The sequence below is a fragment of the Ixodes scapularis genome, unplaced genomic scaffold, assembly GCF_016920785.2.
Source record: "Ixodes scapularis isolate PalLabHiFi unplaced genomic scaffold, ASM1692078v2 PGA_scaffold4__175_contigs__length_147842914, whole genome shotgun sequence".
In the NCBI taxonomy this organism is placed as follows: domain Eukaryota; kingdom Metazoa; phylum Arthropoda; class Arachnida; order Ixodida; family Ixodidae; genus Ixodes; species Ixodes scapularis.
The window spans coordinates 133,585,746-133,656,321 of record NW_024609879.1 but is presented as its reverse complement, the minus strand read 5'-3'; the positions used below and the strand labels follow the sequence as shown (position 1 = coordinate 133,656,321).

The following is a 70,576-nucleotide window of genomic DNA, read 5'->3' as shown; positions in this document are numbered from 1 at the left end:
AGCTTGTTGATTTGTACACAAGCAAGATCCCCCAGCTTCGCAGCGTCAAGATTCCCAGCACTGGCTCGTCCACATACCTCGAAACGCTAACAAAAAGGCTCAAGTACAAAAATACAACAAGCATTTATACATCTCAGGCTTGTGCTAAAGCTTCGAGGTCTGGCCATTTAGGTTAGTTTAAAGACCACAAATGGCATTCTCGGGACCAGAAAATATGAAATAACGGCCGTTTATAGTCCACACTCCGTGTATAATCTCTTGTCGATGTGTCGATCGAAACCGAAACCATGCCACTCTCCTCCCTGGCTAACTAGGTCCCAGAGTGCAATCCGTGCCGTGTTGCATGCAGGAATTTATGGAAGTAGTCTATTGCGTTTAATTCGGTTCTCGAGTATGGATGGAAGCCACTAATCATTTCTTCCTAACAAAAGCTGGCATATGTAGATTTTTCACTGAAAAAAGTTAACCCTGGGGGCCCTAGTCCCCCCACCCTTAAAATCTGCCCATGATGCATGTGCCAAGAAAATGAGGGAGAAGAGTGGAAGAGAGCACGCAGGGACGTCAGGACACCCGAGCTCTGGTTAGAAGGATTGGTGGGTACACCTAAAGCTAGCTGCCTTCGTCTCCACTGCACTCGTCGAGGACGTTTGGATGCGAGAGCCAAACACTGGACGCCCGCATTCTGCAGTCGAACGTGTTCAACGAGTGCAGAAACAAAGGCTGCCTTTATCCCCACTGCACTCGTCAAACGCATTTGAATGCAAATGCGAAACGCTGGACACCGACGTTCTGCACGTGCAGTACAGACAAAGGCAGTTAGCTTTAGGTCTACCCACTAATCGTTCCAATCGGAGCTCTGCGTTTTGACATTCCTGCACCCTCATCCTCTCCTCTCTCTCAATTTCTTGGCACATAGAGTTCTGGAAGTTTAACAACAGTGGCTAGTGAAAAATCCGACATGACATCCACAAAAAAAAAAAAGCAGCTTTCTTTGGGATTTTTTAAAGGTGTTCTAAATTGCACAGCACTCATAGGATCTCTTCGCACTTGACCCGTCGCCCGTAGCACACTTCAGGACTAATCGCCAGACGAAAGTCAATTCAGAAGACCGTCCCACACGATCTCGCAGGTCCCCCGAAAATGGGAGACGTGCAGAGGAGTGCGAGAGTAGGCCAGCAGGGTGGCATACTCTCCCTGACACGATTCGGAACGAGCAGGCTTAAAGACAGACGACTCCAGAAGGAACGTCCGCACGTCCGCAGCTTACGTTCCCTTGGGGGAGGGAAACCAGTGGCTCCCACAACAGACACTCACTTTTCCATTAACAAAATTATTGAGACTTCTTCAATACAGCCATCAAATAAAGCAATCGTGCTCAGCTGCTGAAGAGCTGCGCTTGTTTTGACGTTCAGTAGGTGCACCGAGAACTCCAACTGAGTTACTCCGTTCGGAGCTGAGGGAGCCGCTACTGGACGCACCATCACCACTACTGCAAGGGAGGTCACGTGGAAATATTGTGTCCCTGAACTGCTCCTGCCGCTTCAAACACCTTAGAGTTGTCAGAGCTGCTCATCGGTTTCAAGTCGTACCCAAACCCAGCAATGCGTGTCGCTGTGGAGGGGGGAATAACTCATCAGCTGCCCAAAAACTATATGAGTAACTTATCCCATGAGTAGCGGGCCTTATAGCAAGCTCGTTTCAAACGCACTGGCATTATGCGAGTCATCTCCCAGAGTGCACCGCACTCGCGGAGTGCCGCATGAAGAACCGGTCTCAAACTAACTTACCGAGTGCAGCCTGATGCTGTCACCATTTGCATTGTAGTAAGAGTGCAGACCTCAAACTGAAATTAGCGCTCCGCTGTTCGACATGACGGGCAGGAATGCGATTGTGAGTTGCTGCAACAGGCAGTTTATATCTGTGATGACTTCAAACAGCTCGGCTGTAAGAGATATTTACAGATGGCATTAGTTCCTGTCACAAGCTCAGTACAAAACAGCTGTAACTTTTTGTTGAACGATACACTGGAAAAAAACTGTTTGCGCAAAAGCTTGATCAGAGCAAACGCAAGAAATTTGAAGGCTAGGCACGCCTTGCGGAACAAAAGGATGCCCACACGACGCTTTCTCTGAAGCGTGCTCCTTCTGTACGAACAGCCCAAGTTAATTTTAGGGTTAGAATATTGTTTGCCAGCTTCACGCTATTTTGGATGGGTGTGAACTTGGTGGCGGGCTCAGTCTCGTCGTAAAGCGGTACTCGGTCTTGTTGACTGATATTGCCGTTTCGTTTGACACTGCGATGTGCAACACTCTCGAAGCTAGCTAGCTGTACGGCACATTTCAGTCTTGATTATCGCCGCTTGTCCAGAAAGCTCTGCGACACTTGTTACAAATCCAAGCTATTACCCTCTAGAATCCAGACATAATTTTTAAAAAGTGCAGGACTGTGGAGAGGCAGTGCAACTTGCTTTGATCAGAATCGTGGTGCGATCAACAAGAGCTTGTTTGACTCCTCGTCAAGTGACGGCATAGTGACTCGTGCCCCCGAACGCTTGGATGCCCATCAAGCACCAACGTCCTGGACACATTCTGTTGGAGAACTTTTGCAAGTGTAATCCTAGGGCTACCTTTGCTGCTTGTAGTGCTACTAGAGTTGGAATGAAATTCCATGTCCAGCATTGAGTCTCTGCCATGGTGTTTGCCAAGCTGAAAAACTGTGCTTCTGTGTTAGCAGCCAGTCAAACAACAACTGTGCCAAAAACAGCCCGTCGTTGAGAAAAGGGTGAAACTTCCTCATTTTGAATGTGATTCAGCTGCATGAGCGAGAGTGCTTGCCAGGGTCACGGACCTGCACCAATAGGTTTATTCCCCTCAAACTTTTTGCTGAAAAGGGTGTAGACCTATATTCAGGATTTGGAACAGTTTGATTTGGTGCTCGGTCGTGCAGTCACTCAAGTCCGGAAATATAGGGACTACAGGTCTTTGGGCTCTTAAAGGGGCCCCCCGGAGCGTTCTGCGATGGTCTATTTATGGCGGTAACTCAATCTACAGGCTCTCAGGATCCTAAAAATCATAAAATTACGGTCATGCGTGGCGGATTTCCCTATTAAAGTTGCTATCAAAGTCCCCGGCAGGCCCCCCCTTGTGAGATGACCCCGGAAAATGGGAGGGGCATCTCTTTATGCGTCAGCCAATAGCAAGTGAAGGATTCTGGCGTCTCTGCGCGTCACCAACGCGGCCGACCGCCGATCCGCAAAGGAATCTCTCGAACACGTGCGGACCGTCGTCGTCAAGGAGCCCGGACTTAGTGCTCGGCAGTCGTCGTTCGTCGCACCGCACCGTCGCGCTGCTGCTGCAATACGCAGTCGCATTGCACAGATGACAAGGAAAAGTTTGACTCGTTGACGTGGAAGGATCGCAAAGCTGGCTTCGGAGTCAGGATCCATGGGAAGAAGGAACACGTGTCCCGCAAACGCACGCCTGCAGACGCCCCGGGAAGCAGACAGCCGACGCATCACCCCCTAGCAAGAAGCTTGCGGGGAGAAAACATAGTTCGCTGGTTTTGGAGCGATAATTGCGGACTATGTTTCCTGCACCAAAATCATGTTACGTTTTTCTCAAACTCTAATTTAAAACAAGCTTAAAAAGTGTTGCAATAATAACGTTCGCATTCACCCCGAGATGCAGCATTTCCATTGGTCAAGTTTTAGCGATGGGCAGGGAATGGGGGATTGTCTTCCATGAGAAAATAGTCCCGATATATTTCTTCTGCAATCTGCTTAATAAACGGTTTTGTAATCTAAAACTTTGGATACATATTAACTTGCACCTACTACGCAATATAACAACATAAACAGACGATCGCAGAAAGCTCCGAAGGGCCCCTTTAAGGACACCGAAAGAAGGCAACAAAAAGCTAAAATAGGCACTCTAAAAATCAAACCTTTATCTGTTTACTTTGCTCACCTTCTGTGATGCAACACGCCATCACATTCTACTCCGTTTCACCTTGTGTTGTACCGCAGCCGACTAACGAGCCACCGGAGCCAAACCAACTCTTTGTCGCTGCCAGATGACACTGTGCTCGACGTGCCGTTGCGCCCAACGGACAGGCCACGTGACACACCTTCGGCACTGGATTGGCTCCGATGGCTCGCAGCATTCAGAGTAAAGTGCGGTATTGCATTTTGTGCTCTAGTAACCCACCACTGCCGAACTGCTACGCCAGAAGCACTCGGCAGACCCCACCAACTCTGCCGCCCCTACGCTCCATTCACCTCTACGCTGACAGGGCGGTAGGAGCCATGTGGTTGGTGGGCCAAGCTTTTATTGCCTCATGTCCGACCTGCACATCGGTATGAGAAAGGGGCATGATAAGTGATGCAAGACTGACAATCGGCTGGTTCACCGAGCATGTAGCCTCCAGTGCCCTGTCAGTTAAGGGGTGAATGAAGTCTAAAGTTGGTATATAACAGCCTTCTACTGTCCCACTCAGGCATGCCACCCTTGACCAGTCCAGTCGTTGATCTTTAAGCAGGGTTAAGCAATGACTGCCTCGTGCCACCAAACATGAAGGTGTCCACGGAACAAAGCCGCATTTGTGTCAACTCGCACCTTTGAGAAAATTGGTCCTGCCATAACCCACACCTCGTCGAGGTAGAAAACTTTAGGGCCCTTTATTTCCTGTGTTGTACAATACCCCAAGAGGTACCTCTGTTGAAACGGGACTATCTTGACCCCCTCGATCAGAAGCGAGGCCCCTTGCGGCCATTCAGCGCCGTCTACTCATTCATGGATGTTGCTCCTTTCGACAAAATGTCTGTGGCGACAGCTGGAGCTAGTGAAAAAGCGGACACCATAGCTCTTCCCAAAGCACCCTGTTCTTCCTCAAGAGTGGCTAGTTCATACAGGAACAGTGCAATGGTGCTTGGTGGTCTGTGATCGCAGACCACCACCAAAGGCGGCGGCGGCAACCCCCCCCCCCCCCCCCCCCCCCACTCAGGTGACAAGCATTTCACTCGCATGACGTGACTCCAAGCCATACTCACTATGGCTGGCGACAACCCATAAAAGGCATGCGCTGGCCCTTTGACCCACGCGGAGTGCAGTGCAGGAAGTGGAACGGCATCGGTGACCCAGTAGCTGCAGTTACCCAGAACTGTTTTAATGCTTTCTCGGCGAAGGTGCAGGCCCGCTGTTTGATGCACGTAGGTAGAAGCCATCAGCTGCAAGCATCAGACACCTGGGGTGGAAAATTTTGCACCCAACAAAACAATAACCATGAGAAGAGTGGTCTAGCCAGTGAATTGCAAAAACATTAAAGGAAGCACACAAAAACTTGTCTTGCAAAAACACAAAAAGCAGGCACATATAGAAGTATTTCTGTTACCTCGTCTCATGCTCAAGCATTATTTTGGATAGTATACATCAATAATGCCTGTCTCGCAGTGGCTTTCTGAACAAAATGTAGTAGAAAATACAACCAGTTGAATACCAAAAAAGAAGTAGAACAGAGAGGCACTTATTTGTTGTACTTTAACATGCACATTATGGAAGAGCACAACTCTTCACGATTAACCTGTAGCAGAATCGCTTAGCAGTTCTGCTGCAGGTGTGAATGTACCACGAGGAAACACCATCGCAGGCCTACCAGGATGAACAGTAACATTATTACCCGCCACAAATTCGACGCGCCGGGAGGGAAATTCGCGAAGCCTGATCTGTTTGTAAATCCCGTCTTTCGACAGAACGCTTTTGTGACTGCACGAGTTCGTCAAAAGCTGACATTCCCAACGCGCTTGGTCCTTCTTTAAGTGCGATTACTCAATGCAAATGCGGCGCAGGCGGCACCCGGGAGCCACATGCCACTCCCGTTGATTATCTCTACTATCTTCTTTGTCCCCGACGCTACGTGAGGTAGCCAAGCGCTATCAAATTCCACCACTGCGGTGTCGCATCGACGATCGAACGCCACCAGAGTAGGTAAATTCCACTCACATTTTACGTTCCGAACAAGCGTCCCACGGGCCTCCATGTAGCGAGACGGGGCCTGCTAGCTTGCATAAATGCGCTGTGAACTTCACTGCCGACGCTCGTTCCCAAGCATTGAATATCACGACCAGCTCCACTCGGCAATACGGCGGCACATAACACGACAACGTATAATACAAGAAAGACCGCTGGAACCGACGCGACCGCTCCAAAAAGCACCCAACAAACACTTGGAAAAACAAAAAGTAAAAACAAAAAATAAAATTGAAACAAGCAAAAACGAACAAAACAAAAACTTTCGTCACTTCCGGTTTGTGTTGTTTTGCTTGTTTTTGCTTTTTCTCTCAGCCAATAGGCGTTGCAACCTTACTGCGGCGAAACGCTCGTCGCTCACGCCGTCCGCCCATGCCGCCATGTTGGTCGGGAATCGACGGGAGAGCGGGAGAGCGGCGAGCCTGGCGGCCTGGAGAGCCGGCGAGCGCTGGGGAAACGGAAGCTATAAGCACCCAACCGGAAACCAACGCCACTCCGAATGACGTCAGAGGCGAAGCTGGTGCCGCTTCAATGTTGAGTTGAGGGGTGCCAGAGATACCAATTTCTTTTATTTTTTTTAATGGAAACTAGGGCAAGCAGGAAAGAATAGTTTTCGGTCCTTCGTCTTATATGTGGCCGGGATCAATTCCCGCAATTAATTAGCCAAAGTCCGTAAATTGTTGCACCGCCCTTTTAAAGGGATTGTCCGGTCAAATTTTGTATTCGAGAAAACAATTGAATATCATTGTTATTGCCTCGAGAAGCATTGTACGTGCAATATCCGAATTTTATATGCCCCTCTGCGTGAGTAATTGAATTTATAGTGCTCATATAGCATTCTAGCGTAAACGTTGCTTTCGTTGCCAACATTGAAGCTCTGACGTCACAAAACACAAAGCGAGCATTTTTGTCTCGTTGTTTGCCCGCGAGTGAACGCTTCAGCGTGCTTCGTTTTTGTTGTTGTGCTCGACTTGTTTCGTGGTTGGGTGAGATTTTTGTTGCGCGGTTGGGTGCCAAAACCACCGGGCAGCACATGCGAGTCAAAACACGACGTTCCACACTTTTCCGCGAGATGTGAGGGACGAGCAAAGTGGACCGTTGCCGTGCGTAAGGACTGGGTTCCCGTCCAGATCGAGATCCTGCTTATGCAGCAATCATCTCACAGAAGAAAGCTACGAGCTGAGCTCTCAGCGGACAGAAGGCTTGTAAGCTGAGGTGTGATGCTGTGCCAACGATATTAAACTACGTCCACCCACTCCTCGCCCAAATCGGATCAGTCAATTTAGGTCTGTTCGATTCGCCTGAACTGGCTGAACTAGTTTAGCAGTGCAGGAACTGGTGCATTCGATTCAACCGTAAGTTGCACGGCCAATGCACTAGTGCTTTCGATTCATCCCAGGTCTGGTACTCAAAATCTTGCACCGGCTCCGGACTCGGTTCAGCGTCCGTGCAGAAGCAGACGACAAGAGCAGACGGCAATAGCAGAACTCCTCGTCCGTCCCTGCTCGCGGTGCCATTTTTCGCAGCGCTTGCTCAAATGTGCGATGTTTTAACGCCGATACGGAGGTTGCATTTCCTCTCATTTATGATAATAACGTACCCGCGGTGGACGCGGAATTGAGATCCTAACCAAGGGTAGAAATTTGCTTGATTATGATAATCTAAAAGCGTTTTAGGCGCCTGCTCGCTTAGGTTTGGCTCTTGAGTGTTGAAATATTGGATCACGTAAATTGTTTCTTTTTGATGCTATGTGGGGATTCACAGTGTTGATATTCTTACTTACAGACACGGGAAAGGTATTGCCCTCTTGATAGTCTCCGCCTTCAGTTGCTCTTGGATGCATATTGACGACTCCGATACATTGCAGAGGTCTGGGATTTAGTGCGTTGGCACTCGCATGTCCCCGTAGCTGGGCATAATACTGCGTGCTTTGTCCGCTGGTATCTATGGACGCCCACTAACGGGCCTGAGAAAAACACCGAGAATCGGCATTTTTTTGCTGATTCTCGCTTCAACTTGACGCCAAAGTTACGGTCGATAATTGTCTTGGCCAAGACGTACGCTATCGTCAGGCCTTCGTCTTCGAGGTGACCGGTATACCGACCGCGCGCTGCCGCCAGTGACTCCCTATGCAAAATCATCCTGATGCCGCGAACCTATCGTCGAAATGCAAAGATTCCCTTTGGGGGGCATTTGCCGCTACCTCCTTGACTTGTAACCGACTATGGTTCAGAACTTCCTGGCCAAATCGAACAGACCTTGATTATGCAGCGAAACCGAAACCAACAGCTTGGCCATCTCGAAGTGATACCAGAAGTTGTATTTAGCACACGTGCAGCCCGATATCTGTTTGACCCGCGTGTGAAAATGGAGCGTAGCTACGATTCACCAAGCTCGTCCAAGTCAAGTGACGAGTCCGACATGCATTTGAACGGTTCGCCGTTTGCCTTCGACCCGCGGACGTCGCCTCTGAGGGAATGACCCGCAGCCTCATCACCGATCCAGTGGATCCGCCGAAATGTGTACCCAGATGCCGCTTCGTGTACCTAAGTGCCGCTTCAGAGGCGAAATCTGCATCCTTTGCTTTGCAAGCGCCCCTAGTCCGATCGGTGTCTGTCGCAGTTGTGTTTGCGCGAAACGGCATACGTTTGCTCGAAGCTTATGGCTCTCTGCGAGTAACATCCTGCTAAAAGGCGTGACTCCTTCTGCACGTGCTTGGGAACTGCATTAAAAGAACCGTATTTCAGTAGGGTACTTCCTAGGAGACTATATAATTCGAAACAAAATATAAGACATCCATCGATCAACGCTTGTTATCCCGACCATCCGACAAACCTTTGCGTTTTGTGACGTCACGCAGCATCTACGGATGTCAGCCATTGACACTGGCGAAATTCGGGGTACAGTTTCGTACATAGGATCATGAAAGGTTTAATTAATAACTGGAGATCATATATCAAAATAAAAATGACGTTTGTCTATATGAAGGCTCCCTCGACGTAACGAGCGCAAGAACTTAAGTACTTCCGGTTTTGACCGGACAATCCCTTTAAAGTCGCGTTGGGCAGGCGCCGCTGCTCAGAGAGCGAAGAAACTGGTAGCGTAGCTCCCATTATCGATTGGTAGCGCAGGTAGGTCACTTCCTCGATTTTTAGTTCGTGCAGCCACCGCCTGGTGCCGTCGGTATGTGGAAAAGGTCCATTCCACTGAAAGCAAAGAACCCATTGCAAACATTGTACAGCACACTGGTTGAGGGCAAATCTCCTTCAACACGACTTTCCAGAACGCAGCAGCTACCGCTGTCAATTGCAACACTTTATGTAATCGTTCGCAATTTTTATTCTTTACGAGTACTCGGTTATTCATTCTCACCACGAGCACAAAGCAAGTTTTGCTCATGGTTCATAAAGGGTGTGAAGGAGTTCGTACAAAATTAAAATGTCAGAGGAAAAAAAAAAATGTTTCGCCTTTGTAATGTTAAAATTAGGTAAAATGACAAATTAGGGAAATTACTGCAATTAAATGCACAAACTATACCCTACTTGTTTGTGCAGAAATGCACTAACAAGTATATCATAAAAGCCTATAGCTTTCATTTACCATATTCTTTTTAGGCGAAACAGAGTTTAGTATCACGATCGGCCAACCTCCGAGCCTAGTTTTCCCTTTAAAAGGAAGTTGAAGTGTTTCCATATCTGAGCAAAAACACTTCGATCATCTTTGCTTGGCCTCCAGGATCACGATTATCGAGAATCTTTTTCTATTTGGTGCATGGAGGGTGCAGAAAATCAGTTTCAAAGTATGCCGAAGCACCTCCATCCCAAAGCATTAAGTCATAAAAAAAGTTTTCGGAATCTCCGCTCTCGCACATCTTCAGCCCCTATCGAAGCTATGCACGCACATACTTGCTATTTTCAAAAAGGTTAAAAAAAAAATTACAGGACTCCTAAGCTTCGAGTGGATTACGATAGCTAAGTATTACGATAGCTCGTTCCCATGTCGATAGCGTGTCTGGCTCGCAACCTAAGGGCCGTGGGTTCAATACCCACCCGCCTAAAATTCTTCCAATATTTTTTAAGGCACATTAATTACTTTATAAAGTGAAATTGTTTGAGACATGCGCAAGGTCATGTGACTGCGATGTCATGACCCCATCAAGCAGTCAGGATTTTCCCATCACGGCACCAACGCCGACACTTCTGCGGTACGAGCTCCTTAAAGCTGTCGCTTTAAGATATGTTACGACTGGTGTCAGTGATATGGAATATAGCTAGCAATCTTGGGTTGCCAAAGGCATGGTAGCGCTTTTTTGGACGAGGACAAAAGAAAGAAAGACAAGACAGACACGAACACAAGACAGACACAGACTCGTGTCTGTCTTGTCTTTCTTTCTTTTGTCCTCGTCCAAAAAAGCGCTACCATGCCTTTGGCAACCCAAGACCAATACCAACTAGCCCAACATACAGCTTTGATAGCTAGCAAGCTTGCAATTGCACAAGCTGCCCACACCAGCGACGCACGCTTGGCAGCCAAAAGATCATTTTATGACGTAACGACTCGTCAGAGGTTGTTCTTGTTTTTACGTGTTTAGTTACATCTTCGGTGAAAACAAATGTGAAATTCAGATTTACGGTATAAAAATACTCTAAAATTCACCTCAAACTCGTTTTTTTTTTTTTTTTTTTGTTCAAGAACTTTTTTTAGCGAGATGCAAAAAAATCTTGAAACTAGCTACTTGTGGCCAAAAATCAGTTTCAGAAATTATGCTTGTACAGCTGTCCCAAAAAATTGCTCTCGCGTAAAAATGGAATCAACATTCCTGTGATTCAAGCATTCTAATGAAATGTGACATTGTTGCAAGCCCTTTAAAGGGCTACAGCTCGCCATTTACGACGCAGTCTGCTTCGACTAAGTCTCAAGAAAGGCACACTGCATCACCAGTGAAGACGCAGGAGTGGGAACATCCCGTTTTATTATCACAATGCCAGTAGCCAGCACTCAGACGGGAAATATTAACAATGAAGAGTTACACGTCCAAATATAGTAAAACGGCATACTTCCGACGTTCCTAAAACTCGCACACACATCCGCTGCGGATGCGCCGCCTTCTTCACTGGCCATTCCCACAGAAAATCATCAGCATGGCACTAGGTATCTAACTCCGCATCCTCGCTCTCTGTACAACTGATGACTCCACTGCGTCTGCAAGTGACTTACAGCACGTTCGCACCCTCTCGCTCCTTCAAAACAGAAATCACCGATTGGCACGCCGAAAAGTATATTTAGAAAAACGCTACAACGTAAACAAATCTGTCCAAAGAGACCAAAGCGTTGACTTAAGTACGCAAAAAAAAAAAAATAGTGCGCACCGTTTCGTCTTTTCTGCCATCATGCAGATGAAACTGTGTGCACCGTTTCGTCCGCATAACTCGAAAGGAATGGTCCCTGCTTTCAAATCAGCCCTCGTAAAGGCGGTGAAAACTTGCAAAGCGTGCCGATCGACTTCCGCGCCCGTACTAATCGCCCCCAAGCAATTCCGAGAGTTTACGGGCGTAACGGGGCAACCGTTGTAACAATCTCCTTTTCACGCCCGTCTCGAAGCCCGGCTCAAAAAAATGGAACTAAGAAAATATAAAAAGAAAATTTTGTGTTTTGAAATGCGCGCGCAGTTACAAGAAAGACGTCGAAGGGCCATACTACGACACCTGGAACGCCTCTCCGGCCGACGCGTTTACCGCCGCGTTTCGCCCGCACGTCGAAAGCGGTCCCGAAGCGGTGACGAAACGCGTCGCGTCGTGCCGTCGGACGTTGCGATCCCGGCAGTCGGTCGTAGAAACGCCGGCAAAAAAGTAGGCCGCCAGACGCAAGGCTCGCCGCCATCGCGATGTCCCGTCTCGCGGCCGCTTCAGTTTCCTTCGACCGTCTGGCCACAGAGCTACCCACGGCACAAAAGGCGTCTGCTGCGTCCGCCTCCGTCACCGCCGCCGCAACACCACCGGCATCGCGACAGGCGACGGCACGACGCTTCTACGGCATCCTCGTACGGGAATCGGAGGACTGCTTTCGTGGACCCGGCAAACGCGTTGTGCGGAGGCGTGCTCCGGGCTCAGCGAACAAAGGTGTCCGCGTCGTATGTGCGTGCGCGCGATGAGCCCGGTCCTGCAGCGGGGACTTTAGGCGGTGGCGTTCATCGACAGTAGGGCGTTGACGCTGGCATCCTTGTTCCCCCGGTGCGTCTCCAGCACCCCTCGGATGACCTCCGCGTCCATTCCCGGAAACATCTCTTGGACCTGGACGGAGAACGTCTGGGTTGGCGAGAAATCCGACGCCGCCTTCTCTCGCTCAAACTTCTGCCCTTGTAGCTTGGTTTAAAAAAAAAAAAAAAAGATTAATTGCCCAGTTGGGCATTTTGTTGAATGCATCAGGTGTCATACATAGCACTGATATGCGGTTCCTACTCAGCTACGCAGCTTCCAGGGGGGGGAGGGGGGGCTGAAGAGTGAAGCAGTGTTAGCACACCACTTCACAACCCCCCCCCCCCCCCCCCCCTTTTGGACGATGTTATGCTATCGGCCGAGCGCACGATGTGACGTCAAATCGACAACTGCGCTGAATAATAACTTGGTGGCGGTCGCGATCAACTATTCTTATCAGTGCGTTAGAGTTAAATGTACAGTCTAAGCTCATTATAAGAGACCTGGTTACAACAGACATTTGGATATAACATCCCAATTTCTGAAGTTCAGTTGGTTTCCCTCTATGCACCATTGACTCTATTTCATATCTGCATACAACATACTTTTTTTACAACAGACCGATAACTTGGTAAAAATCAAGGTCTGTTATAACGACATTAGACTGTAGTAACTCTGGGTGGCTGAAAATATGTTGCAAGTGATGTTTCGATCACAGTCGTGCAAAATGGTAAAAAAAAAGACTGCGCTCCCCAAGCCAACGAACGCGTCCTCTTCCAAACGTGCCGTGGTCTAGAGTCACTGTATGATGCTTGAGTATCGCAATCAATTGCATCCGTTGTGACTTCTAATTTCGCCTTCACGAGCCATTTTGATACCAAACATATACAGTGGAAGGGACTTCATAGCTGCAAACCTCCGTCTCGCAAGCAGAAGCACCACAAATCACCACCAAGGGTAGGATGCACCCAGGTCGGGATGCGCTGCCTGAAATTACCAGCGAGAAATGGTGGCACAAAAACAATATTAACTGCACCGCAAAACTGTGTAAATAAGATTTTATGAAAACGTCATGCTTCTGTCATTCTGTACTGATCTCCAATAAAAGTTCCTAGAAAACAACATTTCTCCCTTTGTTTTTATGCAAATCATGCTTTTTAAACGCTCATGGTGACCACAGTAAAAGAAAAAAGATTAAGTCCGCCACCTTGGTGCCTCGAGCCTGGGAGTTTTGGTAGTCTGGGAACATTCAGTGACTCTAACGTGGACTATGTGAAATTAACGTAGATTTTATGTGGCCAACATGGTCGGCACAGTCTGCCATCCGAGCAATACAGAGTTTGAGCAGCACATGTTTTTCGTCCACCATTTTGCATGATCGTAATCAAAACATCATGCGCACCCTATTTCCAACCCTTAAGAGTTAGTGCACCTGACCCTAACACACTGACAAGAATAGTTTCTCACTACTGTAGAAAACCGCACATCCGCCCATACCACATTAAAGGGATACTGAACCGAAATTTGTATTTCGCAAAGTAAGGCTGCAGAAGTGTTGAATCGGATGCTACGAACTCCAAAATATCACTCGTACATCGATATCTCAAACGGATGGCCGTACTTTTGGAAAAGAAGGGCGCGATCAAGAGAGTTCTTAGACGTAACTGTCCTCCGGGAGAATTTGAGAATGAGGAGAAGCGGCCTCGCTTCTCTCCTCCTCGTTTCAGTTCACCAGCTTGACGAGACGTAGCGAAGAGGAGAGAGAATGGGGAATCGTGACATGCCTTGTCTCGTCGGCCTTGTCGGACGGGTTCAATCGCACACTTCTTTTGCAAAAATATACGGCGATCCGTTAGATGTATCGCCGCACGAGTGATATTTTTTGGTTTTGCAGCTTCCCGCCTATCCGCCCAGCCTTGTTTAGTGAGCTCGAAATTTCGGTTCAGTATCCCTTTAAGCACCCATACCCAAATTTGTAAGATATGAGAAAATATGCTCAGTACGTTGATATGTAAAACTGATGACCGGACAAGCACCCATCCCCCAATTTTTCGCGATCATCTCTAAATTTTAAGTGAGCGCTTGCCCGGTATTTTACGGTACCACCGCTAGGGGATATGTGGCTTCTGGTGGGTTAAGACTAGGGCATGCCCAGCCCTCTATCTGCATCTGGTACAAGCCCCAGCTCTGCCCGCCCCTTTTATCGACCAAACTCTCTCTATACACGCTTGCAAGTCCGGTCTCAGGGTGCTGCCATCTTGCTCAGTGGGGTACGCTTGGGCACGAGCACAATCCGATTACGCCGCCTTAGCGAGGCTTCGTAGATGCTGAGCAACATGTGGAATTTGTGACTAAAAGACTGCGTGCCATTTCAGCATATTTGCACAGGATAAGATGATTGCGAAGTGTAAAAAATCAAACTACCGGTGTTCAGATCTTTAGTCTATAGCTGAATCTATTCTATGGTATGGAATTATTTTATATGGGCACTGTTCTCAATACAAGACGAAATCAATAGACAACATTTTAAAATACTCGGTGAAAAACATCGCATACGGAACATTAGAGATAGAAGATGAAGCCATAAAGCTCCATTTTGTTTTGTTTTTTTCTAAATTTTTTAGACCTGTTACGTTTAAAAATTATTACAATTCTATGTTCACGATTCCAGCTGACAAGCACAGAGACCTAAGGCGTAGAGAGATCCAAGATCCCCAGAAGTTACACACGGTATGGAAAGAGATGTAGAAATTACTATATTCCCACCTTAGTTAAAGGAACAATGAAATGATTTTCCAGCTCTTTTACAATTGAAGACTCCAATTAATCTTCATTGCTCACAGAACCCAGGAGCAGAAATCCATTTTCATGTTATTGCCTCCAGCTTTGCACACACAAAAAGGATTAAAAATTACAGGAAGCTTAAGCTTCCTGTAATTTCTACCCAAAAAGGTGAACTCTTGAACCGTTCTATTAGTTTCAATGAAAATTGCAGGGTAGAAAAAATCGCAAGGGTGCAGGCGAGCTGGTGAATATTAACCATGTTGAATTAACCTGAGACTGGGGTAGAGAAGAAACATCAAAACGGTGAAGGGACAGAAAATAGACAGGACGACTGTATATTTAAATTTTTCCATTTTAGTCATTGCCACACTAACCAGATGGCGCCACTAACTGCCACACCAATACCCAAGGCCAGGTGGCGCTAGTCTACACCAATCGGGCCCATGCCCTCGGGTTGTTTCCCCCTAAATAAAGTAGTATGTGTTTGGCCCCTGACTGCGCACGACGTCCTCCTTCCGGGGCGTTCCCGCTTCGGGCTCGCCGGTGCTCTCTTCGCTTCGGCATGTGAGATTGCATCTCTTTTTAGCAGGCCGCCTCGACCCTGCTTCTTCCCCTTTCTTTTAATTTTGTTTTAGGCTCCGAATCACTACAACGACGTCTCAAATTTGAGACAATTTGAGACGTCGTCCTGTTTATTTTCTGTCCCTTCTACGTTTTGATGTTTCTTCCCTACCCCAGTCTCAGGTTAATTCAACATGGTTGCAGGGTAGGTTTATATCACAGCCCAGACAAGATGGAGCTAACCTCATCATTCTAGCTTAATTTTGAAAGAAGTCGTGCATTTTAGAAGATGAAAAAGGGTGTGTTTTTTAGGAAAACTATTGTTTTGTAATACAAAGAAAATTTTGCAATCTTTTGTGTTTTCTATAGTCTTAGGAATGGCCAGAGCACAAAAATTTGTGAAGTAATTTTTTTAATGTTTTACTTCTTTTCATAACAAAAACATTACACAACTTTTTTTCTTCTTTTTTGTTGTTTTTCGAAGCTTTCGATTCTTTTAGCATGAAAAAAGACAAACTTTTTCTAAACTAAGCACACAGTGTTTCTCTTCACAAAATTCTAATCCAGAAAGACTCCCAATACAAAATATTTGTTACATAACATGGAAAGCATAGTTTTCAAAAGAGAATGGTTTGCTAAAAGAACATGAAATAAGAAAAATTAAGTAAAAGTGTCAAGTATGTCCTGTTTTGCTCTAAAAGCATACTAAGAGCGCAAACGCTCTTAGAAATCACCAGGGGCATACATGGAGCCTTCCTCTTCAACTCGACGCTGCTCAGTGACTATAGCTTCGAGCTTCCGCGCTTCTTCTTTGCCACTCTGGAGCTTTAAAGTGCCGTCACTCGTGCTCGTGACACACACAGTTTTGTGGCCTGCTCCACGCGCTTGCAGGTGTGTGCACCACAATATGCCCAGCTTCTCCAGGACTCGCTCGACGCCCTTTGGGCCTGCGTTGAAGTCTAGAACAGCAAGGGCTGCTGCTGTCTTGACAGTCTTCAGTGACACAAATTACATCTTCGGGCACCTTTTCCACACCAACGCATTCCGTGGTTCATTAGTGTGTTCTAGTGAGTAGCGTGACTGGCTCGCAACCAAAGGCTCATGGGTTCAAATCCCGCCTTCAGGCTTGTTTATGATCTTCGTTTCCTTCGGCGTTATCCTGGCAGGGGCTTACTCGACTTGACCCCTGTGTGTTTTAGAGCGCAGCTCTTAGGCACCCGTTCCCGGCTTGAGCGGCGTCAGCGTAACCGCAAGCCGCGAGCCCCCCCCCCCACTCGAGGACCTCAGGTTCCTTCGGGAGGACCTTGGGAGGACCTCGGGTACCTTCGGTGACCTCCGGAAGAGGGGGTCACGTGACACCCCCGACACCCCCTCCCCCCCCCTCCCCGAGGCCACATGGCCCCCCTCCCCTTTCAATACCCTTCCCTCCTCCTCCTTAAGAGCTGCGCTCTAATTCGGCGTTACAGGGAGTTGTAAACGGCTTTCATTTTTTTATTTTATTTTTCTGGATCTGGACCTCTAACTCTAACGTGACGGAGGTCGTTGCCTGTGGTATATTCCCTTGGTTTTACTAACGAGTGCCGCGACCGTGTTCCCCTTGGTATTACTACTTTTTTTATTTTTCTGCTTTGTATGTGTGTTTTGCTTGAATGTAGTTTTTTCATGCTCAAGAGCTTTTACTTGTACCATTAAATGTATATTTTTTTTCTTTTGATTTTTTTCAATGATCCATCTCTTTTGGTCTCTCTAAAAATGCTTTGCAACTGTATTTTCTGCACACTTGAAGAAGGGAAGTCTCCTCCCAAAACGTTGTGTAACAAAGTCTCTCTTGCAGCTCAAAACTTTTTTCTACGTTTAAAATTCTTTGAATATTTTCTTTAAGACAAATGAATTACTTTCTAAAGTAAAATCATTTTAAACATGCGGGTAACTTTAATTCACATTACATGCGGCTAACTTTAATTCACATTACATGCCATGTTTTAATCACTTTCATTCCACGCGTGACATCAAGTTACATGCGAGTGTTGTGGGTTGTTTGAAATTCCCGCGCTAGGTCATGTGGCTGTGACGTCATGACCCTATCGATAATCAGAATTTTCTTGTCCGACGCCGACGCCAACCTTTCTGAGACACAAGCTCCTTAAATCTATCACTTTAAAACTCGCATCTAATTTCCTCGTCGACTCTGCCGGGCACCAACATGTGAAATCACGTGGCCATGACGTAAAGTATGCCTTTCTACCAGAAACGGAAGCCGAGTCAGTCAGGCATCGCGTTGTGTCGAAACGACATTCTTGCGTTGACGTTTCAATGCAAGGACGTCAAAATGACGTCACACACTGCGGTTTTCATGAACGCCAATTGCTTCGTAGGACTTGTGGGTCCGCGACGCTTATGCAAATAATGCCATGACTGTGGATACGTCGCAGCTAAGTGAGCTTAAAATGATTTGCTTATAGTGAAAGTATGGGCCTTGTTCTGTACGCCAGGACGCGGCAAAACGAGAACTCGCTTGACGAAGGCTGTAGTAGTTCGGCACAAAAACCGGCCACGGAGGAGTGGCGATTAATCAGTCGAGAATGGTAGATTCACATTTCGGCTGCGAACAGAAAAAGCTAGAAACAAAGTAATATAAATTTCTAATAATTCGGTCCTTTGTAGGTGTGCCTGCAAACACTGTGCTGTAATGGCCACCACCCAGAAGAGTCTTTGTTGCCGGGAGCGCCTCGTCGCTGTCGTGCTTCAAAAACATGGGTGCATTACAGAGAATGCATATTTCCGTGTTTTGTGCCTGGACACCGTCGTTTTGCGCGTGGTCTCGTGGAGAAACCTCTTGTGCTCTCGTTGACGCTCCGGCTAATGCAATTGGATATTGAACTTGGACATTTCTGTCGAGGCTATTCATAGACAATTTCATTGTTTGTGAGCAGAATTCGAGCAACACACAACTCGTATCCAATATGGAAGCTAAATTCAAACGACGTGAGAAAGAGGGGAAAAAAGACTTTGATACTGTGGATGTTGCGGTTGCTTTGCTAGGTGGCGTAAGCTACCCCACATTACATAACGTTTTGCCACAACTCATTTATTAATCCACCCATTAATAGACTCAGCTTTGTTGTGACCGTTCGAAGGAAAGGGTGCAAGATGTAGCCTGCTTTTATTTGCCAAGCTTTAGGATTTAGTCTTGCTAATCTTGCAAGCTAGTTTCCTTCTGATCCCATAAACGATATGCAGTCATTAAAATTATGTCTTTTAATGAAATTGCTGAGCCTGTAATGAGTAAACTTCATAAATTCACTAAAAATGCTCAAAATTTGGTGGCGCTCATCTACTCCTTAAACATTGCTATACTTTGATTGTGAATGTTATTGTCTTGCATTTATTGAATTTCCTTTTTGTGCTTGCTGCATCTTTACTTTACAATGACTTCTATTTGTTGTGTTCATTGTTTGTCGTTTTATTTATTTCTGTTCTGTCTAATCTAGGCATTGTTTTGTATTGCTGTTGGTTTTGATGGCCACATTATATTCATTGTATTTTTTGTTACTTCATTAATATGTATTTTGCTAAATTGTCTGGACCTATGCACTAGCAGGATGCTGCTTGATTTTTATGTTCGTAAAAAAAAAAAAATCATTGTTATTAAAAAAAACTTTCAGCCTTTCCACTCTGGTGAAGAAGGAAGACCAGTGAAGCTGTACTATGATGGGAATGAAGTAATGGCCGGCCGCAAGTCGGCAAGCCAGAGTGGAAAGTCTGGAAACGTTGCGCCATCTATGAGCAACGGCGGAAACCAGACAACCGGCAAGCCAGTCGTCTAGTTGCCATTGTTGCTCATAGATGGCGGTAGCTGTCCAGAGTTTCGTGTCATCTTTTGTTTGCTGGCAGAGACGATACTGGGGAAACGAGCCCTTAACAGCTCCGCTGCAAAAAAGTTGAGCTGGCAGACATTTTGCAGTGAAATCACGGGTCAAAATGGTTGCATGGTGCTTGGCTCTTTAAATTTTTCCAGATGGGCTGCACCGTGTGCTTAAACTGTGTCGTGCACAGCAGTCCCATGCACACTGCACAGTTTGTGCAAATTCCAGATCAATGACAGCATCGATATTAATTACGCAAGCTCTGAGCAAACAAACTACTGCAACACGCTGCACAACCCATCAGAGCTACCTCAACAGATTGCACTACCTGCTGCAGATACAACTATTGGAAATGAGCAGGCTGAAAAGGCCCGAGAGATCCAGGAGTATTCTCATTAACTTGTTGTAAACCCATGTACCTAAGCTGTGATAGGTCGTCGTGAGCTGAGAAAACGAAACTAAAGTCTGCTTAAACTATAATTAGGAAAAAATGAAAACATTTCCTTTTTCGATGACGAGAAGGGCGCAACATCAACGAACGAAAGCAGAGAAGCAAATTAATTACAGTCTCTGACAGAATGGCAGGGAGACTCTTTCAGATGCCAACACATGCTCATTGCCGTTTGTCTCGCTTTGGCTGCTCGCGCGTGCTCGAAGCTCTAAAGGCACCAAAGTGTCGCCGAAACTAGAAAACTAAGGCTGGAGACGAGACAACTAAAACTCCTCCTCGTCGTTCTCATCCCTTCAGTGCCTATTTTGCACAATGCAAAAAGTGAGCGGCAAGGTACCTCAAACAGACGTTTTGCAGAAAGGTGACCCATAACAACCGGGTACAAAGTAACTCACCTGCTTGACGTCGTCGTCGGTGATGTTGACAGGGGCTGGCTGGTGGGCGACGGGAGGCAGGGCGGGGTTCGCCGCTGGTTGCGCCTGCACCATGCCCGGTTGTATCGCGGGTAGGCCGTACCCCGGATATCCAAAGCCTGCGCATCGCAGAAAAACAACCGTCACGGGCCTGAACTACTCATTTAACGATGAAAACAGAATCAAATCCCATTTGTTGAATTCGTACGTTCGACGTACCAGATATGTAACTTGAAGAAAAGAAATGCGCGTGTCGCAAAATAAAGATTACCCTAAAAAAAGAAACTTCTCACTGCGATATTTACGATGCGAGGCACATGTTGAATTGGCACAATGCTCAAATGTGCTTCTACTATAGGATGTCACCTTGAAATAAGAGAAATTTTCTGAATCGCTACTAAAAATGCTTGGCTTCCAAAAATATATACCGTATATTTTTTTTTAGGTGCCTGGACATCGCACGGTGAAACTTCCCAAAAAAATGTATTTAAGCACAATGATTAGTTTGTGAGACCCAGTTAGAGTGAGGAGAGATTCCAATATGTGCTCCTTTTTCGACAAGTCGACCCAAAATAATAACATATTGCTGGACCAGAAATGAGCCTCGCGACAAAAAATGTCACGCGACGATGTTTGTTTTGTTTTTGTTTTGGGTGGAAAGTTTATTTTTCTGCATATGTATCCTATTCAGGTACTCTAAAAAAAACTTATTCTTTGAAAGTTGAAACCAGCATTTCGTTAACCCTCCGAAGGTCCAGACACCTTTTTCCTAAAAAATGTTTCCCAGGGGTCCAATTTTGTTTCCAGCGAAATAGTATAAAGAAAAAGTCAATTTACAGGTTTTTTTTCTTAAATATCTAGCGGGAGCACATACCGTGCTCGTAAGCTGCTGAGGTTTAGAAGCATCAAATGGAACTAGTGAAGGCGAAAAGCTATCAACTTTCTTCCATTCGGTTTTCATATTGGTGCATCCGCTACCGCCAACGTTTCGGTGGTTTCAGATTCTGACCCGGGGGGGCTTTACACAGCTTCTCCACCAGATGGCGAGCTCCCATCCTCTGAATTCATTCTCGGAAGCACTGCAGGTCTGAATCGGGAGAGCCAGCGCCCCGGTTTCCATTGCCGCCGGAGCAGCCGACATGTGAAGCGACCATCTCGTGCGTATCACGTGCACACAGCGTCCCATTTCCAAACTATCTCCAGCAAAGCGAAACGCCGTGCGAATGTGCGCACATAACGTCCCTAGTTCGCCAAAGACACAACAAATAGCAACACCTCCCGCGGTTTCACATTTAGGTGGCCACTTTCAAACGTGTATTTGCCGCAGTACGTGACGGCGACAACCATTGGCTGCCACTCTGCGAGGCTTGAACACTGACGCAAGGAAGCAAGGGCTGGTTCCTAAAATTGCGCGCACGAACAAACAAGACAAAGAGGGAACGCAGTGTTACCAGTGGATGCCGGGTACTGCACCATGCCGGGCATCATGTAAGGGGTATTGACCACCACCACCGGGGACGGAGCCGCAAGAGCGCCGGGGGGCAGCGGCTGCAACAGGGAACACGTCTCAGTCCTCGCCTTCTCAACAAAGCAGCACAATGCCTCCACTTGTTAAGGAGCTTGAGGATGGCATACCGGTAGAAGTGCATGTCATGGATATTGGCAAAGATTGCACCAGGGAGTTTTTTAGAAATGTTTCTTCGCCATAATCTAAAACACGAGCATCTATATGCAGTGCTAGGTAGACCCTGGAGTCGGTAGCTTGTGCCACCTACCCTAGAAACAAAAAAAAAAAAAAAAAAAAAGCATGATCTCTTTTCTTGCTTTTTTAAGGCAATTTCCGTTCCTTCTGCATTTTTGTAGCTATTGCTAAGCAGTGTGGGATATTGCTAGGATGATCTTTGGCGATCGGGCAAAAGAATCTCAGAATGTCAGCCCTGTCTTCTCTCCCTGGCAAGAAAGTCGCCAATTCTTCTCTGGTCAAACCAAGTCGGCGTTACTCCAACACCAGGCACACTGGGAAACAGGGTTGAGACCTTGGGCCGGAGCCACGCAGGAGGGAGGTCCAATTATCCTCTGTCCCACCTGTCCCCAGCTGTGCTTAATTAGTTTTACTCTAATTAAATTTTCCCTAGATAATTTCCAGCAATCTGACACCCCCCCCCCCCTAACTTTCACAAAAAAAAAAAAAATGAAAAACTACACCAATTGTTTTGTGACCTTCTCTCAGGTATCGAGACATTTCCCTAAGACCGCCGGTAATAACTGCAACTCAAACTTTTTCGGGGTTTAAAGCAATTCTTGGTATTGAAAAAAAGACTGATATTTATTAGAGTGTACGTCCAAGTAAACAGGACGCGGGCATAGGATTCCTCAATCTGCAGGGAACAAGTGTGTGACCTGAAGACTTGGAAAATATTTCGATACTGATAAGAAAGAAAAAAACAATAAGGTCTAGTCCCCAAAGAAAGAAGCAGCTTCACGGAGAGCTCAGGAACGGCCGTGTTCTAGGTCAACGTGAAATGAAGGTGTGGGTAAAGGTGGGGGGAACGCCACCCCAGTGTCTTCACACACTGTATCTCAGAGTTTGTGGAGCAAAAGCTGGCGTTGCAGAACCCAAAAATTCTGGGTTCAAAGCCCCTTCCCCCCCTTGTGCATTCTCGATCTGGGTGAGCACTGTATTGGCATGCGGTCGTGTGTCACTACTGCATGATGCACGTTAAAGACCCCGAACTAGCAGCAGTACTGCACTGGCTAAATTTTTCATCTACAGCTGACAACAAACACCCATTAAGAAATCATTAAAGTGAAGAAGAAACATTTTTTTAAAAGGCTAGATGGGACACATAATTTTGTCTTAACTTTTTCATGAACAAGCAATTTTTTTTAGCAATAGTTACGTCGTTAGATACAATCTACGGGGGGGGTAGCCCTGCTAGAGGCCCCGCCCAGTGCTTAGCTAGTTAAGCCCCTTTATTCAGCTTCCATTGGTTGGAGAGATGATTGACGTGTGAAATGTTTGATGTAAAATTGTTTCTCTGTGCCATAATAGTATTTCTAGCGACAATATTTTCATATTTGAGAGACAAATAACCCAGAAAAAGTCATTATTGTTTCCAAAATATCCGAGATTGCCTTTCCGCTTCGGTTTCAAATGATAATGACATTTGCAGAGCGTGGCTCGTTCATTCTTATGAGTGCGAGTCTTCTCCATTCACCAAGGTATTTCAAGGAAGATCTTCTCAACCGACTTAGTTTGCAGCAAACAACTGTCCCAAGTATGCGCCTTCAGAAGCGATGTGCGTGTGCTTGTTTTCATAGCGGGACAGGCCTAAGCCTAGCCTCCTACATCAACTAATTGCTAGTCCAGCTTCATTTGTTCACTTGCGCGTGTCCATGCTGGTTTCCGTAAAAGCGGCCCCGCTGCTCCATAAATTGTGCAACCGGGAAATCGGTGGGCGAGTGGGCTGGCGCACACCAGTTCGGAGCACGTGGAGCGAAAGCTCCTGCTGCAGAACCCAGCATCCTGGGTTCAATCCTCACCCCCTGTCCATTTCGATCTGGATGAGCATCGTACCAGCAAGCAGTCGTGTATCACTGCTGCATGGTGTACGTTAAAGACCCCAGGCTAGCGGTTGTACTGCACTGGCTAACTTTTCTCATCTACAGCTGAGAGACAAGTCACCCATTGAGGCAGACTAAGTACAGGCTGTATAAACATACCCACAACCCAAATTTTTTTTTTTTTTATGAATTGTGCATTTGTTGTGATTACAACCATGGTTCGAAGGTACCTATAAGGTAAGAATTTGCGAGCCATTTGGCTCCTGGCGATTGGGCATTCGACTCACATCAAGTTTGTCTAGGTATGTTCCCGTTATTTCGCTTCTAAAAGCAAGTAGCTCTCAAATTGTACAGTGCACCTGGCTTGCCAAAGCTAATATTTTTATGTCATGTTTTAATTGTGCATCACGACACTCACCCACTTTTTTTTACACATGCCGTACGAAAAATATAACAATAGTAAAGGGTGGAAAAACCAGATACTTATTTTGTTGATTTTTTTAATCCTCTTGGTCGCTTATTACCGCTCACTGATAGACGCTGACAGACGCCTGTATTGGACCGTGGCTCGTGCATGATGAAAAGCTAGATTTCGCTTTCATGGTTTGCGTCTTGCGAGCGTTAAAGGTTTTAGACGGGGGTGGAATAGCAGACGAACGAAGGCAGAAATGGATGCCGACGTGCACCTTTCGTGTCGGCGTCGTACGGGCATTGCAGACGACGATAGACGGTGGTGGAATGGCAGACGATGCCGGAAGCTGCCGCGCATCTGCTTGCACGACTAGCAGGCGGTGTCAGACGCCAGACTGGATGTACCAGATGTCACAAAAAGGAGACACTAGGCTTGCTAGCGTGTTCAAACGAACAGCCAAGCCAATCCGGTAGTAACGGGCGGGGCCACTGACCTGCGGGCGGGCCTTAAAGCAGGCCGCGACTTCCACCTAAATTGCGCCTAACGTAAATATTGTACAAAAAACAATTTTTGCATGGAAAAATTTAAGAAAAGACAAATGCATCCCATTTATGCTTTTAAAAAAAAAAATGTTTATTTATGGGTACTTTTAAGGGATGCTGAACCAAAATCTGGATTCCACAAAACACGCCGGCAAAAGCGTGCAATGGGATACAAACACCGAAACATTACTTGTACAGTGATATCTCGAACGGATGAACGTATTTCTGAAAAAAAAGGAGGCGCATGCAGTCATGGGTAAGTTACTTTTAAAAAGTAATTCGTTACAGTTACAGTTACTTTTAAAAAAAAGTAGCGAAGTTACCGTTACAGTTACCGCAACAAAAGAGTAACTCGTTACAGTTACAGTTACTTTGAAAAAGTAACGACGTTACTTTTCAGTTACTTTTCTATAACACAAAAAAAAATTTAGGAAAAATTAGAAAACGCCCCTCCCAACGTTATATTGCATAAAATTAAAAAGTATGCTTTTTACTTCATATTGTTACTTAGTAGCAGTTGCTTCTCGAAGTTAGTGTTTGAAAGTTTCCATGCCAGAGTAGTGGCGCAAATCAAAATGCGAAACGTGCGCAGTGCGGAGTAATGGCGCTGATAAAAATACGAGACATGCACAGTATCCTTCCCGTGTATTGTTGTTTCACGGTTGATTCACCCCATTAAAATGCGTGTGCACAGAAAAAAGAAAAACCATAACATCGGTAGTGCTTCAAGACACTAAGATGTAAGTGTTCAGTCACAAATTACAAGCGCGTGCGTAAAGATAACTAGATATTTTTTCATAAAATCTACACGTGGCTATATTCGCGTCGTGACTCACGAGAAAGAACGTATTCACAACTTGGTGCAAGGCCATTTTGACACTCGAAATGTCGGAATAGACGATTTAGAAAGTGCAAGGAATGGCTAAATTGCACCCTCGTTCAGTGATATATTATTCATAAAACACTGGAAAGTAACGACAAAAGTAACGTCGTTACTTTCATCGTTACCTTAGAAAAAAGTAATAGAACTACAGTTACAAGTTACATTTTTAAAAAGTAACTCGTTACAGTTACAAGTTACCGAAAAAGTAACAAAGTTACAGTAACGCGTTACTAGTAACGCGTTACTACCCAAGACTGGGCGCATGTGACAGATATGTTTACGTCTCGTTTTTCCGAGAAGGAGAGGGAACAGCCTCGCGTCTTCTCCACCTCGCCGCCTTGAGGGGGCGAAGCGAAGAGAGGAGGGAACGAGATAACTTGACGTCACATGCCTTGTCGGCCTGGTTCAATCTCAACCTCTTTTTCCAAAAATACGGCCGTCCATTCGAGATATCGCCTTACAAGTAGTGTTTTAGGGATTGTAGCGTCCCACCTACATCTCCTGCATTGTTTTTTTCTAAATCCAAATTTCGGTTCACCATTTCTTTAAGGTTAACTAACTTCTGGCTGTATACGCATGCACACAATACAATTACTTTTTTAAAGGTTTTCTTCCGTTAAGCTTAGGTCTTTCTTATGCGAGAAGAGCTTCAATTCGGAACTATTCTGATTTTGATTGAACCAACTCGGGGGAATATCGGCACATTTCGAAAACACGAAATTATATAGTAACCACAAACCGCTACCTCGGAAAGTAGTGCCTATGAAAACAAAAAAGAAACTACAAAATTTTTTCTTCCATGGGACTTGCGAGGTTTATACTTACGAAGGGAACCATCTGGTGGGAAATGGCACAGAACGACCACGTAAAGAGGGGAACTCGCACGGCAGCTTAGTCAACACTAGAGTCGCTAAAGAAGCTACGCTCACAATATCGGCACTCCATTCGCTCTGCGCAGTGCAGGCGCAATGGTGATTGTTGCGATTCGAAATGTTACTTCCTGAGCTTCAGATAGCACAGGCAATACTGTCTCCATTGGCACAGACTACTCTGGCATTTTTGGAGGAGACGGAAAAACGTGTCCCGCAATTTCGGACGAGGCTTCTGACGACCACCAACAATCATTTTAAGCGCCGAGGTGGCCGAAGTGCTGTCACTTCGAAGCGTAACTTTCTCAAGCTTTAGTCGGCGCTAACGGCTAGTATACAGACAATGTTGGGCGCCCACCTGGTAGGACATGACAAGGTTGATGGCGCCCTCCTTGAGCTCCCCCTGCCTCCCGGACAGCGGGTGCCAGATGTCGCACGTCTCGCCGGAGAAGGTGGCCTCCGGCACCACGACGTGGGCCCAGGCAATCTTCTCGTTCACCGTGAATGCACACTGCACATACGGAGCATTAACGAGGTCAACCACGAGCGCGCGGAAATTTTACTCGCTCTCACGTTTTGATGTTACTCGGTTACCATCGCAGAATGACCCCTTTTCAAATAAACAGTTCCAAAAGCAAAACGTCCATCTCTACTTGCGTAATTATGGCAATCAACATGGAATAAATAGCCGCCTAAGAGTTCCTTCCTGTGTCGTCTATAGGCCCTCAAATTCGTTATTGGTTGTTACGTCTCTCTGGGTAGTGAGTCTTTTTACCGCAGTCCCTCGGAAACTGTGTCAGCGGGGTTCTGTTGTAATCACCTCGTAGTAGGTGATCCTATTGCAAGACCAGATTTTGTGCCCGCTGATCTCGCATTTTTTCAAAGCCGGTCAGAAGTTTCCGTCTAACACTAAGCTCGGAAGAACCTTAACACGTTCACACGCTCATGGGATGGCTCCCTTGTGGGTGGACCGGGTTCGGATCCCGCTGCTTGTTTTACATATTACCTTATTCTCACTAGTTACTATCCCTTCTGGAAAAGAACCTTCATGAACACAAACCAAGTGCAAAAACAGCTGTAGAAGACTGCACAAAGTAGGTTCTCCACTAGCGCTCAGTCCCACTACCATTCTGACTTCGATTCCCTCAACGGTCATTATTGTACTTTTATTCTGGCACAACTTCGCCGCATTAAACATTTAGTTTTCTTAGTTATTCGTTAACCCTTCCCTCGTCATCTGCATTAGGGTTAGTACTGATCTGTGTATCACATGCCAAATATTCAGCTTACTGTATTTAGATTAAAATGTGCGAAGGTGTGACACATACACTGCGGCCTATAGGAGACATTACCTCAAGCAGTGTAAGTGGCCATTTCACTTTTGTTTGCATACCACGTTTTTTTGCGGATGGACAACTTCCACCATCTATGAGACTCGGTGAGAAGTGGCGGTTGCTTTATGCATGATGCAGGCAGAGGATGGTGGGTTTTCGCACTTAAATTAGGCTCATGCAATAGTGGTTTAGATCAAATAGTGCTGCGTCATTGAAAGCCTCCACAGCGTGAAAAAAAAAAAGCCTCAACATACCAGCTGTTAAGCTAGGATAACACTGCATTATTCAACTCAAAGCAACATTCGTACATTCCCACTAAACATGCATAAAAAAAGAGTGTTTTGCTCTTCGTTCAGGGATTGTACAGAGCTGAGAATTTTGCACTCGGCCACTGCCACTGCAGCCACCTTCCTGCGAAGTTTCGGCGTTTCGTGAGGTGCAGCTAGCTTACGCGCTGCGAAAGACCACTGAATAGCTTCTTCGAAATGCCCCGTAACCGTCGTCATAGTTCCCGACACGAGACCCACTCACCTCGTCGTAGATCTCGACATGAAAGGCGGTGACACCCGGCGACAGAAAGCTGGAAAAAAAAAGAAAGCAGAAGGCAAAACACACCCCTATAACTCTAATGCTATGAACTGTGCTGAACTGCAGCCACTGATACCCCCAGGCTTCATTCCAGAACCACACTCAGATGATAAAATCGATGGCTACCATATGGCGGCCCTGTAAAACTGAATCGAACTGGTGCAAGAAGACTGCTAAGAGTTGGCTGGTGAGCGAGCGAATCAGTTGTTGTACTTTGCTCGCAATGCTATAGACTATATATACTTCATATAAAAATCTTTAACGAAATTCAAGAGGCCTACTACTTTCTGACCGGGTGTAACTCATTTGCTGTTCAAAGCTTTAATGTGGCCGACATTAGCCAGTATTACCTATGGGACCTGGGTAAATTATGCACGAATGCACCAATCACTCTTCTCCAGACACCGAAAAAAAAAAAAAAAATATTTGTAATCCCTGTTTTACAAAATCTTTATGAAAGGTTAGTAAAAGAACCGGATAAAAGGATCGCCTGGCCAAGGCCTCCTGTCACATGCAGCGATGTTGCGACAGAGCTTGATGGGTTTGTAACAGGCACCACTTCCTATCCGACTTCAGAGGGTATATATTCCCGCTAAGTGCGACGTCCTGTCACGTCATGTCACAGCGTCGTGCGACAATGTGATGTCATGTGACACCACGAAGATTTCCCCGCTAAATTTAGCAGAAAAATTTATGTTGCGTGTCTTGGTGTCATGTACCACAAGGTATCGTGGAAGCACCCACTTTATACAGGTGCCCGCTACTAGCGTTCATTAAACTTGGGAATTCTGCAAAATATATGTTAACTACCCACCCCCTCCAAAGCGCCGGCATCGGCCGAAAATATTAACCCCGTTTTGGCGGCTACGAGACCACCAGCAGCGATGACGGGGATGTTATTTGAAAATAAATCTTCTTCCTTCGATTTCATTCAACCTCCCTCCAAAGCTCTTTACTGGCCTCCACTTGGCTCTTACCGACTGGACCAGACAAGCGCCCATGTCCAGATTAGCACAGTTTTCAGTGAAAGCGGGGTGGGTGCTTGCCCAGTATTTTACGGTAATGTTTCTGATAAACTTTAGAGGGGAAATCGATGTCACGCAATGACACCGTGACGCCGCGCGACGTTGTGGCATCGTGCGGTAAACCAACGTGAGCAACCGAAACCCGAGGAGGGTTTCCAACTAAAGGGAAGCTGAAGCGGTTTTGTATCCGAGAAAACACACTTAAATCGTTTTCCTTTGACCTCCAGAATCTCGAATACCGAAATTATTTTTCAATTTGGTGCAACGAGGCTGCAGAAAGTAATTTCCAAAGCACCCCAAGGCCCTCCTTCCCGAAGCGTGACGTCATAAAAGGAGTCTTCAGGATCTCCACTCTCGCACGTCTTCGGCGCCTATCAAAGCCATGCATGCATGCTTTTGCTATTTTTTAAAAAAGGCAGAGAAAGACATCACAACTGTTGCCGGTGCGAGTAAAAATACCTGGCAAGCTTGCAATTGCACGCGTAGCACCTCGAGCGACACGCGATTGGCAGCCGAAAGATCCTCTCGCGACGTCCCAATTGGTTTCTCGCGTTTATTTACATCTTCGGTGGAAAGGGACGCAATATCCAGATTCACAAAATAAAACTATGCTAGAATCAACCTCCATCTCTTTTCTTGAAAGTGCTTCAGCTTACCTTGAAAGTCATCGCTTTAAAAATCTAAAATATGTGCATGAGCTCACCAATGGAAGATCTTGTTCCAGTGGGGGTTCTTGGCGCCATTGTAGTCCGTGTGCGTCTCGTACACGTTGTGGCCTATCCTGATCCGCACGTACGGATCCATTCTCGTCACTCCATAATTCTTCACCAGTTTGGCCTGCGGAAGTGCAAGGCAGACCCAATTTGGCGTGAATAAACAGATGAGACAATCGCATCAATGTTCCCTTCGTTCCATTTCCATGCCGAAACACATGTACGCAGATGTAGATTTAAAGGCGCGGTCCATGGAAATAGACGCACGTTTAAGAATCGCTCCGAAATCAAAACGCGTCTTGCCACGTAATGTTTATTTTGCAACATTTTTTAATTTTTTTTGTGAGATATATGTGTTTTATTTATTCTGTTTTGGGAGTTCAATGTTTCCCCAAAGCAGAAGTAATACGAGTGTAACTTTCTGTTCAATATTAAAATCTCCTAAACTTCTGTTTCGTTCTCCATGCCCGATGCTGCATTAAATGGACCAATTCTGCCCAATCCCTCGACGGTCTACTTTGAGGTCCTACCTATTGACTACAGGTAGAAGATTTGAGTTTTTCCTTCTGTGCCCCTTGATCCCCCTCTGCAGGGATTATTAACGCTAATCATGTCCAGCTTGTTTGCACCTCTGCATTATCAGTAAACTTTTGTACTTTTTGTTTGGTCAAAAGGCTGCCAGTGACGCTTTTCTTCCGTCGTAGTATCGCAATGTGTTTCCGACAATGTCAGTAAATGATGGATCGTGAGCAACTGTCCACCACTGGTCAGTGACAGCTGAAAAAAACGTCAGGCGTGGCTAATTATGTCCCCGTTTTTTGTAACGAGGTTCGCAACATTTTTGTGAACTGACATCGCTATCGCATTGGCGGCAGAGCGATAATAATATGCTCGAAACTCGCCACGCCCTTCATTTGTTAAGCTGTCAGCAATAAAACAATTCCCTTCGGTGCTCCCCTTAAACTAAAAAAGAACTCCCTCGCAATTCGAGACTTCTCTCGGTTCGCCAGACGAACGACCACAACCGATGCAAAGTGGATGGGGTGCACCTCGCTGGAACGCTTCGACCGACGCCCCACGCACCTCGATGACAGAAATGGTGAGCCTCCCCACAGCCTGCGCGGTCCTGAACGCTGCGCCCGACAGCTGGTGCTGAAGCGCCAAGGCTGCCTGCTCGTCGGCGCTGATCTGGCGCTGGGCCCGGGTCACCTCCAGGCGCAGGAAGTCCCCCGGAAGCTCCCCGATCAGCACCTGGAGGCACGAGAAACACGCCCCAGATGAGACCGAATTCACCAGCGTCCCGTTGGCAACGGCTAGCCAGAAGTCACGGCGACGGCCTGCTGTAAGCCGGCTCAGCCGGGGCTGCCAAGCACTTGGCCGAGACTAGCCATTTACTCCCCTGCGCTGGGCAGTGGTTGGTGGGCATCCACTAGAGCTACCAGTATTGCCACTTGCAACACGTTAGAAATCTTCCGAACACAGTCAAAGATAAAACAAAACAAAATATGGATTCAAAACATTGCTAGTGTGACTTGTGCACGCAAAATAGCCTGAGAGTGTTCTTAGAGGACAGCAATGCTACGAACTTAATAAGAAACTTGTCACTGTAGTTCTGGGCTGAGAATTCAAAAGCTCCGTCCCCAGCATGCGCTCGTTGTCACCCACCAGACTTTGGCTGTGTGTGTGATGAAGTGTTATCAAAGGCAGAAAGATTGCATTGAAGGCAGAGCATCAACTGAATTCTTAACCTGTCGCCAGTACTGTAGAATACATTGGCAAATTGGGCTAAAAGCACAGTCAATGGACTAGAAGCCAACAACTGTGGAGAGAAAAGAGCCGTGTTTCTTCCGTTTAGTTGAGCCGCGTTTCTCCCGATTAGCGCTATCGCACCCGACAGAAGGTTCCGAGGACTATGTTGCTCCTTTTATGTCTGCCAATGTGCTCAGGATGGCATCCAGCGTTCATGAGGACAGAAGCAAAAATCACACAGTAGCTTAAAAAGTAGCTAAAAGTAGCTAAGGTCATCAGTGATGTGTTATTGCAATGTGCTCTGAAATGTCACTAAACCTAGGGACAAAATCCCCAAAATAGCAACAATAAGAGCCGCCCTATGATCCTGGGGTGCCAAAACTTCCGGCCTTTGTTTCGGAACTGTGCTGTACCACTGCAATAAATGGCTTTAAACTTGCAGCTACATACAATTGCACCGAATCGGACAAGTGGGAAAACGGGATGGCGTTGTCCTTTCACAGATTAAATTAGAAGTTACCCGATGTAGGAACCCCCAGCAAAAATCACCACGCCCATCACCTTACAACTGGCCACAAGTTGCCTGCTCTTCAGCCCTCCTGCCTAATCGGTTGCTTCGTTTTTGTGCTTTTCTTGGCTTCAAGATGGCCAACTTCAGCCAATCGGAACGATTAACTGGTTCGATTCTCCAGTTGGATGCAGTGTTCTGGAAACAATCGGTAGCGCTAGCGTCCATGAATGCAATAGGTCTACATCTGCAGGGCAGAACTCAACTTCACATTCAAGTCATCCGCAATTAAGGTATCCAGAATTCGCAAGAGATTATCGACGCACAAAATCCCTTTGGCATATCAGCATGAAGAAAAAAAATACTCCATCAATTCGATCAGCTGTCTTCATTTGATGTATTTTAAACGGATAAGAGCCGAGTTTGAAGGAACAGCAAGGGAAAGAAAAAGTTACAAAGCACGAGGCTTGACTTACAAAGTCAAGCCTCGTGGCGTCCTATAGACGTTTTCTGTTTCCTGTCGTTCTCAGTCACGTGGCTTCCGTATCTGGTATGCGGGACGCAAAAATAGTAAAACATTTCAACCTGCAATATGCAAGAAAATATAGGCGGGACAAAACAAGAAGGTGTGACAATCACGCATTTTTCGTAAACACCTTCCAGAGGCGTGGAGAGATCAAAACAATGTTTTACCGCACACCAGAAGTGACGACATTCAATATAGCTGCGCCCTTGTGGAAAAGGTGTACACATTTCCGTGCCCGTCTTCTCGAAGCCCATTATTTCAAAAAGTGTACCAAACAGCCCAGTTAGTCACTCATAGTTGCATTTTATTTCGATCCTAGTATCTCGTACGTGAGTTCTATGGGGCTCAAATTTTTGCAGCGTGCAAAATACAAAGTAGGAACAATAAACCTTTCTTTTCTTTCGACGCATCACAATGTGGATTCCTGTTGGTATAAATATGTATACAAAATGAAAGTGTGTCAACACACTGTAGCCTGAAGCACACGAAGCAGAAGCTTGTACTGCAGAGCCCACGGGTCCTGAGTTCAATGCTCTCGCTCTCCCTCCCCTTCGCCTTCGCCTTCGCCTTCGCCTCCGCCTCCCCCTCCCCCTGCCGTTGCACTGCCGAAATTCGTCATCTAGAGCAGACACACCAGACGACCATTGGAGCCCACTAACTTCCTACCATCTAAACAACAATGCTGGTTCTAGCACGACCCTTCGACCCTTCAAACGAGAGCGCAGCCAGGGAAGGTCCTTCTGACAACCTAGTTTCATGGCGTGTTGTGTATTCCCGCAAAAAGATACCAACAGTGGAAGAAGAAAGCAAGCCAATTAAATCGGCGGGCAAAAAGCCCTGACCAAGATGATCTGCCAAACCACAAAAAACAAACCCAAAGAGTTTTATCTTATCCAGAAGCCTAGTGAGCAGTCTCATCTTTCAGATAAGATACACACATAGAATGATAGAAGTGGGTTGCTGGCTGCAATGGGCACACCAAGTTTACGAGGTACGGGCAATTCAAACTGCAAGGTTTTGGGGTTGTTTTTTTCTTTTTCCACAAAACAAAGTGCGAGTTGCTCACAAGTGAAACCGAGATGTGCCAAAACTATTTCTTAACGCTTAGTATCGAAAAAACCTTTTTGTGTGCGTGTTGGTTTTGAATGACATAGTGGACCTTCTGAATAGATGCAAAGATGCTTTTTAATTGCTGGGTTATTATGATGTTATTTCAAGCATTATAAAGAACTGTGATGCGTTATTTCTAGGGCTGGGCATTGATTGAAAGTTTTAACCCGATTAATAATCACCCTTTAATCCATTAATCACACTCACATATTATAACTTCAGCTGCACGAGGTGAAGAGGTTCATTGATATTATCCGGCAAGAGCAACCTCCTTTGATTGTTCACACTATAGTCTCTGGTGTGCTAAATTTCAAACACTCGAGCAGCGTTCAAGTGGCCGAAACAGGTGTGACCTTCTACGCACGCACCCCCCGCCCCCCTTCTCAGGACTTACAAATCTTGCTTTACAGTTTACTTCAGGCTACATCTTGACCTAACATTTGCCCATCATACAGATGTTCCCGTCCACATCCGAGTCGTAAAACCATTTACTTTTTATTTTATTTCGGTTTGTTAAAATATTACTGACTAACTGGTTAATAAATTAATCACGATTAAAGCATTAGTTGCTTAATTGGTAGATTAATCAATCAATTGCCCAGCCCTAGTTATTTCTGTTTGTGTGAGTTTTGCATACTAGATTAGAGAATGCGCAACTACGGTATGTTAAATATATAAATAAAATAAAGAGAGCTAAATCAGTGTCTATTACGAAGGAAAAATTATCCTCCCCGAGGCATCAGGCATGAAAAATGAGCCTAGAAGTATTTCAGACTCCTCTATATTTCCAAGAACTTGAAGTACAAACTAACTGCATTTCCATCAATCACGGATTGCCAAACATTAGAACACCAAAAACATATTCGTTGAGAAGAATAATACATTGTTTCCCTATTAGTACACATCATTGCATTATTTTTATTTCAGATTGACATGTCCAATGTAAATTGATTTACGTCACCTGATTTGCAAAGTAGGCAAACATGTGCTGCAAGCTGACGTCCAAAGCAACTGCCTTGCACCGCATGGGCAGTTCTCACGGTGCTCTCTTACTCACTCACTTCGAACAGTTACGGACAGTTACCTTCGCAACTTATCCGCGTTCTCAGATCCTGTTCAACGCAACATGACCTGCAGCCAAACCTGATCAAAGCATTATATGTGATTCAGCAACACAAACATCAGATTTGTAGTGACCTCAAACAAACCACAGTACTGCTTGTTCACTAACATGTTTGTGTGTGGCCAGCTCATGACGGTGAAGAGGCTGTTCAAAAGGGTGACATGCCTGCCAACAGATTGTCATTCAAACAGCACATTCTTGTGACTAATATATATATTTCTTTTTTGCTGTGGTTTGATTTTGTTTGCTGAAAGCATACAGGATGAGCTCATGTGTTTTCTCATGGATTTCTAGAGCACTACAAATCCATGACAAACCGTGGCAAAGAAAACAACAAAAAAAAGAGACTTAGAGGAAACGTCGACGGCTTTTTTTCTGTGTATCCCTGAAACGAGCGCAGGGTCGTTTAAACAAAAATGGTTTCCCGACCAAACATCGCAGTGTGTACGAAACAGCGTCGATTGACGAACTGGCACCTATTATAATTAAACCACTAGAGAAAACCCCCAAGACTCATGAATGGAGTGTTTGTGGCATTTGAACTGTGCCGACGACGCATCCCCCAGTTTACCCGGGGGCCAATTTTAGCGCAGCACACTATCTTCGACAAACGACTACGTAGCCGATACCCTTCGCCAACACCAAGCACGCGTCTTTGTCGCGTGCGAAGATAAACAAAAACAAGATTAAAAAAAGGGCCCAAAGATGCGTTACGAATCAGCAAAAAGAGCTCACGGCCGCCGACACGGCGAAAAGAACAAACAAACACTCGGGAATAACAGAAATACGTTCAGAGAACGTACCGTTCCGTTGGAGATGTGGACGTAGCGGGCTTTGTACCTCATTTTCTAGCAACTTTCGTGGGCTGCAGTATGCGTATTCGGATTGTGAAATGCTGTAGCAACGCAATTGAAGCCGCCCCGAAGCGAGAAAAACAAATAACTAAATAAACGGGTCGTCGCTTCGGCACGCGGCTGGGACGCGAACCAACGCGGGAAGAAAACAAAAACAGACAGAACAAATGTCCATATGTGACAGTTGAATACCGATGAACGAGATATAAGTAGACGTATGCGCTTGACGAAAGCTCGGATCTGGAGCACAAGAATTTGGCGTCAAAAGGATATTGTACTAGCATCTCCCATCTGTACCATTTTTGTAGCTGTTTCTCCTAATAAGAAAAAAATTGAAACAATAATCAAGTGCCACGATTTTTTTTCTTCTTAATTTAACGAAGTCGGCAATGCAACCATGTGATCTGAGAACGGTGACATCATCCCACTATGAAACGTCAGAAAAAGAGTGACATTCTATGAAGGGCGACGAACGGGAAACAATCCCTCAATCGACGTGTTCGTACGCGCTATGACCCGTCTGTGCATTGGCGAGCGATTCGGGGACCGCAGAGCGGAGTTAAGGATCGAAAAAAATCACCTGTTTTCTTCGTTCCGAGTTACGCATATCCGTTGAAGCAGACGCCATGTTGTTTATATCGCAAAGATCATCTGAACGGATACGGGAAGCCGCGGTGTCGTATCAAATTTTTATTTTTTAAAAAATAATGTCAAATTTTATTAAAATAATTTAAATACTTAGGGTGTTTTTTGAACTGATCTTATTTTTATTTTAATTTTAATGGCCGCGTGGTAGTTCTACAACTGAGGCGGCTAAGGAGCGACTGGATCAGCAGTCGTTCCCGTGCGTAATTTTTTTGGCGTCTCCTCCTGCATTGTTGCCCTAACCGGTAAGTTTCATCGGAATTTAAGCGGAAAGAAGACGAAGTTCTTTGTTTTAAATCGAAATCTCGCGTTCCAACTTTCTAAAGGGGGTACCGTGCCGTCACTTGTTCACGGACAGACCATGTTTTCACCACAGGGTCCCTTAAACGTTCTCGCAACTTCTATCGACACGTGCGGATCCTTGAGGTTTGGTTTGGGCCTGCAACAACTTAGCTCTCATTCATTCGAGAGATTTTCCTCATTCCTAACCGTCAATTTAGTTGCGATACATCATTTACGCTACGCAGAAAGCTAGCTAACGTGCCGCTTATAGCAGTGGTCTACAAAAAGAAAACGCGTTTTGACAGCGCCGGCTTTGTTGCAGCCGCGCAGTGCCATTCAATGGATTCCTGTCAAGCTTGTTCTCTTGTTAGCTTTCATAGGCTCGAATATTTTTTCACGTAATAAACGCTCGAGCTTCGTTAAGTTGACGCGTTTATAACGCAGTCGTAGGGACCTACCGCCATGTCAGACGAGCAAGGGATGCGTAGGCAGCGGTGGTTGTACCGTCCAGCCCCACACCATATATGGGCAAACGAACTTTTTTCTTACAATACATCTACAACGCGTTGCTGTGCGCTCCGATCAAATTTGAGTGAACGGAAACCTAATAGCCGATTACTTTTCCAGGTCTGGTCGATCGTAACGTGTGAGGTTCCGTCAGGTGTTACGGAGGTCTTGGTCTAGTTAGCGAAGATTACCCGATAGTTTTGTTTGTTTGTTGAGAGGCTCCATAGTCGAGCAGCCGTGGGATGTCGCCGACGCCAGGAGTCGTACACCGAGAGTTATTTTGTCCACACAATCGAGCAGGGCGTTTCTGGAAAACGCAGGTTCTCCTTGTTCGGACAGATTAACCACTTAAATGCATGTTCCAAGCAAAAAAAAAAAAAAAAAGAACGAGAGGAAAACAAGAACGGCTATTAGATGGCCAGAGAAATGCGCTTTTCATGTTAGACTCGTCAAAATAATAGATGCTGAAAAAACTCCTAGTTCCTCGCAATGGCTGAGGTACTCGGCCATTGCGAGAAACTCGGCCATTGCATTCACTTCTCTGCTTTTTCTGGTGAAAGAGCCAAAGCACGTACCTGACCTCGCTATGGTCAATCGTCACCGTGGCAGCGAAGCGTCTAATGAATAGACGTTTGCTGTGTTGAGGGGTGAGGAGAGGATTATTTCATCTCAGTGATGTATTTTCCGCTTATTTGCTCTCCTAATGTTCTATGGTCTGATGTGCATCGGGATGACGCTTGGTTTCGTGCATCGCAGAACAGCCATGGCCAACGTGGGAAGCCTCAATGCGGTTCGCATCCTGAAAGGGGAAGCGGAGGAGGAGAAGGCCGAGACCGCCCGGTTGTCGTCGTTTGTCGGCGCCATCGCCATCGGGGACCTCATGAAGAGCACCCTCGGGCCCAAGGGCATGGTAAGCGTTGGCGGGAAACGCGTCGTTTTGGCGTGTTAAAGGTGAAATTTCGACGGCACGGAATTGCCTCAAAATTGGTTTGGCAGATTAATGGACACATCTAAACTACTAACTCAAATCGCAACATTTTCTCTTTTTTTCTCCAGCAAAGTTATTGGTTTTAAATTTGGTCTGAGGGGCTTTACCGGCAAGACTAAAGACAATGACGTCAATTGCTGCACTATGAGCGCATTATGGCTTGTTTTTCATGGTGCTAAATAAATGCTAATACGCCTCGCAAGTGGGCTCATTTTCGTCTTCTGCGCATGAGAAAGGAAGTAGCGGTGACGTCAGAACGCCGAGCCCTGATTGGCTGATCGCGACCCCCAAACTGAGCGTCGTCTGCTCCTTTGCAACGTCGTCTGCTCGCAACGTCGTCTGCGTCTGTCTTACCTTTCCTGCGACTTTCGGAAGTCGAGCGAGCTCGACTTCGCCTTTCAGAGAGGGCAGACGAAATAACTCGAGCGGTACGTTGTTTTTGTCTAACAACTAGCAGACACGCATCAAGGAGAGAAGTCAAAGGACTCACTGGCGAGTTGTCCCGAGGCGCTGAGGTTTGTTTCCTAAGAACCCTCCCAAATACCTTTCCCCTCCTTTCGTGTGCGGCGAGACCCCTCATTCTTTAACGGCGTCGGCGGGTTGGCGCAGTTAACGTCGTCTGTTTTACATCTGCTATCAAACGATGGCCGCTTTACCTTTCCTGCGTCTGTCGGAGATTCACCGCTTTTTCACCGGCGAGAGTCACCGTTGCCTCGGGAAACAAGGAGATAACAAGAGGAAGAAATTGACCTCTTTACTCTAAAACTGAGGTCAGCGATCAAAGTATAATACGGGAAGGGTTCACAAGGGTCGCGCGGGCATATTCCATTCAGCACTGCAGCCGGTCGTGGGCAGACGGTCGCCGAGTCGCGGAGTGCCTGCTAGGCCTAACTGCCGTGCTCGCTTGGTCGCGTTCGGTGGAATCGTGGCCGTTGGGGCCTTTCCCAGGTGTTTGTGGATCCAGAGTTCTTGTTCGTCGTGGTCTGTTTCAAGTACTTTTTAATTTTTTCTTGCTGCTTGAAGTCGGGACGCGTGAGAAGCGCACAGAGAAAAATAAACGTCCGTGGATCGTCGCGACCGCGACGCTGTCGGCCATGCTGATTTGGTCGTAAGAAGTGCGTAAGACAGCTTCGGAGCCGTCGTAGGATTTCGTCGTAACCTGCGCAAAACTTACGAAAATTTCGTTCCGTGAATACGAATTTGTTCTTAAGTTATGTCTTACGCACATTTTTGGCGTAAGATCGTTTCGTGAATCCGGCCTCTGCACTTCCGAAAGTCGCAGGAAAGGGAAGACAGACGCAGACGACGTTGCAAAGGAGCAGACTATGCTCAGATAGGGGGGCGCGATCAGCCAATCAGGGCTCGGCGTTCTGACGTCACCTCTACCCCCTGCGCAAGAAGCAGACGAACTTGCCCTCCGCATTAAGCTCGCACGAGCGAAACAGACAAAAAAAAGCGTGCGCAAAATAGTGTTTTTTTAGACTGCATGCTTGACTTGCAAGTCGTACAGCATGCCAGGTCACCTCCCTTTAAAGTACGGGAAAATTTTAATGTTGCTTTTGTCATCGCCTTCACTTGCCGTCTTCTCAGTGGCTATTTTGAGTTTAGAGGTAATAAGTAGCATGCCAGAAAAAGTAGAGCCTGTGTGCTGATTTCACTCATGCAGCGCCGACTTCCTACTATACATAATGGGGATAAAGTGCTGCGACAGTGATAGGTTATCTTCAGGTCGGCGCTGTTCTTAGTGCATCGGCGTAGGTTGCCATTCCTACACTTTGTTTCTCTGTTTTGGTGGAGGTTAACGGACAGGACGGAATGCAGTTGACACTTTTGAAAATATTCCTGCGTGCAGGACAAGATCCTGATGTGCAACAACCGCGGGGAGAGCAAGGTGGAGGTGACCAACGACGGGGCTACCATCCTCAAGGCCATTGGCATCGACAACCCCGCCGCCAAGATCCTCGTGGGTGAGCGAGTTGAGCGCTTCGCGAATGCCGCGATGCGTCGCACGACCGATTCGGGCGTGGACTGTCACCATACACGTTTGCAAGTATGGCCTCAGGACGGCGCCATCTTTCTCGGTTGGGGTGTGATTGGACACGGCACTATCTAATTACTGAGGTTAAGGCGTCATAAACGGATTATGGCCGCACCCAAGCGCACCCCAACTAAGGAAGATGGTGTCGCCCCGAGGCCGCACTCGCAAACATGTACAGGGACCGGGAAATGATACCGTCACTTTGGCTGACGAGCGCTCGGATGAACAGCTCGTTCTTCGAGATTCAGTAGGGGTTTGCGTACGCCAGTCGCTGAGCTAGAGGGGCGTTTTTGATTCTCGTGTTCCTCTCCTTTTCAACAGCATGTGTTCTCCATGATCTGATGGGATCCCACTCCTTAACGGAAGAAACAACTGAGGAATTGTCACGCTGCGACGGGTAATGTGCTTAAAGGGTAACTGCAAAGAAAAAAAGTGTATTTTTAGACAGCTTGATGGGGACAAGCATGTCACAAAACAAATCTTCTGCCAAAGACGAAATCTTTTACAGCAATATTTATTGCGCGAGATTCATTTTAGTTTGCGACTATTTCGTCCGTTTTAAATTGCGCGCCACAAAGTTGGTATTTTACGTCACGGAGTGACGTATAGCAGCCACTCCGCGCGCGTCGAAAGAGCAGGAGTTTCAAATGTGGAAAGTTGTGACTGACTAAGTTACGTCCTGCGGCGTAAATATTGCTGGAAAAAATTTGTTTTTTCGCAGATTTGTTTTGTGACATGCTTGTCCTGAATAGGCTGTTTGAAAACCTTTTTTTCTTTGCAGTTACCCTTTAATTGAGCTGTCGAAAGGTTGGAATTCAAAGGAGCCATATTGCCGCATGCGTAATCATGGAGGGGCGCTTCACCATGCTTCTAGAGGGTTTGTGATTACTTTTACCCCGAGTGCAATAGACGAGGAGGCCAACATGACCTTGCCGAGTCAGCCTCCCGAGTGTTCTAGGCTCGAAAATGTTTGAGGTACCGCAAAAAAAGAAAAAAATAGTTTAGCTGATGGCCAATCCCACGACGTGCCAGGAGACAGTTCCCGCCGACAACTTTCGTTTTGCGGTTTGTTCGATACGTTGGGCAAGAAATGGAAACGCAGCAACGGAACGCCCTCTCCAGTTTTGTTCACGCGTCGTCTGAGCGTCTCAACGCTACAGGGGATCTTTGTGGGGGGTGCGGCATGTTCACAGACATCTCCAAGGTGCAGGACGACGAGGTTGGGGACGGCACAACGTCTGTGACAGTGCTGGCCTCCGAGCTGCTCAAGGAGGCGGAGCAGCTCATCTCCAAGAAGCTCCACCCCCAGACCATCGTGGCCGGGTGGCGCAAGGCTACGGCTGTGGCGCGCCAGGCGCTGGAGGCATTTGCGGCCGACCACAGGTGGGTGTAGAGCCTGGCGTCGAGACAGACAGGCAACTTCGAGACATTCGTGCGCAGCGTCTCAATGTTGCCGGTCTAGTTTTAACGCTGAATGTGTTTTATTGGCCGATTTCCACGGAGATCTCTAACTGCCGACTGCAATGAGAAACTGACACTGAAAGGCGTTACACCCTTAGAGAAACATCTAAAAAGACTTGAGTCTCTTGACCTTCATATTGCGGGACAAGGGCTTTTCTGACAGCTATCCAGAGTCGGTCGGGGGGGGGGGGGGGGGGGGGGGAGGAGAGGAGGAGGAGGAGGGAGGGAGGGAGGGAGGGAGGGAGGGAGGGAGGAGGAGGAGGAGGAGGAGGAGGAGGAGGAGGAGGAGGAGGAGGGGGGGGGGGGGGGGGGGGGAGGGGGGGGGGGCAGGGACGAGGGAAGAGAGAGAGGGGGGGGGGGGCCAGGGGAGAGGGGAGGGGTTCAGAGCATGCAAAAGTGAAGCGATTCCCGCAGCCCGCTTCGCAGCCTTTCCTGTTGTGCCTTGCATTCTCGCGGCCTGTGTCAGAATTGAGAGCAAATCTTCGTTGGGCACTGCCTTTCGGGTGCCCTTCTGTTCTTCCCTGGAATTCCAATCGCACATTTTGTACTTAACAGCCTTTGTCAGCACGATCAAGCTTGTATAATGTTTGATACCACGTTCGCCCACTCGGAGAAACAAAGCACCTTGCAGTGCTTGTTGACAACTCTGTCGCCGGAGGGGGGGGGAAGGGGAATTGTATGTGACCCGGCATCCTTTCCTGCGCATCCTTGTGTGGCTCTGTGGGGTCGGCGGACGAGTTGGTGCACCGTAGTCGCCGACCGATAGTCGCAAGCTCTTACGGATGGATGCTTGGCTTTCAGCATCCGCTTGTCCTCCTTCCGTCGTGCTTTGGCTGCACGTGCACCGTCGACGCTCGAAAAACGCCGAGGCATTACTTGAAGGTTAGAAACTCGCACTGGAGGACCTCCCTGCCATTCTAATTTCGCCTGCGACCGTAGTCGTCCTTTAGTTTTGGCGTGGACGGGCACTGCCCACTGTCGTGCATTTGTATGGTCATTACCCTATGCTGCGCTTTTGAACAAGTGTTGCAGCGATAGTACTTGGAACGACTGAAGTGTCTCGCAACCGTGGTGATGGGAGAACTCCGTTTTGCCTTTCATGGATCGTAATGTTTGCTGCGGGCCGTTCCAGGCAACCCACCGATGTGAACGCATTGTGCGACCATGCCAGGGTGTCTAGGGACCGGGAAAACCCGGAATGGTCAGGGAAATTTCAATTACAGAGAAAAATCAGGGAATTGTCAGGGATATTGTCAAAAAACGAGCCCAGTCAGGGAAAATAAGCCGGAGATGCGATCGAGTGCCCTCACCAAAGACTTGAAGACTTGGGGGCAGAAACATAGGCAATAAATTCTGCTGAGAGCAGAGCGCGGGCTCTGCTAACCCAATGTAGCGTGTGCTACCCGATGCAAAGGAAACAGCCGACAAGTCCAGTCCAAGCCTTGGATTGGATTGAGGGCGCCACGCTAGGCTAGATCCAGTTAGAGCTACCAGATTTAGTAACAAATGGAAAAGCCGGAGACCCCAATCTACTCCAAGCCTTAAGCCGAAAGTATCCGAAGGTGTGCATCTGGCAACCATGCAGTCATTCGGTTATTGACGTGTGTGGTTGAGCGTCATGTTTTCATCGCATTTCCGGAAGTGGCCTCTTCACTGACGATGTCGGCGGCAAGAAAGTGCTTGTTGAATCCGGGCTGGGCGATTTTCGGTATATGCAAGTTGGAATAAGCCCGTGCAAAATGATCCTCACAGTGCTCAATGCCTTGTGTTGTGATGGTCTTATATATATAACTGTTAGGGAATTTCATCTGAAATTTATTTATTTATCTATTTATTTGCATACTCTCAAGGCCCGGAGGCATTACAGAGGGGAGTGGTACTATACAGTAAAAAAATCGTTGGCTACTTTCTTGAAGTTTGTGGCTTCAGTGATGGCAGCAATGGAGCCAGGGAGGTGGTTCCAATCGTTAGAAGTTCTTGGAATGAAGGAGTCGAAAGTATACGTTTGTTCGACATGATGTATACTTTGACATGATATACTTTACTTATATATATAATTTGACATGATGTCAAAGTATATGTTTGTTCCACATGTCAGGGAAAACCTGGAAAAGTCGGAATTTCGAAATAATAATTGACTAGGCACCCTGCACGCGCACCATGCATTGCTGCACCCATCCCGAAGGTTGCGTACGGCATTGGATTGCTCCACTGCAGCGACGGAAGTGCTACATCATTTGCGCCAAATTGTGCTCCAATTGAAAAGTCTGCTACATCTTGCACCAAAGTGCCATTTTTGCTAAGAATCGCGCCACACCTGCAGTGAGATCAGCAAAGCAAAAAAGAAAAATGTTTTTGGTTGACTTTACTATTTAGGGAAGTAGCAGGAAAGGAAAATGGTACAAATACTGTATTTCAAAGCATCTGTACTTACATACTTTCTTTTTTTATTATTTTGGTAAGAGTACAGTTGGAAGGCTCGATCGAACACATGAACACATACTAAAGGCGCAAGTCACGGTACATTTGCTGCACTTGATTCATTTCGTCGATAAAAGACCACGCGCAGGAAGATGAACGAATGTCATGATTGTCGTGCTTTGGTGCTGGTTGGTCCCATGGCTCATAGCAGTGGCTGCGCTTTAAAGTGACAATGAAGACAATTTTATTTAATTTTTTTAAATGGTGTTTTTAGGCTTCTTGGGAACCTAGCACGCCGCCTAATTTTTTTTTGTAGACATTTGTGACTCGTATTTCTGTGCCTACGAAAGAACTGAAGAAACCGAAACTGAACTATCTCCATTCTTATTTCTGGGTCTTTGAAAACTGAGGTGACGTAGGGAGGGACGTCAAGTGTGAATAGTCGGTTTCGGTGGTATGTATTTAGGAGAGGTGGGTTATAGCAGCGCAGTGGTGCGGTCGTTTCGTCGAATCTATTAACATGGACAGCAATGCCGCTCTCGCGAGCGAGTTCGGGCTTCCCTTCCGTGGCCTAACACCAACGGAACGGGAGTATCTGTGTGGCGGCCTCCGCCATCACTGGACGGAGACCGCCGAGCCGGCAACGAGCGGGCTCCGAGCAGGGTAGGAGTGAGTAACATTCACGCAGCGAATGTTACTCACTCTTTCCGAAGGACAGGGGCGCGGGGGAGATGCTGAGGGGGAAGCGGCAGCGGGAACTGGTTCCTCTGCGGGGGACGCTCCCCAAGAAGGAGAAAATAAACAGCACCATTTTTGGTTTTCACCAAAGTCGGACGTCCTCTCTTTTCGTCGTCAAAGAACACGAACAGCCGAAGAGCTACCCACACGTGAAAACTAGCGTTGCCCGAACGAATACTGGTCTTCAGTCGATTGTTAGAACAGCCATCTACAGCGCACAAATTTGGCATGGTATTTTGCAGAATCCTTCGAGTACCGTGTTCCCAAAGTAAACACGGCACCGACATCTGAAACCAAAACCAAACGTCTCCCGCGTGTTTTTTTTGTTTTGTTTTGTTTGCCCGTAGTTGCTCATTGCCCGTTTCGCGTCCAGCGCAGCAAAGAGAAAAACAATCATTCTGTTTATTTACGATTTAGTAATGATTTCCGGATCGATTTATACGTTTCAGGGTTATTCAAGCGGAAATTAGAGCAGTATCCTTAAAAATCGCGAACCAAGACGTGATTGAGGGCTCGTTTGGACCAATCGCTGACGCGTCTCTTGTGAAGTCGCGCTTCTTGGCCCCGCATCGGTCACCTGAGCTCCGCTTCTCCCGCAACTCTCGGGGCGTCGCCCCAGTCGATCCCGGTACGATTATTACCGCGACCGTATAATTGATTTGCGCAGCACACAAGCGCCGGTTTCGGCTGAAATTTGGGCAACGTGGCCCGAGACGTGCCTGGAACCCAGTTCAATCGCCAAAAAAAATATCCGAAATTGCCTTCATTGTTTCTTTAAAGTAAGGTGAAACGAAGTTTTGAAGCCGTGCTTGTCGGTCGGTGCGCTGGCAGATCGATCGCCGACATCATCTAAATTTCGACGTCGGTGACGTAAGGATTTAGGGTTGCGAGAAAATATTGCCAAATTGTAGGATGGCGGCTACTGTGATGAGACAAAACCGGGGTCTTGTACTTCCAATGAGATCGCTTAATTATTGCGTCTGCTGCGAGCCTCAGTCCCGCCTCTCACCAGTGCGTGCCCATGTCGAGCTTCACCGCTTGGCACCGCAGTGCCAGATGCAGCGACTGACATGGGGCAGCGCCTGAGTTTCCGCAATAGCTCGATAATTATGCTCAGTATTGTTTTAAGTCTTCTTCTTTTTGTCTTCATGGAAGGCTGATCTCCAATTTTAGATATCTGCGCCGAGAAAAGAAACATGCGGGTCTGTATTTGAATAAATGGTAGTCAAGGTTGTTCCCGTGCAACTATCAATAAAAAAAAAACGGCAAACTTTGGCTTCACCCTGGTTCCAATGTCGCTAAGCAGCAGTGTCATGTGCGCAAGTGTAGATTTCCATAATATTTGGGGGTAGTTGTTTTAGCAGTTCATAATAAGAGTTTGAGTTTGGTAAGTTCATGAACCTTGGGGAACATATTTTGTAGATAGACAAGCTGGCTTTTGTAGACATTTTACAGGACTGATATAAACAGGATAAATAAACTATCTGCTGTTAAAGTACGAGAGGAGAAAAGTTTTATGCCAACTGAAGTGTTGGACTATCATTCATTTTTCATCTATTTTTTAGTACCCATTCTAGATAGAACCTTCTATGACTATACTCCGCGACAACTTTTCTTGGCAATGCAGTGGAAGGTACGTCCCGCGTCCCCTCTTCTATTTTGAGTGTACGCAGGCTCTCCTCCTCCCCATTTCCGAGGAGAAGAGGAGAGCCTGTGTACACTCAAAATGGGAGAGGGGACGCGGAACGTACCTTCCACTGCATTGCCAAGAAAATTTGTTGCCGAGTGTAGAGCCTTATTTCTAAAAAGAATGCTCTGTGTCTCTTTGACACCCTATTTATTCTTATTTCGAAATATAATAAGTGATATACTCCAGTATCAAAGAGGAACCCTGAGTCATTATCAAAGATTAGCTCATTTATTGATACAATCACTTTTTTCATTTTCAAGTGAGGTGCTAACAGATGTTGGCATTTGCTGTGAAAGGATCAGTGACTGTTTCAATCTAATGTTTTGCCTGCTACAAAAACTGCTACAAAAGGTCAAATGCCACTTCCATTACTGCCAATGTTTTGTAGATTTGTCTGTGGCCCGTAGTACGGTGAAACGAAGCATAGGTGAAACTGGCGAAATTGCCAAGTTTCTTCAGAAAAGCGTCCCGGAAGAACAACGAAAGTGGCAGCTGACTTGGCTTCTTCGGCGGCCTAAATAAGTATCTTTGCAAGACGCTGGCTGCCATTCCGAGACTTTCAAATAGTTCAAGACGTTTTTATTTTCTCAAATTTTTGGTACCTTTTCGGAGAACTCCCCCATTTTCTTTATGCATTATTGTGGTGAACGTTGTCACGTGCAGCGCTAATGCGGAGCAGTTCCGCGAGGACGTGCTGAACATTGCCCGGACGACCCTGGGCTCCAAGATCCTGTCCCAGCACCAGGAGTTCTTTGCCAAGCTGTCGGTGGACGCAGTGATGCGCCTGAAGGGCTCCGGGAACCTCGATGCCATCCAGATCATCAAGAAGCTGGGAGGCAGCCTGACGGACTCCTACCTCGAAGAAGGTGATCCGCCCCGCTTTCAAACTATTCTCTCGCACGGGTGTTTTAGGGGCGAAGCTCCTTAGAGTCTAGCTTTGTCCGTCCGTCCGTCCCATCTGTCTTCTTAAAAAAAAAGAAAAAATGTTTGCGCAGTCGACAGGATTCGAACCTGTGCGGGGAGACTCCAATGGATTTCTAGTCCATCGCCTTTTAACCACTCGGCCACGACTGCGGGACGAGTAGGGGGCTCTGAGATGTGGTAGTAACTCAAGAGCTGGAGATGTCATGGATGAAACTTTGCATGTAGCCGCTCAACGTCTATACAGGAGAGGGCGCTGCGGTCAAATGCGCATATAATCGCGTTAAACTTTGCATGCATTAGCTCAACGTTTATAGACGAGAGGGCGCTGCGGTCAAATGGATGGATCCGCTAGAACAACCACTGGCTCTGCATTTCAACGACCATAAAGCTGTAATAATGAAGTTGAAACGCAACCTGGAACTCAGCACTACCTATGAGCAATAAAAAAAATCAGCACTACCTATGAACAAAATCAGTATCATCAGCACCACCAGAGCTTCGCCCCAATCAACATCATTCAGCACGTGGAAATGCAGTCATTTTTTTTAATTAACCTTTTGCTCTTTCCTGACAGTGGGAAAAACTGCCTGTTTTGTGTGGCTTGTTATGTTGTTTTTTTCCTGTGAAAACTATGAGGTTTACGGTATGATGCCATACATTGAAATAAAGCTGAATGAATGGACTTCTGAATGATGCAAACATCAAACCAGATATTTGAATTCTAATGAAATATCTAGTTTGTCGAACGCAATAATTTTTTGAAAAATTGCTTCAAACTGGGCATATCTCGAAAAAAAAAAAAGCACCAAAAAAGGAAAATTTAAAAAGTATTAAATGTTCCCCATTTACACAACACAGAACTCGCAAAAATGAGAGTTCTAGCTTAGACAAATTTTGGTAGAGCAAAAATCAAGTCAATTCTCATAACCAACATGCCATTGAGCTAAGCAGTTTCTCAATGGGGTGAAGCACAGGTCACTAGAACTGAAATGCGATGACCTGGCTTCATCATCAGACTCGCCGCAGCTATCCGAGTTCGAAAAATTGACGGGGGATTCACGAGATTTGCCGCTATTGCGGGGCGCGTGCCGGACCCGTGGAAGCAGCCGTGGCAGTCACAAACGACGATGTGCCACCGATCTCGCCCTCCGCTTCAAAATCGCTGCCATGCGAAAGGAGGAAGAGAGACACAGAAACTAAAAGTGTAGTCTTTAAAGTAGGTGTGAGATGAAAATATTTCTAGTTTTAGCAGCAAGCGTTAGCTTGCTGCTAAAAAAGAGAAAGGAGAGGGGGGAAGCTTGCTGCCAGCAAGCTTCCCCCCTCTCCTTTCTCGCCTCCCGTAAACCAGGAAAGACTTAAAAAGCTTGTTGCAAAAACATCAGGATGGGCGTGTCAGCAAAACAATCTGTCGATGAAGTGTTGTTCGGCGAACTGGTTGCCACCGGGTGGGGTGTTCCTTGACGAGGAGATGGGGTGCCAATGGGGGCGATTGGCTTGCATGGTGCAGGCTTCCTGCTGGACAAGAAGCCTGGAGTGCACCAGCCCAAGCGGGTGGAGAAAGCCCGTATCCTGATTGCCAACACCCCGATGGACGCGGACAAGGTGAAGGTGTTTGGGAGCCGGGTGCGCGTCGAGTCCGTGGCCGCCATCGCAGACATGGAGCTCGCCGAGAAGGTCAAGATGAAGGAGAAGGTGAGGCGGGCTTGGACCAGAGTTTGGCATTGCCCCGTGGTGAGATTCACCATGGAAAGTTTCTTTTTGGAAGGAAGGCAGAGACCACCTTTTTTATGTTTGTTTTAGGAGGCTCTATACTTTGTCTCACCCTACGATGGACTAAAGGCAAAGGCTACGGACCGCGAGATCCAATCTTGAGCCACTTAGAAATTGTGCGGTATTTCGCTTAGATACACGTACGGGTGCCCGCTTCTCGGATCACTGATGAGGGGAGGACAGTGGTTCAAACTGAAGAGCACTGAGTGACTCAACAATTTTACATTGCAAAGAAAGCCACGACATATAGGTTCTTTGCAGCGTCGAAGCTATAGAAATGATGCGGCGCTTTTGGATTCGGAGCATTATTCGTCCACCCCTAATCAATGTTAAAGGAGCTGTGCAACAATTTTTGTACTGTGCACAAATACCGCTTAAAACGGATCCCTAACGTTAATGACCTATGAAACACGCGTTCGTTTTTCACCCCACGCAATAGAAGTCCCAGAAAAAAATTTAAGAAAAACGAGCAGCGTTCACCCCCTCAACTCGCAGCCAGAACAAGCGGCCACGTGATCTGGAGCCGATTATATGCCGCCAGTGTTGATCATAGCCACGCGCTGGGGTTGGCAAAGGGCAGGACACGCGCTGAGTTCCAGACATTGTTATGGCTCGGCTGTTGTCGTCGTTGCAGCGATTGGACACGGGTCACAACCCGAATGCTTCTCGAGCTAGCAATTGTCACGAGCCCAAGTCGAGTGCCCACGCAATGCTCGGGTCCAATCTATGAACCGCATTCAAATATCGTCACTTGGGTGTACTGCGATCCCCGAGTTACGTCATCAAATTTTGCAAAGGAGAGATTGAATGAAAATGATCGCTTTTGTCCTTGAAATTACACCGCGACAATGGAGTTTCTTGGCCAATGGCGTTGCGTGTGAGTATCCTTGAGTCCCAGGTGTGCCATTAAGCTCGTGTAGAGAGAAAAACATCCCAATTGAATATCGTTGCACAGCTCCTTTAAGCGTGTCATAGTATAGCGTGGAACGTGATTGGACCTGGCGGCCTGTGGCTTTGGCCTTTAGTCCATCGTAGGATGAGACAGAGTATAGTTGGAATGGTAAAATCTGTTCCAGCTTAGATTTGTTTTTTTTATTCTTTTTGGGATGGTTTTGTGTGCAGCGTGCCAAGTTTTCGTTAAATCGAAACAGCAATGCAAAACTGGCTCACCAAACCGAGAAGAAAGAAAAGTACATACGCCGAGCGGGTGTTTCAAGAAGCGCCTTCCGCACGTTAGAATGCAAGGAGTGGCATGCCAATTAATGTGCAATAAAGAGTCCGTTAAGGATGCGCGATGACGGGGCAGCCAAGCGCGTGCCAACATTGGATGAGGTTGGAGGGAAAACAAAAGCACGTGGGCACATTTGGAGGGCAAACAAACGCTTGAGGTGTGCAAGGAGCAGACAAACTTGCACACCATATAGGTTACAGTGGAAGTGAACATAGGAATTCGAAAAAATTGTGTTACATTAGGAATTTTGCTAAATTAAGTTTTGTTATACCGAGATTCAACTTTGGGCTCATTCGATTTACTTACACCACCTGCATGGGGGCTGAGAAGTGTAGCACAATGAAGAAAAAGTACCTCCGCGTCTGTGTTCAGATAAGGTGCTCCCGTAAGTTGAATACGGCAGCCTGCACCGAGTGCACCTGGGGCAGGCAAATCGAATGAAATCTGTATAAAGCGAAGGCTCACTTGCCTTTGTGTATTCTGTAAGGTATTTTCTGCCTGTGTTTAATTTTGTTTCTGAGAAAACATTAAAACTAGAAAGGATTGTCACCTTTCTAGTATTTAGAGGGCAACTCTGCTTCCTTTTTGGTTTTGAAAAAACAATGCAGTCCTCTTCAGTGTCGCCTAGAAGGACCGCACGTCAAATATTACAACGAAGTTCTGTCTAAATGTTTCTTAAACGGTCCGGCAAACTTTTCAACTCGCGAAGTTGCCGAAATCTGCTGACTTGAGCGGGCGAATTCAGGCGCAACCAACAGCGCAGTCGAGGCTTCGCGTGGGCGTAGCCAACATTGAGCTAAACGTCATCACCATTGCCCCCTTTTGCTTGTTTTTACTTCTCCGGGCGAGCGTAGCGCATGACGTCAGCAACGTTACCTCTCAGCGCTCGGCGGTGTTTATGTGGTTGGCGTAACGTGCCTGGTGCAGCGCGCTTCTTGGGAGCCGTCCAACCGCCCGCCGTTACCGCCGTCGTTGTCTCACCGTTTCTGATTATTGCCTCTTGGAGTTTCGTCCACACTACGGACACCACGGGCGCAGATTTATGCCGCAGTTGTGCTGAAATCGTTGAATGCCATAGACACCAAAACGTGGCGAAGAGTGCAATGCAGACGACACTTGCGCCTGCCACACGCCCACCCCAATCCCTCCGCCCGTCGTTGGGCCGAGGATCACGTGACATCTTGTTCCACGTGATGGCCATGTTCTTGGCGGCCCAAGACCAATGTTGCCAGACAGAGCCGAAGTTTCGGTTTCGATTTCCACTCGTGTTTAAAATTAGATTTAAAAAGATATATCTAATTTTTTGCGAAGCAAACGACGTAGTATCTTTTACTAGGGCTTTTTAATGCGAAATCGCTCATTATCCCGAAACACAACAAAATTTCGGCGCTTATTTTTTGGTTTTTATGTGTGCAAAGGAGCAGCATCACATCGAACATACCAATATCTTGCTAAAAAAGTCACGAAAAGGATTTTTAAAACAAATTAAACGATTAGCAAAGAGCACCTGGTGGAGGTCACTAGCGCCTCGTTTGTAATACCCGTCTAGGAACCTTGAGAGGTAGTGACGGTATCTGTCTCGCCTCCGGCCACGACGAGAGAAGAGGGGAAGGAGGAACTCCCTTCTTCCCGAGAATCCCTTTTGTGTGACCCAGAAGTCGTTATTGACCCTCTACAAGATTATAAAAGATTAACCCGTCACTCAAAATTTGTACAAAAGCAACCGCTTCGGTGGCTGGAACGACTAGGCCATCCTCTCAACGTCAGCCTCGCCGTAGCTTTACTCGTCCTGAGACAAACTAAGTCACGATTGCGTTGGATTTCACGTGGTCTCCGCTGGCTGTTCGCCGAGCGCTTGCCAGAGTTGGCCGTTTATAACAAAAAATACAGCTACCAGGCTCAAAATACAAACATGCGATTGTGATTTACGGATATTGTGGATCATATTCAACCTATTTTTGAACACGACGGGAATATTTCAAATTTCGTTGAAGTATCCCTTTAATGTCTGTACTTTTTTTTCTTTTTTAGGGAATTTAAAATAATAATTATTTTTAGCTGGGTGCTGTTGCTGTTTATCAAGTGTGGTTAATCTTGTGTTTCAGTTTTGCCAAACTTACAAAGGAACGGTCTTCGCACAGATGCAACTGTCATCTCTTTGTGACCCACTCCTCGTCCACAGGTTGACCAGATCCTGAAGCACAACATCTCTGTGTTCATCAACCGCCAGCTCATCTACAACTACCCGGAACAGCTGTTCGCCGATGCTGGCGTCATGGCCATCGAGCACGCCGACTTCGACGGCATCGAGCGCCTGGCCCTTGTCACTGGTACTTTTTGTGATCCTTTGATTTCTGGTTCTAATTTGTTTCCCAGTTATTTTGCAATTGCTGTACTTTTTTTTTTTTTTTTTTTTGTCTTCACTGTATGGGAAACAGGTAGAAAGCCACTATAATGCTTAAACCGCTGGTTGATTTTCCTTCCATGAATAGGGAAAAGAACTCGCAAAAGAAAATTCCTCTACCTTCTTTCTTATAGTCTATCACAACTGCTAGCATTCAAGCTTTCTGTGACGAACGGTTCATTTGTACCATGCAAGATCTCTGGCCATTTGCTTTCTGGCGCTTTCAACGTTCGAGGATGGTTTCAGACTGCTGCAAAGTAAATGGCTTCAAGGACGGCCACCGCAAAAATTGCACCTCTATACCGGACAGCGACAGAGCCGAGATGTAGATAAGTAGGTCGCAGCGTTTGTGATCCACCAATTGCAGATGGGGAAGAATAAGGACAAGGGCCTTCTGCTTGCATTAGTTGTGCTTGTCCTCCGGGGATGCGTCGTTGCTGTTGTTTCAGTCTCTGTGGCCAGCAAGTTGCTCCAGTGAGCACGTTGGTTGGGACAGTGGTTCTCAAACTGAATTTCTGAATACCCGGGAGTTTCCCTGAGTGTCCCCTTGGTTTTCCCAGAGTGTCCCCATGGTTTTGCTTGAGTATTCCCATGGTTTCCCCGAGTTTTCAAATATCCTCAGCCATCCCTGTCTCCAATTAAGGTGTTTCTCTTGTTTAAGTGCTATTTTAGTACAGTATATTTGAGCCCTCGTTTGTGCATAACTATGAGCCGAATGCCCATACTATGCACATTACTGCTTGAAATGTCTGTTGTCTTCTACACTGCTATTGAGTCAATACAGACTATAAGGGATTTTTCGGTTTGAAATTCAGGGCAGATAGGGGTTGCATCAAGTCCAGATATTTCAAGCTAGGGCAGTGTTTCCCAAACTGTGGGTCGCAAAACAGCTCTGAAACTTGAAAAAAAAAAAAAAAAAAAAGATGCAAACTTGGCTTTTTTGTGGTAGCATCATTGAAAGTAGAGTACCGGTCACAGCTAAAACAGAGCTAGAACTGAGAGTTGCAGTGCCCAAACTTTGCCTAATTTTGAGAAGCTGCTCTAACAAACAAGCTCACTTAAGTCATTAGGAACAATCATTCCTGCTTCCATGCTTTTTTTTTTTTTTTTATGCTTTTTAGATTAGTTAGCTGATTCAGCCCGACTATACTAACTAAAATTTCAGCATCATTTGTGAGTATATTGTTTATGCACTGAGGTCGGGATGCTTGTAGCATTGTGAAAAGCCGGCGTGATAGGGGGGGGGAGTATTCTTGATGCAACATTTTATATTTGTGATGGGTCACAGCTCTAGAGGGCGTGGGAGGGTGCATTCCAGTTGGACTTCCCCGTGCTAGCGGACGAGGACACGGGGGTCCCCAAACGGTCTCCCTCTTCCTCCTCAGGCGGCGAGATAGTGTCGACGTTTGCGAGCCCCGAGCTGGTGCGGCTGGGCACATGCGACCTGATCGAGGAGGTGATGATCGGTGAGGACAAGCTGCTCAAGTTCTCGGGGGTACCCCTGGGGGAGGCCTGCACCATCGTGCTCCGGGGCGCCACCCAACAGATCCTGGACGAGGCCGAGCGCTCGCTCCACGACGCCCTCTGCGTCCTCTCGCAGGTGAGCCGTCCCCCTCGAGCCTAGGTCGCAATCCGATTACGAAGCATCACTAAGGTATAGCAATCGGATTATGGCCGCGCCCAAGAGCGCACCCCACGGAGCAAGAGGGCAGCACCCTGAGACCGTACTTGCAAACGTGTATACTCCATTTCAGCGTGACCTGGTGAACGCCAACAGTTAATGTCACTGTCGAGCCCATCGAAGCGACGTAGCAAAGTCCGCGACAGCTCTCCATAAGAGGAGTGTGCTCCTACTGTAGTATGTTGTCGCACGCCTCCCCGTAATGCTCCAATTTGCGCGCTGGGGCCGTGGCTTTCGGCATATGCTAGGCTGTGTTTACACAGTGTGTGGCAGTATTTTCGACTGCTTTATTCACGAATCTTGCTGAGTGCAGCAGAGGTTGGCATTGGAGGAGCGACCGACTACATGCAATGTTTCCTTCTGCAGGTTGTGAAGGACAACCGGGTGGTGTTCGGCGGGGGCAGCTCGGAGATGCTGATGGCGTCGGCTGTGTCGAAGCTGGCCGAGTCGACGCCGGGGAAGGAGTCCCTCGCCATGGAGGGGTTTGCCAGGGCTCTCAGACAGGTTTGTTCGAACTCCTTGCTGCAGGGCGGTTGAACACGAATACCTTTGTGTGTGCTGTGAAAGGCCGGTGTAAATTTAGAATTACCTTGCATCGCAAGTTGTAACGCATCAATATTGAAACCGGGAGGCTGTGTTGCTGAATTGGGGAAATTTCTCGTAAACATAGCTGCGAGGGACAAAGGGAAATCAAATTTGGATGCATGTAAAGTAAGGAATATATGTCAATTAAAAAAATTTTATATCTTAGATGCATTCAAATTAAGTTCATATTTGTCCCTTGGAGCTAGGTTTTCCCGGCAGGGTTGAAAATTTCCCACAGTTCAGCAGCACAGCCCCTTGGCTATCGATCAAGAGTGACAGGCATTCCTCGAGCAGGGAAAAGTTGGGGAGCCTTTCCCCTACATGATGGGAATTAAGGGAGTCTGGTGCCAATGGTTGGGAAGTTTGCTTTCCTTCTCTGTCTACTCCTTGCTTAGCCAACACGAGTCGCTTTGCCGTGGCATAAATTTTTGATGAAAAGAGAAGCTCGTATCTAGTGGTTTAGAAACTGTGTGCATATTATTATGTAGTGCTTGTTTTGTGTTAAGCGGGAAATGAACTCTGCCCTAAAACAGTCCTGGTCATTCTATCCTCTTGAGAGCTTAAACTAGAATAGGACTCGGAAGCACTTTCTGATTGATGACGCTATGTGGATTCAATACCAAACTCGTCATTTGTTTTGTTTAAACGGTGCCCGGCTTGTATGGGTTGGCGGAAAAAGAGCTGCGATTGTCGTCGCGCAATTTTTGATCATTGTGATTTTTGTCTCCACTCAGATTCCGACGATCATTGCCGACAACGCCGGCTTCGACAGTGCCCAGCTCGTGTCTGAGCTCAGGGCCGCTCATTCGGAAGGCAAGAAGACTGCCGGCATCAGTAAGCCAACTCAAACGTGCTTTTGTCAATTTTTTTGTGTCCGTTCCTCTTTCAAGATTCGCTTGGATCTTCAAAGATGTTTGTGTCAAATAAGCAGGGTTTCTGGGAAAACGATTGCAGTGATTTTTATTCACAAAAAATAAACTATCCATTGGCGTGTGCTCAGTCTTGGCCCAGACGTGGCTCCAGCGGTCTGCACCAGACGTTTGTGTTTCAGAGCTTGCCGTGATCTGATTAAAAAGTTATAAGTGATTTTCAGAAATTTCCAACGAGAAAATAGCGGCCGAGACGTACAGCTGCACTGGAAAAGAGTAGCACAAGTGACCGACGCCCAGAGCGGAAGAATGGCGACACGCGGCGCTATTGTTCCCGCGATAGTTCCATATCTCAACGCGGGGGTGGCGGACGGAAAGCAGCCCATGCTAAAACTCGTATTTCAAAAGCTATCTTATCCCTTAATTTTCTGCCGGCCACCCTCGCGTTCGGACATGGAACGTGACTGGCACTCTCGCTATCGGCGCGCTCGGGAACAATAGCACCGCGTGTCGCCATTTTACCGCACCGGTCATCAGTCACTCGTGCTGTTCTTTTTCCGTTGCAGCTGTACAGTGTCGTCCACTGGAGACGGGCCTCATTTCCTCGTTGAAAATTTCAGATAATCGCGAATGGCATTTAAATTGGGTCACGGCAACTTCTGAAACTTTGGCATCTGGTACCTATATTTGGGTGGAAAAATGGGTGTTCTGCAACACATAATTTATTGTTGCGCCGAAAAGAAAAAACTAAAATTTGTTCTCTGATGCTTGTACCTGATCCCCTATTGTGAAGATTAGTGCAAACTAAGACTGCCACAAAAATTCACACGCAATTGTTTTTTTTGTTGTTTTTTTCTCGTTCTTCAGACATGACGGAAGGCTGCGTGGACGACATGTGCAAGCTGGGTGTGACAGAGGCTTTTGTGGTGAAGCGCCAGGTGCTGCTGAGCGCTTCTGAGGCGGCAGAGATGATCTTGCGGGTGGACAACATCATCAAGGCTGCCCCGCGCCAGCGCCACCCCGACAGGAGTCACTGAGCCGGGGAGCACGTCGGGCCGAGATCGATGGAACGTAATTTAAGGCAGGGCCGGACCTGCCATTCGTTTTGAGTTTGTTTTATTATTTGCTAATAAAAAGAATCTGTCCGCTACCTGGCCTTTGTGTGATTTCCGGCACCTCGTTGACTTTGTGGCAAAGCGCTGGCCTATGGGTCCCCAATTGCGGGTTTGAATAGACCCTTTCCGAAATTCAGTCTGGCCACTTTGATCACTATCATCATCACCTGAAAAATGGCATATGCGCCATACCAATGGCGGCTTTCTATTTACTGATGAAGGAACATGTTGAAGATACTCCTAAGCTGAGGATTCGAGGCCTATACATTCTAGACGTTAGCACGTTGCGTCACTGGAATTGAATGCAAGCGCTGCGTAAGTGTTCATTTCTCTAATTCGAGCCCAGTGAGCCTGTTAGTGGCACAAAATCGACTTTGAAACCCCTTGACTTATAGAACTTTATCAAGGCGTCTTTCTGGGTTGGCGCTTCGTTCTGACTGGTTGCATCGTTGTAAGAATCGACCACTGGAAGAAATTATCCAGAAAAACCTGTATAGCGAAAAGTTTATTCTAGTCTGCCGTTGACAGGCAAAAGTGACTGTGCCTGATAAAATACTGCAGGCTACGGGTTAATTGCCGCCATTCGTATGGCAAAAGTTAAACCGCCATTTCAGCCACCAGATGGCACTAAATTTCGGAAAGGGTCTATTCCGGTAAAAGTGCCCGTAATCTGACAAAGGCTTGTTGTGCAAAAGGTGCCTTGCAGCCGAGATTTCGCTTGCACGTCGGAGGATCCCTAGGTGGTCGAAATGAATCCTAGTCTTCCACTGGGGTGTGCCAGATGCCCTTCGTTGTTTTTTGGCATGTAAACCCCAAATGGGATTTCGACATGAACTTGAGGCTTGTTCCGAGGAGACGAGGCATGCGTTAACTCCGCTAGCATCACCACTAGAGCCACCTAACGTAGTATGCTTCAGAGTATCGACTTTTGCAATCATTGCTTGGAATCATCGTTGCCAGTTATCTAAAGCTTTATCCAAAATCATGGGATTCCCTCTTGTGCCCTTGTAATGTTAAAACTGCACCTGTCATTTATTTGCTAACAAAAAACATTGTCTCACCCTGCCTCTATTAGCATTGGGACGTTTCAGTAACACGATTTGCTGCGATGTCACGAGTTGTGATCCTGGCTACTTGTCATCAGTTGCAAATAACGTTACTACAACTCAGTTGGGAAACTCGCCCTTGAAACCCGGGTTGCTCGCGTCTACCGAGACCAAACTAGATACGATTACAGCGCCGCCCTTTAGAAGCAAGTCAAAACGCGAAAGTTTCTTCATATAGCTACTGCGAGATGGCGCCACCGTCCCTAGGACACCTCGACTGGGAGAAATGGCGGCGTTGCAATCACGTCTAGTTCGGTTCACGACTACAGATCGGAGCCACTTTTTTAAAGCAAGCTCCTGTGGCAGTTTCCCAACTTGGCAAACATTTTTTTTTTTTTTACGGTGTTTGGGCGTAAAAAGCATGGAAGCTCGGATTAATTGCAATCCTAAACCAACACCGTCGAAGCTGCGCCTGACGTTGCTCGTATTTTTTTCCCACTAAGGATGTCATAGCGAGCGTTTGACCGATTGTGGAAAGCCGATTACATCGACAGGATAGGTCGCGCACGTCGCCAATATTTTTGATGCTTTTTTCTGCGACGCAAGGCCTACATTGACACGACTAGTGCCACCTGTGCTTCCGAATAACAACGTTCAACCCGTCTTGTTGCTTACAGGGGTGGAACAGCACCATATGCGCCAAACCAAAAACGCGCACCAAAACAATCTTTTTTTTTTTTTCGGTTTTTATCAGTTTGCAATCCGTTAGTCGGCTCGTTTTGCAACAGTAGCTATGTTTACTTTGACTTGCGTACAGTCGTTTGTTCTTTTTTCTACTTTTCTCGGGTTCTGTTCATCCTTGCATTGCATCCCAAGACGGAAGTGCGCGAAGAAACTCGGGGGTCAGGTCCCATGAGGGTTACTTGCGACCGGGTCGTTATTCCTCAACTATGCAAGTGGTTAATCGAGTCGTCATTCGTCAGATTGACCCCGGCTTTGCAGCCAGATATCCCGTCGTCTGCCAGTTGACAACAGATTAACAAAAATAAGTCGAACTTTTTAGAGCACTTTGTTAGAATTGAAATCGCTAAAAGAAAGTGTTTTGCCATGTTTCTAATAACGCATTTTAAAGAAAGTTATTGCGCTGCGACACCTTGGTCAGGTGCTAAGGAAAGCATATTTTTTATTAACTATTAATTATACTCGGTTGACGATAATAAACACCAGAGAAGGGGACAAAGGACAACCCTAAATCTCCAAGCACAGCTAGGTGACTAGCGTGCGACTGAAAAAAATCCATTTGCTCGACTGACTTTTCACTCCTTCCTGGTTAGCTCAGTTAGTAGAGCGCTCCACTGAACATGGATAGGTCCCTGGTTGGATACCAGGACCAGGCGGATGTTTTTCAGTTGCGCACCAGTCAGCTAGCTGTGTTTTGACATTTATGTTTGTCCTTTGTCCCCCTGTATAAGGATTATTATCGTCAGTCTCGTCCAGCTCGCTTGCACCTTTGCAATAATTGCACTACTATCATAACCTTAAAATGCAGGCTGTTCACCCTTGCTGGTGTTATACTGGTGGCAGCTGATAAAACTCGTTTGCTCTGCTGACGGCTGACACCTGGTTAGCTCAGTGGAATAAAGAAAAAAAAAAAACAAAAAAAACCTGGTTAGCTCAGTTGGTAGAGCACTCCACTGGAAATGGAGAAGTCCCTGGAGGACCACGAGAATTTTTTTTCAGTCACACCAGACCTAGCTCTGTTTGGAGATTTATGTTTGTCCTTTGTTCCCCTTCTCGGGGGTTATTATCGTCAATCTTGTCCAGCTCGCTTGCACCTTTGCGTTAATTGCATTATCATTATACTCGGTCTTTTGTGAATCGTGTTGCTAGGTAAGTAAGCCACGCAGAAATTAATAAGGACACACTGCAAAAACATGTCGTACTGCGTACTCGTTACTGTTAACAAAGAGGTTGTAATTCTTTTTAGGAAAAGACTCAAAAAAGTTTCAGGTTTCGACATCTGTTACGATGCCGAAACTTGAAACCTGAACCTTGAAAACTTGATGCCATCTTGTTAGGTCTCTAGCCACTCATGCTGCTTAATGGTGCTAAGCACGATAGAAATAGCTTCTGACCTTACCCAAGATCCAGGATGAAGTGCCCCTTGCCAGCAATGAAAGACGACGATCTGAGCTGCTCCTGACCTGCTCCAAAACGCAGTTCGAGCTGTTCCCAAGGCTGCTCCCGAATGCATTTAAGCAGTTCCACCCCCGTGCTTAAAATAAGTTTTGCTTCCTTGTTCTGCATGCAAAGCTCGCGAAGTTGCATTTTAGAATTGTAACTGTGTCGCCATTATCACTCGCTTTGAGCAAGGTAACAAGATGGCGGTGCCAAGACGAATGGAGTGCCGATACGTTAGGCATAGCTTTTATTGTGACGCGACTTTCGCGTTCGCAGAACAAGGGTCGTCGATATGTGAAGGAAACGCGAAGCGTGGGTTTTATCGGGGGGGCTCTAGCTACAGCGTCGTGGTATCCCCACCTACTGCTTTGTACCATTATCGTAAAGTTTCACTAAAGCGCGTGTCGGGGACCTTCATGGTGATTCCACAATCACCCTGGTACCCCCTCCGAACCGGTAGAGCCACAAATTTCGGGAGAACTTTGCCTGATTGGTAAGCTCTAAAGTTTATGTGTATTATCGCTCGTTTTTTTTTTTTTTTTTTCTTTTTTTGACGCTAAGTACCGAGCACGCGCTCATCTCACAGTAAGCGCCCATTCACTGCTTTTTAAGAGCGTCTGAATGAAAAACAAGCAAAGTTAATTGGTATCGACTTCTCATCCCTCAGACTTCTGAGCCCGCCGAACAAACGGAGATGCTCGTCCGCGTCGGCCGCTTCTCCTAACACGCCGGTGCAGAGCGGTGAAGCCTACCCTATTGCGATCCTCCTCCTGTAATTTTGATCTCGGACCTAAAAATCTGTGCCCGCAGCCGGTACGACCATCACGAGGCTTGCAAACACCAAATCGTTTCACGGTTACTCCGAGTTGTGCGTTAGTGTACGACGCTGGTGAGGCTGATGGCGCGAGCGTGTGCGTGCGTGCGTGCGTGCATGCATGTGTGCGTGTGTGTGTGTGTGCGTGTGCGTCTGTGTGTGTGCGCGCGCGCGTGTGAGTGTGTGTGTGTGTGTACTACGCATGAAACCCAGTATAGTAACATTTGACCGACCGAGATTGAACCTTTAAACGTCATCGTTGCAGAACACAGGCATGGGTACGTTCACAGATTGATAGCGCATTCAGGGTGAGTGGTTCCTAATCTTGGATAGTAGCGGTCGAATGTGAAAATGTGTTTTCTTACCCGATACTGACTAGCTCGGACGATGACTCTGTGCTCCCGGTCTTTCACCATAAAATGAAAAGACAAAAAACAGTTTAGTGGACTTTCTTTCGATTGTTTTGTTAGAGCAACACCTCTTTTTTTAAATTTAATATTACCTTCGAAAGTCGGTCTTTTTTTTTTTTTTTTGTCACACTGCCGGGATCGAGCATTGCTAGCTCCATTGAGTGCGCTTCTCACCGTGCTCTGTTGAACTGCAGAGAAGCGACATTCCCAGAAGAGCCATCGCGATCCGGCTTATCGTGATTGATTGGCCGCAGCGCAGCAGCGCGCTTAGCAAGTGTAAAACACTCTTCCACAATGTGAAGGTACACTGCGCGGCACTATTAAAACGAACACGACTTCGGCGCTTTTCTTTTTTCTTTTACTTCGAAAGGTTATTGGTAGGCAACAACCGTCACCGCTTAGGTTAGTTACCCTAATGAGTACTTTCCACCGTATCAGTATTTTCGGCGGCTATCCATTGTTTCTAAGAGAAAAACAGAAAACGGGCGAGTGCTTGTTCGCGCTAACAGTGTTGTCCTGTGAACATACGTTTGCGTCGGGAAACTTGAAAAGAAAAAAGATGGAACTTGGTAATTACTGATCTGATTAACCTATAGCATGTAGTGAAAGATTCAAAATAATACCGCGGCTACGGTCTCTTGGAGGCCACAAAATTTTCTGGTCGACATGATTGCTAGTTTCCTCCCCTCCGGCGTTCGCTCTGTTAAAGTGAAAAGAGTGGAGGGCTTTGTGGGTGGGGTGCATTTCCTGCTTTCCTTAACCTGCAACAGACTTGTAGGCAGTGTTTCTCCAACGAGTGAGACTACTCTTTTTTTTTAAGTTTTAAATGGCACCTAAAGTAATGATTCCTTCGGAGTAACGCTATCTACAGCGGAGAATGTCAGGCAGAAAGTGTAAATTGATAATTAGCCAAGTAATTGGCGGAAATCGACTAATTAGCTTTCCAAACATTTGCCTTTACCGCCACGATCGCACGTCGTTAAATATGCCATAGCTGCTAGAATTTACATTGCTCGTGCTAAAATAAATATATCAATAAAACGAATATATCAATATATCAATCAATGATCGTGACTTCTTTTCCAATTTGAGGTTTAAAGAAGGAATCCTTTTGGTGTCCTCGTTTAGGTGTAGTTGGGCAGAACTATGAATTTATTTTTTTTGTGTCAAATCACTATTTCCTTTTTTCAAAACACAGTAACAAAATATTAAATTAGAACCAAATTCGCTTTGCATTTCGGTGAATGGGAGCTCGGGAATAATCTTAATTAACAGGTTCAGCTGGTTATTTTAAAAAGGCATATCGATCTCTGCCATGCTGATTTTGTATTATCATAAAACTCTACGTCTAGAATGCCCTTGGCGTGCATAATTAATCATCTGAATTAAGATTTTCGCCTTTTTATTGCAATCTTCAGAGCTAAAACGAAGCATCCAATTTTGTGCTCAAAATTATTATATCCATTTCACTGAAATAGTATTTGGTGAGCCTCTGATCTATTCGTACAAAAATGATTCACAGATGGCCAGGCTATGGCCTTCATCAATCAGCATCTGTTTCTAACGTGGCTGCTGCAATTCGCATTTTTATACAAAACAAACGACTTTGACAGAATATTATTGTTGTAAAGCCAAGCCTTTTTTTAGAAGGGGAGAGAGAGAGAGAGTTTGGTTGACCGGAGTTTTCATGACTTCGGTTGGTCTCAGCTGTCTTCGTGTGCGTGCATGTGTGTTTGTGTGTGTGTGCGTGCGCGTGCGTGCGTGTGCGTGTGTGTCTGTGTGTGTTTCTGTCAGAAAAATACAAAAACAAAAGAAGCCCGCGCTTTGAAAGCGCGAAAACAGTGCAACTTTTGCTCCTATGAATCAGCCGAACTGTTACAAGCCCACAGCCCAGCACAGCGTGCTTGTCATTTGGGAAGCCAAATAAAGCTAGCACACAGCACACGCTCGAACGCTTCAAGTGACACCTGCCGGGAACCCTTTCCTGTATCCTCTTTTATTTCCCCTGCAGCGGCGTCGACAACGCGAAATGCATTCCAGCCGCGACTGTTCAAGTTTTGCCGCCGCTTTCGTCCCTCCCGACTGTCCCGTGGGTCGGCGGGCAGTTCGATATCGCTCATGGCAACGCGCTGTTTGGCTCTTCGTGCACAACAGTCCGGAGGAGGAATGAAAGCTGTTTTCACACTACCGGAGAAGACTCACGGCCCCGGGCCCGTCTTCTTCACTTGGCAAAAGGCCGGCGGCAACTATCTGGTGACCACGGGCTACGACCAGAACGTGAACGTCTACGACAGGCATGGCAACCGGAAGGACCAGATCACTCTGCCCGGGATGTGCTCGGGGCTGGGCTGGGAGAAAGATGGCGACGTGCTCGGTATCATCACGGACAAATCACCCATCTTGATCCTTTGGGACGCCAACAATCGGAACGTCAGTCAGGTGGACACTGGACTGAGGGACGTGCTGACGCTGCTTCTGTGGGCCAAGACAGGACCGTTTGTTGCCATCGGCACGTCCAAGGGAAACCTTCTGGTTTACAACCACCGATCGTGCAGAAAGGTGCCCATCTTGGGAAAGCACACCAAGCGAATAACGTACGGCGCCTGGAGTCAGCAGAACATGCTAGCTCTGGTTGGCGAAGACAACGTGCTGACCGTGAGCAATCAGGAAGGAGACACCCTGTGCCAGACGAGTCTCAAGTCGGAGGCCACGCTGGTTCAGTTCTCGTGCATGAAGCGGGATGAGAAAAACACAGTGGAGAACACCGTGAGCCTGGTGCTCAACAAGAGGACTTTGCTCCTTTTGGACATCTACGACCCTGAGAACCCGTACGTGCTTGCCTTTCAAGAAATGTACGGGAAGATAATTGAGTACCGGTGGTACGGAGACGGCTACATACTCTTGGGCTTCACCAACGGCTACTTCGTCGCCATCTCGACGAGCTTGAAAGACATCGGTCAAGAGATGATGCAAGTTCGTTGTCACAAGCAGTCGCTTTCGCACATCGCCATCTGCCTTCCGCAGAACAAGGTCGCATCTTGCAGCGATAACGTGATCAAAGTGTATGACCTCTCTGATCTCCAGGAAGTTCAGTCTGTTATTACAGTTGATGACGAGCGCAGAATAGAATGGCTCGATTGGTCCGACGATGGACAACTTCTGGGCGCTAGTGGTGCAAGTGGTAGTCTCCACGTCTTTCTTACCAAGCTCCCAGCCTTGGGGAACAGCCTGGGTCACCGTTACGCCTACCTTACCTCTCTTTATGAAGTTACCGTAGCAAGTGTCACGGAGCCAGAGCTTCAGATGACAGTGAAAGTAGACATTGAGCCTGGCTTTATTGCTTTGGGACCATTCCACTTGGTAGTTGGCATGAACAACCGCGCATGGTTCTACGCCTTAGGCGACAAGTCTATGCTGCCGCTGCAGGACAAGGAATACCTAGGAACGGTGAAAAGTATGAAACTCAATGGTGATTATGCCGCTGCACTCTTCGACGGTAAAGTACAGATGCAACTCATAGAAACGGAGCAGAGCGATATGGAAGAACGAGAAAGCAAGCTTTTCCCAGACTCTAGTCAAGGTCAGGCGAAAATTACTTGTCATAGCGTAACGGAGGAGTTCCTGATGTACGGTACTGACGCCGGAACCATCGAATTTTTTTTCCTCGAAGACTGGACAATTGTCAACCGCTACCGGCACACAAATGGCATTCGACAGATTCACCCCGATTCATCGGGTACTCGATTGGTGGTGGTTGACAATAAGTCGGAAGGGTTCATTTACAACCCAGTCAACGACCACATCGTAGTCATCGAGAGCTTTCCTACAACTACTAAAGGTATATTTTGGGATCAGTATGTGGAGAACCACGGCTGCTTCGTAGCATTTGACGATCACAACATCAGCATGTATGTCTATACTCCGGAGACGGTTGCAGGCGCCACGGTGGAGCCCGTGCGAACCATTTCGGTTCCTTCCGGACAGAACCCGCTTCTACTCCACTGTGGAAGTCTCACCTGCCAGACTCAGAGCGGCAAGACAGCAGTACTGCTTGTTTCGTCCCAGGAAGAGAAAGGCAAGATCACTACAGCCCAGCAGCGTCAGGCACTTTCTGAACACTTGAAGATGCGCAAATTCCAAGACGCCTGGAAGATATGCGTCGAGCTCGACTCAAAGAAGGACTGGATTGAGTTTGGGAACGCGGCCCTGGCAAACCTTGACCTTGATTTAGCAACACGCATCTTTCGGCATATTGGGGATGTCGGGATGGTTTGGTCGTTGCAGGGAATACGCCTCATAGAAGACAAAAATCTTCTAGCCGGACATCTGGCAATGTTCAAGGGAAACTTCGGACTCGCGCAGGACCTCTTTCTGGCTTCTAGCCAGCCAACGGCCGCCTTACAAATGCATAGAGACCTGCTGCACTGGGAACAGGCACTGCAACAAGCCAAACGTCTTGATCAGCAGCAAATGCCTTTCATCTCCAGGGAATACGCCCAGCAGTTGGAATTTTCCGGCGACTACGCTAATGCCCTAGTACACTTCGAGAAAGGGATCACCGGAGAACTTGATCACGCGGAGCATGACAAGGCGTGTCGCGCCGGAATTGCACGCATGTCCGTTCGGTGCGGCGACATACGTAAGGGCGTGCACATTGCTATGCAACTGGAAAACAGAGTGCTTCAGAAGGAGTGCGCAGAAATTCTGGAGAGCATGAAACAGCATCAAGAGGCAGCTGTCTTGTACGAGAAAGGAGGTTATCACGACAAAGCAGCAAGCCTCTACATTCGCTTGAAAAACTGGACCAAGGTTGGCAACCTGCTTCAAAACATCGCGTCACCCAAAATTTACGCGCAGTACGCGAAAGCCAAGGAGGCGGACGGGGACTACGAAGAGGCTGCTAAGGCGTACGAATCCGCTCGGGACTTTGAGAATGTCATTCGAATCCACCTGAACCATTTGAACAAACCGGAGGAGGCAGTGCGCCTTGTAAAGGAAACCAAGTCGGTCGAAGGCGCCAAAATGGTGGCGAGGTTCTTTCAAAAGCTCGGTGACACAATTTCCGCCGTGCAGTTTCTGGTGCTTTCCAAGTGCACGGATGAAGCCTTTCAACTCGCCAAGACAGCAAAGAAAATGGACGCCTACGCGGACGCCCTTGGGGACAGCGGGTCGGCTGACGACTTTTACAGCATTGCGAGCTACTATGAAGAAGCGCGGAACAACTTAGAAGCCGGAAGGTTTTACCTCAAAGCCGGTCAGCACAAGCAAGCCGTCAAGCTCCTTGTCAAAGCAGCCAGCAAGGACGATGACGCCGCCATCGGTCTCGCAGTCCAAGCCGCCGCGGAGGCTAACGACGACCAGCTGACCAGGCAGCTGATCGAGTTCCTGATGGGCGAAACCGACGGCATTCCCAAAGATTTCAAACACCTCTTCCGCTTGTACATGGGTCTTCGTCAGTACCGGGAGGCCGGCAAGACTGCCGTGGTCATCTCGCGGGAAGAACAGAATGCGGGCAACTACCGCAACGCACACAACGTCCTTCTAAGCATGTACCGGGAGCTCAAGAAACAGCACATCAAAGTGCCGGCCGAGATGCACTCTAATCTAATGTTGCTACACAGCTACATCCTGGTCAAACTGCACATCCGACAAGGAGACCACACCCAGGCTGCACGTCTTCTCGAGCGGGTCGCCAACAGCATCAGCCGGTTTCCCGCGCACACGGTGCCCATTTTGACCTCCACGGTCGTGGAGTGTCATCGCGCGGGACTCGGCAACTCCGCTTTCGTTCACGCCAGCACACTTCTCCGGCCCGAGTACAGAGGCCAGCTGGACCCCAAGTACCGTAAGAAAGTGGAAGGCATCGTGCGCAAACCGCATCGCGAACAGGGGCCCGAGCCCACGGCGCCATGCCCCTTCTGCGAAAGCAGCGTTCCCGAGATGGAGCTCGTGTGTTCCCACTGCAAGAACACCCTTCCCTTCTGTCTGGTGACAGGCAAGCACGTCCTCAGGAATGACCTGACCCTGTGTCCCAAGTGTACTTTCCCGGCTATACTCTCAAAGTTCAGGGCTCTGCTTGAAACGGAAAGTAGCTGCCCCATGTGCTCGGAGACCGTTGTGGCGAGTGAACTCGAGTCGCAAGATTTCGATCCGAACTTGTGCGGTCAGGATTAGCATTTGTGTGCCACCAGATTAGCTCGATTAAAGATCTCGAAAGTCGTAGTGGCCACACTGTTTTGGGTGCTAGCTTTGAATAAAGGCACTAATCAGTGTAACGACACTTCCTCCATCTTGTTGCATAAAATCGTTGTTGTCAGTTATCTGAAATGTTATCTGAAATTGCAGAAAAATCTTTTCCGTCCTCCAGAATTGTTAAAGCATGCAGTTCGCGACAGAGCAAGAACAATGTCGCCCGAATATTCTGACACCGTGTATAAGCTCGGGAAGTCGTATTTTTGGCGCCCTTAGGTAAATGCAGGAATAAGCGTAAAATATCCAGGGGCCCTAGAGCTAACCAAACACCCCCGTGCTACCCGTGCGCTGAATCGCTTCTGCTTCGTTCTTGTTTAGTAGCCGCTGGGTGGCGCAAAATAACTTATTTATTAAAGCCCCTCTATCCTGGGAAAAGTGGCGCCATTCATTGTTGTGGAAATGCCCGAGACACGTGCCGCGCGCCACTTCTGGAAAGAACATGGCATGTGAAATCGAGCTCAGTGCTGCGCTGTAGCTGTGCTGTGCCGCCACGATATTCCAAAGAGCTGCACGTTGCACGTGCTTCTTGCACCGACGCACCTTGCGCTACTTTTAGATCATGAAGAGGCTTTAATATGTATGCTCTATTGTTTTACGGGCTCGAGAAGCGTCATTGACAGGCATAGTGAAACTTGCACGCAAGGCGTTGGTTTAGTCAGTGTGAGGTATGATGCTCATCGAGGTTGTACCAATCAGGGGAGGTGGGGGGGGGGGGGGGGGGGGGGGTAGAAACGGAGAAAAAAAAACAGAGGGAGTCGTTGAATTCAGGCTGTCTCTACTTGGGACAACTTTCGATGGCAATAAAGAAAACGCTCCTGTACATTGACCGCCGATAAAAGATGTGCATGCGCGCGTTTCATTTCTTGGAGCGACACTACCATGGGCGTACAAACCGGGGGGGGCAGGGGGGCGCTTGCCCCCCCCCCAGTTCTCAAAGTGAGGGGGCAAGGCATGTGTTCTGCCACCCCCCCCCCCCCCCCCCCCCCCGCTGAAACAGCCGCCACTGGGCAGGGCAAACACTGGCAGGCGGTGCTCAAGGGATACCAAGGGCACCGCCCCCCGGCACTGGGGGGGAAGGGGGGGTTCGCCCCCCCCCCCCCCCCCCCCCCCCACTCAGAAACAAGTTGGTACGCCACTGGACACGACTCTGCCAAATTGGCGTGCATATGAAGACACTCCAACAGGCGGTAAGGATTGTGATTCTGCGGCCTTTCTTCTCGTAATGGGCAAGCTGCTGAATCTCGTGGCAGGCTCATTTCACCATACTGGAGCACGCCCTTTGGCTGCAGGCACTCCCTCTGATTGCGCACTATATTGATTTAGCGAATTTTCCATCCGACTCATGTAGTCCCCTGTAGTCGGCAGTGCGAATATATGCATCGATCAATCCAAAAGTCGCTAGATGTTTAGACAGCATGAGTGTAGTCTGCCAGGTAAGAATCACGACATTAAGACGAAGCGAGAGATGAGTAATTTTTACAAGTGCAGTACCGCCACCAGCCTGGGGTCACGCAGTAGTGGCACATCACGCATCGCCCCTCAGTGACACATGACCGCACGCCTGTATAGACGCTTTGCAGCAGCTGTGCATGGGCGCCGCCATAACTGACCTTCAGTTTTTGTTCCTTCTTATTCCGTTCGCTTCACTTCATCATTACCACAGCAGGACAGGTTATTGCCATTTTAGATGCTACTGTGTTCTTGTGCCCAGCATAGGCCCTTGTGAAGACCCGTCAACGCCCGCTTCAGTGGCTCGGCATCTCGGTAAGACAAGAGAAGGGCGGCTATGGCGGCTCAATCTGGCGCGTGTGTAAAGCGTCTATACGATTCTAATCCAGATCAAAACAAACAGGGTTGGATATTGAACCAACACCACCTGGAAAACAAGACCTACGCCCCCCCCCCCCCCCCCCCCCCCCCCCCCCAACCCCAGCGTCATCTTTAGTGAATCTGCCTAGCTTGCGTCAGCATCATCATCAGCGCGTCTCGCAGCATCTCCCAACGAGCGCTGCGCTACACGGAGTGACACCAAGACAAACGCGTCTGCCCCTTTGTGACATCTCTCAGCGAGCTGCAGCAGCGTCTTTGCCGCTTGTGGCAGTTTGGGGGTCCACTGACGGTGACTAATGCCAAGGCCTTTGTCTTCTACGTGGTATTTAGAGTCACTGAACAGTACTCCGAAGGGAATCAGTGGCCGAGTGGGTAGAGCGCACCTGAGCTTGGAGCACGTGTGGCGAAAACTCGCGCTGCAGAAATCCAGAGATGCTGGACTCAATCCCCCACCCCCGCTTCCCGTTTCGATTTGGATGATCATTGTACCGGCGTGCGGTCGCGTACATCACTATACTGCGTGGTGGTCGTTAAAGACCCCAAGGCTTGCAGTTCTACTGCACTAGCTATATTTCTCATCTATATTATGGACACAAACAGAA

General features: G+C 47.2%; 3 protein-coding genes and 1 long non-coding RNA gene across 5 annotated transcripts in view; 2 read left to right on the top strand and 2 right to left on the bottom strand.

Moving 5' to 3' along the window:
* The window catches only part of LOC121832948, a 7,484-nt gene extending 2,384 nt beyond the window's left edge, over positions 1-5,100 (bottom strand). The window contains exons 1-3 of one of the 2 annotated variants that reach the window (XR_006078299.1): positions 5,048-5,100; positions 4,206-4,344; positions 1-1,942 (exon numbers count right to left, since the gene is read on the bottom strand). The exon at positions 1-1,942 is cut by the window's left edge and continues 2,384 nt beyond it. This is a non-coding gene — a long non-coding RNA (uncharacterized LOC121832948). Of the gene's footprint in view, positions 1,943-4,205; positions 4,584-5,047 lie in introns of those variants that run through there. The other variant, XR_006078300.1, reaches the window with a different exon arrangement.
* A 5,878-nt stretch (positions 5,101-10,978) lies between these two features.
* Positions 10,979-36,239, bottom strand: LOC121837696 (toll-interacting protein-like). Its single transcript, XM_042293450.1, has 8 exons — positions 36,042-36,239; positions 31,306-31,473; positions 30,213-30,346; positions 28,428-28,476; positions 26,921-27,073; positions 21,744-21,840; positions 20,275-20,411; positions 10,979-12,313 (listed from the first exon to the last, which is right to left on the bottom strand). The coding sequence occupies exons 1-8, from the start codon at positions 36,081-36,083 to the stop codon at positions 12,197-12,199; spliced, it is 897 nt and encodes a 298-aa protein (XP_042149384.1). The 5' UTR covers positions 36,084-36,239; the 3' UTR covers positions 10,979-12,196.
* Positions 36,240-36,894: 655 nt separating this feature from the next.
* LOC121837695 (T-complex protein 1 subunit beta-like) lies at positions 36,895-57,476 on the top strand. The gene is made up of 11 exons (XM_042293449.1): positions 36,895-36,982; positions 38,283-38,436; positions 40,367-40,481; positions 41,746-41,935; positions 47,526-47,728; positions 49,294-49,478; positions 52,970-53,117; positions 54,577-54,791; positions 55,239-55,376; positions 56,192-56,291; positions 57,194-57,476. Exons 2-11 carry the CDS (start codon positions 38,290-38,292, stop codon positions 57,361-57,363), a joined length of 1,611 nt encoding a protein of 536 aa, XP_042149383.1. The 5' UTR covers positions 36,895-36,982; positions 38,283-38,289; the 3' UTR covers positions 57,364-57,476.
* A 6,582-nt stretch (positions 57,477-64,058) lies between these two features.
* LOC121837864 (WD repeat-containing protein 19-like) lies at positions 64,059-68,066 on the top strand. Its single transcript, XM_042293715.1, has one exon. It carries the CDS (start codon positions 64,059-64,061, stop codon positions 68,064-68,066), a length of 4,008 nt encoding a protein of 1,335 aa, XP_042149649.1.
* The last annotated feature ends 2,510 nt before the right edge of the window (positions 68,067-70,576 follow it).

Excerpts from the sequence above, each read along its gene's own strand:
- LOC121837696 (XM_042293450.1), bottom strand. The coding sequence starts at position 36,083 with ATGAGGTACAAAGCCCGCTACGTCCACATCTCCAACGGAACG. Across the intron at positions 30,347-31,305 it reads TCACCATTTCTGTCATCGAG|GCCAAACTGGTGAAGAATTA; the intron begins GTGCGTGGGGCG and ends GCACTTCCGCAG. Across the intron at positions 21,841-26,920 it reads ACCTTGTCATGTCCTACCAG|CCGCTGCCCCCCGGCGCTCT; the intron begins GTGGGCGCCCAA and ends TCCCTGTTGCAG.
- LOC121837695 (XM_042293449.1), top strand. The coding sequence starts at position 38,290 with ATGGCCAACGTGGGAAGCCTCAATGCGGTTCGCATCCTGAAAGGGGAA. Across the intron at positions 38,437-40,366 it reads CCCTCGGGCCCAAGGGCATG|GACAAGATCCTGATGTGCAA; the intron begins GTAAGCGTTGGC and ends TCCTGCGTGCAG. Across the intron at positions 49,479-52,969 it reads AGGTCAAGATGAAGGAGAAG|GTTGACCAGATCCTGAAGCA; the intron begins GTGAGGCGGGCT and ends CCTCGTCCACAG.
- LOC121837864 (XM_042293715.1), top strand. The coding sequence starts at position 64,059 with ATGAAAGCTGTTTTCACACTACCGGAGAAGACTCACGGCCCCGGGCCC.